Source organism: Onychomys torridus, chromosome 1 (assembly GCF_903995425.1).
Source record: "Onychomys torridus chromosome 1, mOncTor1.1, whole genome shotgun sequence".
NCBI lineage: Eukaryota > Metazoa > Chordata > Mammalia > Rodentia > Cricetidae > Onychomys > Onychomys torridus.
The window spans coordinates 72,215,691-72,287,779 of NC_050443.1; the positions used below are offsets into that span (position 1 = coordinate 72,215,691).

At 41.1% G+C, this 72,089-nt stretch overlaps 1 protein-coding gene across 1 annotated transcript; it reads left to right on the plus strand.

Moving 5' to 3' along the window:
• The first annotated feature begins 4,475 nt into the window (after positions 1–4,475).
• On the plus strand, positions 4,476–33,643 carry LOC118588087 (lysosomal Pro-X carboxypeptidase-like). Its single transcript, XM_036194412.1, has 8 exons — positions 4,476–4,610; positions 8,319–8,420; positions 10,698–10,879; positions 11,697–11,854; positions 13,051–13,220; positions 23,543–23,707; positions 25,557–25,744; positions 32,650–33,643. Exons 2-8 carry the CDS (start codon positions 8,325–8,327, stop codon positions 32,864–32,866), a joined length of 1,176 nt encoding a protein of 391 aa, XP_036050305.1. The 5' UTR covers positions 4,476–4,610; positions 8,319–8,324; the 3' UTR covers positions 32,867–33,643.
• The last annotated feature ends 38,446 nt before the right edge of the window (positions 33,644–72,089 follow it).

Sequence of the window (72,089 nt, forward strand, 5' to 3'; positions counted from 1 at the left end):
CTATCTTGGCTGCCCCCAAATTGTCAACCAACTGTGCTTAATAGATTTGGTATTATTTCTGGATGTGTGCTTTATTCTCGAGCAGTTAAAAATGCAGACATATCTTTGCCATGGTAGATTTTATTTAGAGGATGACCTCGTTCCCTCTTGCCCTCCCTGCTCTCAGATCCTTGCCACATCTCCACACAGTGAAGCTGGCAGCATCTTCTGAATTTTTCTTTTTTACTGTATATTAGAAAGAACTGCTGTGTGTGACCTGAAATGTGCTTCCTCTTCCAGGTCATGCCTGTGAGGCTTTCACGGCATATAACCTACTTTTGTTATGTCCCTAAGGCAAGTTGTAGAAAAGATTCGAAGTTCCATCTCTGTTGACCCTGGCCAAGGCTTCTGGGCCCTTTGAGCTCAGCTTGCTTAGAGCAGTGCTGGTCAGATTGCTTCTGTGGTCCTTTCATGCTGTGATTTCTCAAGTCCCCACTGTAGGCCCTGGAAAGTGACATGTGGCTCTCAGTCTGGACAGCAGAGGGCGTACTGTTCTTTCTCTCTCTCTCTCTCTCTCTCTCTCTCTCTCTCTCTCTCTCTGACTACTTGTAGCTGCAGTTGATGTTCCTGATGATGGGAAGGAGCCAGGAGGATGCTAGGAATTCAAAGGACATTTCATACCCTGTCTCCAGCTCTCCAATACCCAGGTGCTTTAGAAAGTAGGAACTTTTGATATCATAAGAATAAGTCCCATAATTCTCTGAAGAGCTTCATGCTGTCTTGAGTACTGGCTCCTAGAGTTGGTGCGCCACAGGATGGAGAGAGGGCACATTTACTAGGCACTTGTATAATAGGAACTTGGTACTTTCAGTGCACTTCCTCTGCCCTCCAGCCATTCTTTGAATGATGTACTGTCATCCTAATAGTATATAGGGCTTAGGGGTTAAGTGACATGCCTGGCTCTCTGAGACTTCTGTAGGCTTCTGAAAAATCGTTTTAAAATATTTTATTTAAATAATTTTTTTCATTTATTTTACATACCGACTGAAGTCCCCTACTCCTTTTCCTTCCAGTCCAGATCCCCCACCTTCTGCTTCCCAATCCCCACTCCCTTCCACTCTTCTGCCAGTCTCCATTCAGAAAGGGGCTGGCCTCCCATGGGCTTGAACAAACCATGGCACATCAAGTTGAGGTAGGACTGAACTCCCCTTGTGTCAAGGCTGGGCAAGGTAATCCAGCATGGGGAACAGGTTCCCAAAAGCCATCTAAGTGCCAGGGACAGGTCCTGATCTTACTGCTGGGAGCCTTACAAAGAGACCAGACTACACAACTGTCACACACATGCAGAGATTGGTCACATGGAAGCCTAACTGTAGGTCCAGAGTCCATGAGCTCCCGTGAACTCAGGTCAGCTGTCTCTGTGGGTTTCCCCTTTATGACCTCCTCTGGCTCATATAATCCCTCCTCCTGTCCTTTAACAAGACTCCTAGAGCTCAACCCAGTGCTTCTCAAAGATCATTTTGCCATAGTGATTTTTCACTTCTCCCACTGTCTTTCAGACCTAGCCATCTTAAGAGATATTCCACCTACCCTTTAAAAACAGCTCACAAAAGAATCCCATTTTAATACCCAGTTAAAAGGCTTCATTCTTGAAAGAATGGATGAGTATATGCCATGAGAGAGCCAGCAGAGCCTTAAGCTCATGTCTGTTAATTCCCCCAACTTGCTTGCCTTCTACCAAGACATATTCCTTCCTCTTTCCACCCAAAGTCTCAACAGTTGAAGCTGATGGTGAAGAGCTGGAGTGCCTGGAGTGCCCAAGTGAGGCCTAAGAGGGGAATTAGGCTGTCTTTGTTCCCTAACTTCCTGAGGCCTTTGAGATTCTAGATGGGAGATTTTTCTCTGGCAAGAACTTTCCTCACTTTTTTTTTTCATAGCATATAATCACCCATGCTTCCAAATTTGAAGTCTTTAGACTGGGACTCTTTCGAGCTGTTTTTAAAAGGTAGGCAGAATAGCTCATAGGATGGCTAAGTCTCAAAGTCAGTGGGAGACTCCGGTGAAAAACCCCTATGGCAAATTGATCTTTAAGAATCTTATAGAGGTCTCAGAGAGTCCTGAGTTTCCTTTCTTTACCCCTGACACAGCCTGTCTATGCACCCTTGTTGAAATAGATTGTAGTTGTGGGTGAACCTCAAACGGCACAGTTGCTTTGCTTCTAGGAGCTGTTTGGATGGTAACTCCAATCCTTTAACACTAGACACTCATTTTAGCCCAAGATGCTCATGTCTGAGATCAAGTTCAAGAGAAGCAATAGCACATCCAACTCTCATGCCAGTGTTGATGCTAACTCAGTGGCTTTTAAAACTTAACTGCACCAGAATCACCTGAAGAGCACGGATTACTGGGCTATGTCCCCAGAATTTCAGATTCAGGAGGTCTGGAATTCAGCTGGAGGCAAAACTCGTCTCTCAGGTTGCTAGGTGGTGCAGATGGTGCTTGCTGGGCCCTCAAAAGGAGAAGCCCTGCACTGAGTGGGAGCAGGTGGAGTCACTTGCATGTCCTCTCTGGTTCTCTTGCTCTCTTTTATTTCTTTATTTAATGTTTTATTTTGTTATATTTGTTTAAAAACTTTAACTTAAAGGGGAAAAAGACAGCTCAGCACTTGGCCTAGACAGTTCAGCACATCCTTGTTGAATGCGTGGTTGAGTAAACTGACATATGCAATGGACAGTGCGTCTATACAGGCATGGATGTCATTATTATATGCTCATCTCTGTAAACTTAGTCTTCTGAGAGGTGGGTAGTCATTTTCAGATCGCATAGAGATTGTTTAGAAATCATGAAGTATGCAGTTGGATGAGAACTAGAGATGCTAACGTTTTGTGTACATGTGTGCTTTGTAAGATCCCCACCTTCAGACGACCAACTGCCTCTTCAGCACGCATTCAACTCTTGCTACTCTTAGTACTTCCTGGAGCCTGGCATTAGAGCTAAAGTCCGGATTCAGTAAATAAATGTAAAATTTGACAATGTATCATGGGTGATGTGTACTTTATATCGCACACACAAGAAGTCACATGTCCCTTGCCTGCTCTGCCATTTGTGATTTCAATATTGACCATTAGATAAAGATGATAATGGCCCAATGTTTTTTTTTTTTTTTTTTTTTGTAAAGTTACTTTCTTCTTTGTAACAAAATAGTGATGTCTGTGATGTCATTGTGACACCATATAAAAGTTAATTTTTCTGCTATATTTTTAAATGTTCTCAAGGCCAATTAATAGCTCTTGCTCTAATCAGTAACACTGCAGAACAATGATTTTTCCAACTTAATAATTTTGCACCAGCAAATTTTGCACTAGCTGATACTCGGTTACACAGTTTTTCTTTATCAGCAGGACTGGTTGGTATTCTTTAATACTAGTCTCGATTCTTTACTGTTAATTCCCAACTTTAAAGCAAGGGATTGATTTTATAGGCATTTTAAGCAGGCACTCTTTAAAAATGTTCTTATACTTCAATGGATTTTCATGAATTCAATATTTAAATCAACTCCATTTTATATTTCCTTTATGTTCTATTTGTTTCATGTGCATTGTATTAAAATGTTAGCCAGTGATAGTTTCTTGTAATTTACTTCTATATCTATTTATGTAACTTTACCAATTTTTGAGTGGGATTTCCTTTTTTGACAGCAAGATTTGTCGGCTTGTATTGTAATTTTCTCACCCCAAATGTCAACTGTTCACTTCACTAACAAGCTCTTGTTTCTTTTATTGAATCTTCTTTTGAGGGGGATAGTATTAGGCATGAAAATCCTGCCACTTGGAATGTCTATTGGGGGGGACAGTGGCAATGCTTACAGACCCTTTCTTTTTCTTTTTTCTTTTCTTTCTTTCTTTTTTTTTTTTTTTTTTTTTTTGGTTTTTCGAGGCAGGGTTTCTCTGGGTAGCTTTGCCCCTTTCCTGGAACTCACTCGGTAGCCCAGCCCAGGCTGGCTCGAACTCACAGAGATCCGCCTGCCTCTGCCTCCTGAGTGCTGGGATTAAAGGCGTGCGCCACCACCGCCTGGCCAGGTTACAGACCCTTTCAATGGCTTACTAGTTCTTGATTTTGATACTGAAAATTTAGGTAATGAATATTCAGATAGTATGGGCTTTCTTTACTTTGAAAAAGAATGGAATTTATTCAAAACTGCTAAGAGAATAGATTCTAAGTGCTCTCACCAAAAAAAAAAAAAAAAAAAAAAAAAAGTAGTAAGTATGTAATTAGATCAATTTGCTATTCCACAATGTATGTACATTTTAAAAGATGTTGTACACTATGTAAGTGTAAAAATAGTTACCATAATAGTTACTACTGATAAACCAAGTGAAGTTTAAAGTTTCATTTGGTTATTTTATGATCCAGGTTGATTTTAGTCAATTTTTATGCTAATCTAATTACTTTCTTTGAGATATGTCTTGTCTGTCTTGTTTTTAATGTAGATTGATCATTTTGGATTTTATAATACAAAAACTTTTAAGCAGCGGTACCTAATATCTGATAAATACTGGAAGACATATGATGGTGTAATACTTTTCTACACTGGCAATGAAGGGGATATTACCTGGTTTTCAAATCATACGGTATGTGGTATGTGCACTTTTGTGAGGGTCACTTAAACAATTTGCCTTATACTATGATGAGCTGGAGAATGTTTTCTGAGATCAATCTTGAAACTTCTTTTTCCCTTTGTGGCATTGAGAATTGAACCCAGGGCCTTGCACATGCAGAGGAAATGTCCAACTGCTGACCTGTATCCCAAGGCCTCTTTCATTTTTAATTTTGAGGCATGGTCTGACTAAGCCACCCAGGCTGGCTTTGAACTCACTATAATCCATCCAGGCACTACATCAATTTGCAATCCTCTTACCTTAGTCTCACAAGTAGCTGGGATTACAGGCCTGTACTACCAGGTCCTGGTTATTATTATTGTTCTTAATTATAAAGCTATTAAAAAGAAAGAAAAACTCACTAATAATTCAAAAAATAACAAATTTATGCAAATAAACAAGTCTACAAAGAATAAATATAGATATTCAAGAGGACTCCATGTTTGGCTTAGTGGAATTGTAAGTGAAAAGAACAAAATTCTATTTTTAGAAAACTGAATTTTAATTAAAAAAAACTCAATTTAGTGTATATAGAGGCTTTTGAATTTCTTTCTTTTTTTGGTGCAGAGATTTAAGACAGGTCTCTCTGCACAGTCCTGGCTGTTCTGGAACTCATTATTTAGACCAGGCTGGTCTAGAACTCATAGAGATCCGCCTGTCTCTGTCTCCTGAGTGCTGGGATTAAAGGTGTGCACCACCATGCCCAGCATAAATTGTGTGTTTTGATTATGGCCTCCACTAGATAAGTATAAGGGCTGGACTTTTCACACACTTATTTGGCATTGTGCATTTGGAGTTTAGTATTATATTAAGCATGTAGTAGGTGCCCAATATATATTTGTTATAAATGAACAAAACAAAAGCAAAAGTGTAAGCAAATGTAAGAAGATGCAAGTTTCACCACCATGTAGGGAGGGCAGAGGTGAAGCTGGTGGTGTATTTTAGTTGATCTTCCTGTTCGTTCACTTTTTTTATACTCATAAGTATTAACATAGTAGGACCATTAACTTGCTTCCATGCCTGTGTTTCTGGTTACCTTTCATTATACTTAAATCCATTAATAAAACTTAAATTAGAGCAAATGAAAAGATGATATCTTCTTTCTTGGCATATCAGGAACCTGTGAGTAGAAAATGTCAAATTTCTATCAAAAATACAGGCTCAATTGTGGTAAAGTAGAAAATATCATATTATCCAGAATGGAAGTATCTGCCATGGTGCCTGGTATTCAGGAACCTGCAGAAAATGCTTGCTCCGTGAGCTCAATTGAAATAAAGATGTGAATTCACTCATAGTTCCTCATTTGTGATTTGTTAACCCTCTCTTACAAGTGTTAAGAGTCTAAATATGTAGAAAGTAGAAGAAAGGTGATCCAGGACCTGAGTCAGTGACAGCTGGAATCAAGTCTCATTGCCCCTCAGATTCCCGCTGTTACTCTGTGAGAAACCAGGACTGCCTCATCTCTTCTCTCTTCTTTAGATGTGATTTCCCTTTTGTGCCAGAGCCACAGGGCAACTTCTCCTGCTCTTTAATCTAAGCAGAGAGCTGGTCCTGCCTCCAGCAGACCCCACTGCTGTACAGGCTCCGCAGTGGGAGTTAAGGCTTGCAGAGCAAACTCTGTCATTAGAAGGGCAGGAATGAAAAGACACTCAGTGTAGGAGCAGTTCCAGAGAGTTGACCAGAAAGAGATCCCAGAAGGGCAGATTCTCACTCTCCCTAGTCCTAGACAGCTTCCTTTGCAAACTAAAATATCACCTCTGCGGGCAGATTTCCTGAGAGATTGTATAGTAGTGAAGATGTTAGCCAGATGCAGAGGTTTCAGTTCTTATTTTGTTACTTGGTTGTTTAAATTTGGATAAGCTTTTCACTCTACAGTTCAGTCTTCCCATCTGTTAAATTGGTATATTAAGAATATCTATTTCCTAGTGTTGTTATGAAAATTAAATAAAATTAAGGAACTTGTAGAAATATAGTGTTATGTCATGAGATATTTGTACACTGTGTGAAGATATATTGCTGTGATTGGTTTAATAAAGAGCTGAATGATCAATAGCTATGCACGAGGTATAGGAGGGACTTCCGGGCAGAGAGAGGAAGTAAGAGGAGATATTGAGATGCAGAGGAAATGCCAACAGACATGGAGGGAGTCAGACATATAGAATGAAAGAAAGGAAAAAGCCACATGGTAAAACACAGGTTAATAAAAGCAGGTTAATTTAAGTTATAAGAGCTAGTGGGAAAAGCCTAAGCTAAGGCTGACATTTCATAATGAGTAAGACATCTCTGTGTCTGTTTGAGGCTGGTAGCAGAAAAGAAAGTCCATCTACAGTGTTAATACATGTTAACACATTACTTAGTCCTCTTTTGAAAAGTAAAAATGCCCTTTAAATGGATGCAAGCAAATAATCGCTAATTGTATCATGCATCTGTTCGGTTAAGCTGCTTCCTGTCAAAACCTGAGGTCAGCTCCACAGAGGTCTGCTTCTACTCTTAAGACACTCATAGTCTGGTGCTGTAAGACATACATGTGAGTTCCTGTTGCAGCAGGTAGAAGAGTTCTTTGCAGTACTCCAGTGTTGAGCGGAGATGGACAGCTCTGCTGGGCTGGGGATGCAGAGGAGGATGTGCTGAGCTGGATGTGGCTGGACCTGGGATATGTGGCTGGAATGAGCAGCTCTGTGAAAGAGAAGTGGGGTCTTGAAAACCCCAGATATCAGGCTGACATGTCCATTATCCCCACAGGTAGCTCTTTTAATTCCTTAGAGATTGCTCTAAACAACCAAAGCCATTTTGAGGTTCCTATGCCTTGTTAGGGAATAGTAACATGTTAAACACCAACAGCATTAATTAGGAATGCCATGGCTTTAATCCATGATAACCATCTAATCAACTTTTGCTGTCTTTTTGGGATGCTTTCTTAGGAAGGATTCAGAGGGCACCATCCAGTCAAAGAGAAAGAGGCAGATGATTAGTGAGAAGCCATCAGTGTGGGGGGAGTAAGGGAGTCTAGTGGGCCTTGGTGACTGCCCTGCATTACAGCCTGTATTCAGTCTTGGCTCTGCCACCTGTGTGAACACTGAGTCTTGGGTCTCAGTGTCCTTGTCTGTAAAACCACAGTGCCTGATTCTTGTTTATTGTGCTAATTAGGTGAATTATTACATGTAGTGAGTGGTTATAACAGTATCTGACACGTTGTAAGCAGGAATTAATAACTGCTATATATATATAAGTTTAAAATCCTGAGGGAGTTTGGTGTGAGTATCAGAAGAGGAGGTCACATTTGTTGTCATTGGACAATGAAAGCCTAGTCTTTGCTCTTTGTTTGAGATAGGCTCATCATCGTGAGCTCAGGCTAATTTGGAAGTTACTATGTTGTACAGGTTGGTTTGTGCTAGGGGCTGGGAGCTCCTCTGTCTCTCTCTACTCCTGGTGCTACCGCACTTGGCCATGGAACCCATTTTCATTGGTTTCACTCTAAGATAGTGTGGTGTGATGTTCAAAAGTGCAACAAGGATCACATATCTGTGCAACACACACAAATTGCACCATTTTTCCCCCCAGAGAACTCTTTCTGGTGTGGTTTAATATCTATTTTATATTAGATACAAAATGTCTGCAAAAGTTCAATGTGATATATTTTTACACCCTAATTTTACTCCTGGATTTGTGAACTCTTTCCAGGGGTTCATGTGGGATGTGGCCGAGAAGCTGAAAGCTTTGTTGGTGTTTGCTGAACATCGATACTATGGGGAGTCCCTTCCCTTTGGTGATGATTCATTCAAGGTAAGTACACATTTTTTTTTTTTTAAAGGTTGTCCTTTTAGGGGCTGAATAGGACAGGGTCTCATGTATCTAAGTGTGTCCTACCTTCACCTTCAAGTGCTAAGACTGCAGGTATGCAGTGGACAGCATGTCTGGTTTTATGTGGTTCTGGGCTTGAACCTAGGGCTTCATACTTGACAGGCAGCCATCTTCCAACACAACTGCATCCCAACCACTGTTCATGTTTTTCATTTTCTTCTTTCTCCTCCTCTTTACGGTTTTTGAGACATAATGGCATTAGATAGCTCATGTTAGCCTTGAACTCATGATTCTTCTTTGTCAGCTTGCCAAATACCGGGACTACAGGTATGTGAACTGTCACCAGTCCCAGAAGGTTATTTTGCTCACCTGGAGAGTAATTGTGGATGGGAAAGAATTCTGGTTTCTGGCAGATCTTCTTTTCCTTCCATGTCCAAGAGCAGCTAGTTATGGCAGAAGCCAGGCAGGAGCAGTAGCAAGTGGAAACTCCACCGTGACAGTCCCTGGCCAGCTGTGGGTTTTGGGACCCTAAGCCCCATGGGTTACAGTCCCCCTGCAGATCTTGGGTACTGGGACCCTTGGCTCTTGGCAGCAGTTAATATAACAGCTCTTATCCTAGGGTTTAAGACCTTGGCCTGGGAGACTTGACAGTTGTCTGGAATGCTTCTGGTGACCCAGACCTTCTCCCGACTTTTATCAAGCAACCTTTTATTAGATCTCCACTCTCTGACATAATTAGTTCTGCTTTTCTGCTTGCACTGGCCACTCTTGGGACTCCACTCACAAGGAGTTCATCAGAGGAGCGATAAACTGGTGTGAATGCCTGGTGAGAGGCTTCTGTTCCTTTCTCTCCTCCTACATTGCCCAAAGTGCCTGCTTGAGTTTGTGGCATAGCCGCTAACTTCTCTCAACACTGCAGCCATTTCTGAGGACCTGACCTGGGTAGTCATGGAGCATCACGTTTTCCACATTTTTGTTGACTAGAACCCAGTCAGTAGGTCTAGTGCAAGCATAAAAAGGGGAAATTGGGTTGCATCTTTGAAAGGAAGGAGTGTGAAAAATTTACAGATGTATTTTCAAAATACCCATTAGCCTTCCAAGTTCAGTATTATTTCATGTTGGAGAGGGAAATGGACCCACACAGAGAGCAGAACCATCGTGGAGTTTGCTGAGTGGGTTTCCTTTTTTTTTTTTTTTTGGTGACAAATGTCTTGCATGGGCTTTTCTCCTCATGCATTGTTTTCCTTCTAGTTTTTACAGCTGTCTGAGTGGTGAAGAGAAACAGGCTCTGTCCTGTAGAACTGATGAACACCAGGCATGAAGGAGAGTTATATTTTCAGTGTCAGACACTTGGCAGCAATTTAAAAAAGTGTCTCATACACAGTGAAAGTTCTTCCACAACCTTATTTTTTACTTCAGAAACAAAGTTATCCTTCAAACCTCATAAGATCATTGACATCCACCCACAAAACAAGACCTGTGCTTCAGGCTGCTGGCTTGGGAAGGCTACCTGCAGGAATGCCCTGGGTGCCCATGTTCTCCCTCCAGGCCAATGTTGTATATTCCAGGGGACTTCAAGCATATGATGGCAGGACCACTGCCATGTAAGCAAGTAGGCCAAGAGCTATGACTTAACAATTCCCATTGGTGCTCATGAGAAATTTCTGCATATCTCACTCAGCCATAGGCTGGTTGCTTTTGTAAATGTACCTCAATTGTTTTATGTTTGTGAGAAAGAAAATGAAGGAGCCTTACAAATGTAAAATAAAAATTATAAACCACATCGAATAGTTGTTTAAAGTTTTTGACAAAATCAGCACTGTGGCAGCAGATTTTGTGCGGTAAAAATCCTCAATTAAACAAGTCAAGTTATATCTGCTGCTGGAAAGTAGTGTTTGGAGATGTGCTTAGTCTTGCTTTATGTATTGCATTTTTCAGTAAACTTACACACACACACACACACACACACACACACACACAGAGAGAGAGAGAGAGAGAGAGAGAGAGAGAGAGAGAGGAGAGAGAGAGAGGGAGAGAGATTCCACTTAATGCAAAATGTATTATGTTCTACAAACTTCACTTTTTGTGAGTTGTTGAAACCACAACACCCTGTGATTTGACTGGGTGTTTTGACTCAACATTTTAGAAATTCTAGTTGGAGAAAAGTTTACACGACTCAAGTTCTGTTCTGGACATAAGCTGTGTCTGAGCTGTGACTGGCTCCACATTTACATCTGTGTTCTTCCTCCCAACCCTCAGGATTCCAAGCACTTGAATTTTCTGACATCAGAACAAGCTCTGGCTGATTTTGCAGAGTTAATTAGACACTTGAAAAGAACTGTCCCCGGAGCCGATGGTCAACCTGTCATTGCCATTGGGGGCTCCTATGGCGGTGTGCTTGCAGCCTGGTTCAGGATGAAATATCCTCATTTAGTAGTGGGGTAAGTACATTTGGGTTGGACTTGAGCACTTTTTTTTTTTTTTCTTCTCCAAGATAGTATTTCTCTGTGTAACAGCCCTGGCTGTCCTGGAACTCAGTTTGTAGACCAGGTTGGCCTCAAACTCACAGATATCCACCTGCTTCTGCCTTCTGAGTGCTGAGATTAAAGGCATGCACCACCATGCCTGCCTCCACAGCACTTCTTATGATCAAGACAAACTTAGAGATTCATTCTGGGTCAAGCATGTTCCATGCTGTTGTACAGATGTTTCTGGATCCCATCTCATAAACAGCTGTGTTATTTTTCTAATCATCTTGTTAAGGCTCAGTTTCTATTTTATTTTCTAAAATTATTTTTTAATTATGAATAATATATAAAATAATTATAAAACTATTTTTGTTTAAATGCAGTTTTTTATTAGTTTGTTATTGAATCTTCTACACAATGTGTTTTCATCATTGTCACCCTTCTCTCCCAACCCCTTCCTGGCTCATCCCTTCTTCCCTGTCTTACAAAACTTGTGGTCTCCTCTTCTTCCTCCTCTTCCTCCCCCCTCCTCCTCTACACCCATCAAGTCCCACTTGAGCTACCCACATACTTTTGGATACGTGGCCTTCTCCTGGAGGGTGGCTGAGCTACCATTGGCCATACTTTTAAAGATAACTGACTCTCCCTGCCCTAGCAACCGTCCATTGCCGGTTAGAGACGGGCTCACCTGCCGCCTCCTCGCTCCGTGCTAGGATGTTGTCTGGCTTGAGCGGTTGTTTAGCTGAGTCACATTTTCTTCTTTCCTCCCGTCATTTCTCTGATTGTTCAGAGCTCTTGCAGCTTCTGCCCCTATCTGGCAGTTTGAAGACTTGACGCCCTGTGGTGTGTTTATGAAGATCGTAACTGAAGATTTTAAGAAAGGTGGTGTGAAATGTTCGGAGAGCATCCTCAGGTCTTGGGGTGCCATTAACCGACTCTCCAATACAGGTAAGCTTTACCTAAATGAATGGACTTACATTGTGTGTGTGTGTGTGTGTGTGTGTGTGTGTGTGTGTGTGTGTGTGTGTTTTAAATTGAACTTCACTTGTTCAACACTTCCACTTAATTAAAAAAATATATTTTATGTATACGGGTTTTCTGCCTGCATGTATACCTATGTACAATGTGTGTGCCTGATGTCCACCAAGGTCAGTAGATGCCGTCTGATCCCCTGGTACTAGAGTTACAAATTGTTGTGACCCACCTTGTGAGTGCTGGGAATTGAACCTTGGTCCTCTGGAAAAGCATCCAGTGCTGAGCCATTTTTTCCCCAACTCCCGAACCCACTTTTTAAAATGCACACATTTTATTAAAGCACATTATAAATCTTAAAAATAAGAGAAATCAAAATTCATGGACTGATGAATTGCTTGATGTAATTATCATCTAGATCAATAGAGAACATTATCAGGCTCTCAGAAATCCGATGGCATTCTTAGTCACATCAGCACACTTGCATATCCACCAGTATCCTAATGACATCATCTTAGGTTGATTTTACTTGTTCTTGAATTTTTCACTAATTGGAATTGTACAATGTATACATGTAGGGGTTTTCGGCCTGGTATCTTTTGTTCAGTGCTCTATGTTAGCTGTACCCATTCATTTTATGTGGTTGCTTATTCATCCACAATGTTCTGTAGTATTCTTATTTATTTTAAATAAAAATATTAAATATTTTTAATCAAAATGAGAAGTAATAAAGAATATTAATTTTGGTAAACCCCATGATGAAGTTTAATTGATCTGTCATGGAGGTATCAGATTGTGTTAAAGCATTCTGCTAAGTGGTGCAAAAATTCTTGGTGAAATGGCATAGACAATTGTATTTTCTGTGATGCAAAGTGAAGAACAAGGCATCTGTAAAGACTTACATTGACTAGCGCTTTTCAGCTTTTAGCAATGTCACTCTGTCTCCAGGCAGTGGTCTACCATGACTCCCCAGAGCCCTTTACCTAATGTCACTCTGTCTCCAGGCAGTGGTCTACCATGGCTCCCCAGAGCCCTTTACCTAATGTCACTCTGTCTCCAGGCAGTGGTCTACCATGACTCCCCAGAGCCCTTTACCTAATGTCACTCTGTCTCCAGGCAGTGGTCTACCATGGCTCCCCAGAGCCCTTTACCTAATGTCACTCTGTCTCCAGGCAGTGGTCTACCATGGCTTACCAGAGCCTTTCACCTGTGCAACCCTCTAAACTCTGAGGACATCCAACGCCTGAAAGACTGGCTCTCTGAGACCTGGGTGAACCTGGCCATGGTGAACTACCCGTACCCGGCCAACTTTTTAAAGCCTTTGCCTTCTTGGCCTGTCAAGGTAACAGGACAATACCCTGTCCTCATTTATAAATTACTTTGTGGCTTTCATCAGAAGAAAAAATACTGATTATCCAGGGGCTCCGTGGAGCTAGCAATTTGGGGCTGGAATCCTGATTTCAGCCATTTTCTGATTTTGTTACCCTGGGCATTTTAGATAACCTTTCTTAGTCTTAGCTTCCTTTTCTGAGAATTTGAGATAAAAACGCATCAGTATTATGTAAGACCAGTGTTTGGTGTTAATGGAATAATTACCAAATCCCAGGCTGTACTTGTATATGTAGCTTATCCAATTTTATGATCTATGTACTATGTCTGAATGTGTGCAACACGTGGTGGAAACTTGAAAAATGACCACTTTATTGAAGTGCTAAGATTATTCAGTGAGCTGCTAAAAATTCTAAATGCTACACACCATGAAGAGTAATCACTATTCTGAACAGCAGAATGGGAAGGGTACCTTCTAAGTGTCAATGGGAGGACACGGCCTTAGGCTGCTGCTAACCCACCAGCATCCTGGACAAAGGTCCTCTTCCCCCTTGAGTTAGTTGCCCTGTCTTTGCTTGTCTGCCTCAGGAAATAAAAAGATATCAATGGTTGCAAATGCTTATGGTAAGATCCAAATAATATGGACCTGAGAACTGTGAAGACATTGATTTATAAGTTCTACAAGTGCATGGACACTGTTTTAGTTAGGGCTTTTATTGCTGTGAAGAGACACCATGACCACAGCAATGCTTATAAAGGAAATTGGGATGGCTTGTTCACAGTTCAGAGGTTTAGTCCATTATTATGTTGGGACATGGTGGCATGCAGGCAGACAGGGTGCTAGAAAAGGAGCTGAGAGTTCTACAACTTTTATTTTTTTTCACAATTTTTTTTTTAAATTTTTTGGAGCTGAGGACCGAACCCAGGGCCTTGTGCTTGCTAGGCAAGTGCTCTACCCCTGAGCTAAATCCCCAACCCCCTACATCTTGATTTGAAGGCAACAGGAAGAGAACTGAGACACTAAGCATGGCTTGAGCATATATGAGACCTCAAAGCCTGCCTTCACAGTGGCACACTTCCTCCAAGGCCACACTTCCTCCAACAAAGTCATACCTCCTAATAGTACCACTCCCTATGAACTTATGGGGGGCAATTACATTCAAACTACCATAAATAATTTATATAAAATTAAGTTCTTCTTATATTTTAAAGATTCATTTATTGTACATGTTCTTTAAGTAATACCTTGTTAAGAACCAAGAGTTTTAAAAAGCAAAAGATGGTCATGTTTTGAGGATACTTTTTTCATTTTTCTTTATTAAGAAATTTTCTACTCATTCCACATACTATCCACAGATGCCCCCATCTCCCTCTTCCCACTGCCAGCCCTCTCTCCTAAGCCACCCTAAATCCCCACATCTCCCAAATCGAGGTCTCCCATAGGGAGCCAGCAGAGCCCAGCACACTGAGCCCAGGCAGGTCCAAGCCCCTTCCCACTGCACCAAGGCTGTGCAAGGTCACACCATAGGCACCGGATTTCAGAAGCCTGCCCATAGACCAGGGACAGATCCCGATCCCCCTGCCTGGGTGACCCCCAAACAGTTCGAGCCAAACAACCATCTTCCATATCCAGAGGGCCTAGTCCAGTCCCCTGGGCTTCCACTAGTGTGGCCGGTCATTTGAGGATACTTTTGACTCTAGGCTAGAATGGGTGCTGGAAATGAAAATTAATTAGTTATATGAGAGCCAAGTTTCAAAAGTTCTTCAACTGTCCCACTGAAATACTAAAACTATACCTTGATTAAAAATTTGCAATTAAGATAAAATAATTTCAATTGTTCTCAGAGTTATTTCTCTTTATGTATAAAGTAAAATCTTATACATAACAGGAAATTAACATGCATTGAATTAAGCTGGGTGTTGATAACACAAAGTTATTATTATTATTTTGAGACAAATTGTTATTATTTTGAGGCAAAGCTCACTTTGTAGCTTAGGGTGGTCTAGAACTGTTTTTGTAACATAGTCTGGCCTAAACTCATGACCTCCTGCCTCAATTTCTAAGTGCTGGGATTACAGGCATGCACCCCTACACCTAAGCACAAAGTTATTGAAAAGAGCTGACATTTTATAAGAGAGACATCTTTTATTTAAACCTGGATTTAAATATCAAGCTTACCTCTTTGTATTCTATTGGTATACAATGTAAAAACTACACATATATCATCACTCCCACTTGAAGAACAAATGAATTTTTAGATACTATTCTAAACAAAGATTGGCAGGCTTTATCTACAAAGAACTCTGTTGGGCCTTATGGTTTTCTGTCAGCCATGGGCAATCCGTAAATGAGTAAGAAAGGCCAATAATGCTTTGTTTATAAACGCAGGTAGCTGGCTGCATTTGTCCTATAGGTTAGTTTGCTGACTCATAATCTAGAAAGAACCATAGGGATATAGCTTTTTAGTGTTCATTTTAAAGCTTATATTATTTTGCAAAATAACTTTTTTTAACCCACAGTCGTTTTTTTAACCCAAGATCAATTCTTGACATCTTCTTTAATAATTTCTTGCCAAAATTATTCTATTTTTCTCTATTTTTGATTTTATTAAGATCATTTTGTGAGAGGGTTTTGGAGAATAGGACCCAGGGCTTTATACAGGCTATGCAAGCGTGCTACCACTGAACGACATTTCTAGCCTGAGATTGAGAAATTCTTGATTGCTTAGAATACACTTACAATTTTGTTGTTTTTTTCTGGACCCCTCCCCCCCCAATAAAATGAAAAGAACCCTCCCCCCAAACCCCACCCACTCGTCTCACAGTGGGTTCGAGAACCTCCCATTGCCGGCTTCCCCTTCCCTCCCCAGTCAGCCGCCCATTTAATTTCCGCAGATTCGTTTCCACTGCGCCTCGCCCCTAAACTGAGCTTCAGATTGCTTTCTGTTCTCTGCTCATTCTGCCTCTCCTTTCTTGACCCCCTCAACCCTCTAATCCCTGCAACACTGCCCAGCTGGGGACTGCTCTTTCACTTGGCCGGTTCCATTTAGCCAGAACTCCGCCTCTTTCTGATGCACTTCCTCCTCTTTTAAAGGGGTGACAAACAGCAGACCTGTTCTGAGTAGCCGGTAACTCAGGCTTAGCCGAGCGAGATACTGGTTGGGTTGTGAAAGAAAGCAGGCTATTTCCAATTCTGCCTGTACCATGTGCATCTCTGGAGTGTCCCTGGGCAGTGACTAAATGCCGTTTTCCACGTCAATTCAGCTATCACTCTCTCTAATTTGTCTCTGCACATTGTCCCTGTTTGCTTTTGTTTACTGGTAACAGAAGCTGCCACAGTCATGCAGAAATAATCATGGACTTGGCCGGCAGAACACAGGGAGGAAGAGAAAAAGGAAATAGAAAACCCTCTGTCATTTGACGGTTCAAGCCACATTAAAAACCACTAGGCCTCTTCTTAGCGTTAGAAGTACTTTGAAGAAGGCTGAAGTCCCTTAAATTTTGTAGTCTTTCTTTTAGCTGCTAGGCAATCAAACATGTTAGCATTTTTAGCCTCGCCTTCTGAGCATGCGGCGGATCCACACAGTGAAACAGTAAGACATAAAAGGGAAAATCTCTTCCGTTTGTCTTGGTGTTTGATAATGTATGCACCCTCTCTGGGTGGCTTAAGCGGTTTAGATGCATTCTATGAAAAGAGAGCTTTTACTGACAAAACTAATGTGATTATCTGAGGCCGTGTGAGGGGGGTGTTGAAGCCTCAGAGAAAGAAAATCTGGTCTAAAAGCTGAATGTATCGGTTTAATCCTTCTTCTAATGGAGGGACTATACTCTGCAGAGAAGATTGATCTTTTTTTTTTTTTTTTTTTTACCCAGCTTCTTCCTTTTTAAGAATTGTATCTTAGCCACCCCCCACCCCCACCTATCCCCCTTTCTTTTACTCTAATGCCTAGCCTCCTAGGTATGGCACCTAAGACTTTTAAGCAAACCATTATCCTCACTTTCTCAACCATGTGTTGGCAAGAAGGGCAGACCACACTGGAGCGCAGATCTGATCAGTGTAACGTTGCATGGATGTTCTGCTCTCTCCATTTCTTTTATTCCCGCAGCAAACTCTAGCTTTACAGCCCAGGCTAGCCTGGGACTTGTGATCCTCTGATGCCAGCCTCCCTAGTGCCAAGGCCGTATGCCACCGCACCTGGCTTCCGCACTATTTCTGTATATTTAAAAACTAGAATTATTAAAATGGACTTCCAATGTTCTTAAGAAATTCTTTCTTAGATTTACTTTTTATGTGTGTGATTGTTTTGTCTGAATGTGTGTCTGTGCACCGTGTGCATACCTGATACCCATGGAGTTCAGAAGAGAGCATCAGATCTTCAAGAACTGGAGTTATAGACAGTTGTGAACTACCACGTGGTGCTGGGAACCAAACCCAGGTCCTCTGCAAGAGCAACATGTGCTCTTAACTGCTGAGCCACCTTTCCAGTCTCCCAATTTTTAAAAAAAAGTATTTATTGAGTGTTCACTTTTATGAGGAAACAGAAAGTAAATTAAGTCTATTTGGTTCGAGTGGCTGGCACTGAGTCTCCTGTTAATCTACCATTTTAGTTTCTTTTAAACTATTGCAAATGTATTTAAATTTATACTGCAACAAAATGACTCTAAGTTTTTATAAAAGCCAAATAAACCAGGAACATATAAAGACAACCAAACAATAAAAGGAATGGGTTTATGAAAATAAATATGAATGCTGGGTCTTGGGACACAGGCTTGTAATCCTAGCTACTTGGGAGGCTGAAGCCAGAAGATTGCAAGTTTGAAGTCAGTATGAGTAACTTGGTGAACTATATTCTCTCTCTGTCTGTCTTTCTGTCTGTCTTTCATGGACATACAAATACACACACATATACATTCAAACCCAGACATATACACACTCTTTCTCACACACATAGGCACCACAGAGACAGACAGACCCACAGGCACACACACACACCAAACCAAACTAACAACACACAAAATGAGTAGCGTGATGCAGGGAATACTTGTATGCTAAGACTTCACGAAGAAGTGTCTGTTGTGATGTCACAGGCTTCCTTCCTGCTGTCTAATGAAATCACAGCCCCCCAGTAAACAACTAATAATGAAAGCGCTTGCCCTAATCAGGTGGCTAATATTTGCAAATTATTAGGGTTAAGTGGAAGTATGGAGGTTGTGCCAAAGTTGCTGATGTGTGACTCATAAATGTGACAGTTTCCTATGGTTCACCTTTAACTCAATATTTATATGCTTATGCACACTGCACAGCTGATTAAAAAGTGTGTGGCTATCTCCTTTGAATCACCGTACCCCTGAGTAGCCATGAATTAGTGTAGAGGGTGTCTCTTATTACAGGAGTGCTTTTTGAAGCTTTGGTATTCTAAATAGTATACAAGGAGACTATAGGTTTGCACTTCGTTTATATAAAGGCAGCTTGTCAGGATCTAGTCAAGGCCTTACAAGGTTTGTCTCCTTTGAACCAATAATTCCTTTAAGAAGTTATCCTGAAGTCATTAAGGGTAAAGATTGAGCCATAGAGATATGCAGGTTTGTTTGTAATAATAAAAGGTCACAATGTGCTGGGTGGTGGTGGTGCACACCTTTTTAAACCCCAGCACTCAGGAGGCAGAGGCAGATGGATCTCTGTGAGTTCAAGGCTAGCCTGGTCTACATAGATAGTTCCAGGACAGCCAAGACTGTTACACAGAGAAACCCTGGCTTGAAAAACAAAACAAAACAAAACAAAAAAGGCACAATGTTTCAAATAAGCCACCTCGAGGCTTTATCGGTTCCTCAGCTCCCCAGCCCCACTACTCCTCTATGAATTGTTTTACATTGGTGAGTGTCCTTCTGAAGGGTTGGTCAGAACTGGACCCTGTCCTCCCAGGAGGTTCTGCCCTCAGAAGGGCAGTGGGCCCAGGATTTCCCCCTAATCAGGTCGTGGAATTTCCATCAGCAGAGGCCATGTCTCTGCCTATGATGTTGTGGAGCTGCAGAAACCCAAGTATTGTTATCTGGTGCCAGCCTCCAGCCACGCTTGTGTCTTTTAGGAGACAATAACCACTCTTTGCAGAGATGCTATTCATGGGGACTCCTTTTCTTTCCTCAACAGAGGCCCAGTGTTCCTGCTCTAAGGGAGGGGGGGTGTCTAATGCCAGCATGTGAGTCATCCCCACTTTCTACTGTGCCTTCCAAGAGTTTTAGGTATTTGTACATCAGCTCCTCTTTTCTCTTGCCTCGTTTGCATCATCCACTGGCCTCATCCAGCTCACTGCTTGAACAGAGTGTTTTCCTCTGAATCTACTCTGTAATTCCAGGCTGGCCCTGGAAAGAACTGAGTCTGCCCAGGGCGCCAGATTCAGAAAGGAGTGGGGCTCTGCATTTGGTGATGGATAGAGTCCAGTACATTCCGTGATTGATTCGTGGCTTCCGTACCGTTTTGTACATTTCTAACTGCTGTAGGTCTTCAGACTGCTTTCTGAGAAAAGTCAGGTTTGTAAACGTTAGGTAACTGTTGGTTTACCATGAATAATTAAAGAAGTTTTGGAATAATAAATCACTGTTTTGACTTTTTGCTGCAACTGGCATTCCCTATGGCTTTAGGTGCAACAAGGTTGTACTTCCAGTTTGGCTCAGCTCTGTTTCCTGATGTACATCTTGAATATGGGCACGGTGGATCCTTATGACCTCACAGTTACCTTTTCCTTTAAAAATTTACATCTATGTATGTATGTATGTATGTATGTATGTGCATGTGCATGTGTATGTGTGTGTGGTGTGTCTGTGGATTTAAGTGCTATGTAATGCATCTGGAAGTCAGCTCGTGGGAGTTGGTTCTCTCCTTCTACCATGTGGGCCCTTCAGATTAAACTGAGGTTTTATAGTAAGTAGCTTTACCTACTAATCTACCATACTTGACCTCATAGTTTTTTGGGTTCAGGTGTAGCTCTGGCTTTGCTGGAACTCACTCTGTAGACCAGGCTGGTCTCAACCTCACAGAGATCCATCTGACTCTGCCTCCAGCTCTGTTATACCAAGCTCTCATAGTTAGTTTTTTAAAGGTATATTTAGTTATTTGGTTATTGTATTTGTGATTTTTCTCATATTCAGAATTTCTAAAACTTGTTCTTAGCATCTATGCACATGCCCTCTTCTTTTTGGAAAGCCTTTTTTTTGTTTTTTTGGTTTTTTTTCTAATTGAATATGTTAAAAGCTGAGAAATCTCACGGTCAAGAAAGCTATTCACTCACTGAGGAGATGCCTCAGTGGGTAAAGCATTTGCTTGTTCAAGCTTAAGGACTGCTGCTCAGATCCCTAGAATCCAAACAAAAAGCTGGGTGGATGCCATGGCCTGCAAGTCATCCCAGTACTCAGAGCAGGAGACAAGGAACTTCTGGAGCAGGCTGATTACCTAGACTGGCCAAAATTGTGCTGTCTGGGTTCAACCGTGAAACTCTGCCTTAAAAATTAGATGAAGAGGGACTTAGGAAGATGCTTGATGTCAACTCAACTTTCAGCCTCCACATGTACCTATATATATGCATGCATATGCATACACCCACATAGATGTGTGCCTCACACATGTGAATACACACACACACACACACACACACACACACACACACACACCATTAGAGAAGGGAGAGCTCTTCATATTTGCTAATATAAGAACACGAAGTACTAGTTAATAGTCCATAGAAAAATTGTTATGAATGGGTTGAGGCAATGGCTTGTTTGGCAAAGTGAATTGTTTTATAAGCATGAAGACCTGAGTTTGATCCCTGGAAACCATGTAAAAATGCTGGGTATGGTGGCTTGTCTTTGTGTTTATAATCCCAGTGCTGGGGAAGCAGAAGCAGGAGATCCCTGGGATAGTTTAGCCTAACTGATGAGCTCCAGACCAATAGGACTCTGTCTCCAAGAAAGTGAACAGTGTTTTTGAGTGTGAAACTTGAGGTGGACCTTTGGTCTCCACACTGGTACACACAAGCATGTGCTTGCACACACACACACACACACACACATACGAGGAGGGACGGAGGGAGGAAGAGGGAGGGAGGGAGAGGGGGGGGAAAGAGAGAGAGAGAGAGAGAGAGAGAGAGAGAGAGAGAGAGAGAGAGAATGAACCAAGGAGAGGCATAAAAGTTTCCCTACAATTTATTTTTTCTCTGTTTTCAAATTTCCCCTTTTCAGAAAGGCCATGTTGGAGTCTAGTCCTAGGCAGCATGGGATGGGGACTGGACACTTCCTTCCTCATTACCTTGTCCTACTTCATAGGGTATGTCTCTAGTCCAGGCTTCATCCTCCATCCAGGATCACTCTTTGAGGCAGAACAGGGCTTCTTCCTTCCCGCCTCCTTCTCCGAACTAATCTCTTCTTTTGGTAGATTTGCCTATTTTATATATTTTTTCCATATGAAATGGGAAGTGAACAGTTCACTGCAGTCACAGTAAAATGGTGACAGGGTACAATTTGGAGTAGTGGCTTTGTCATTGAAACTGTTTCTATTTTCATGAGGAAGCACTTTCCTATGAGTATAGTGCAGTGGATAGCATGTCTATTTCAGAGACAGAGAGATGTAGGAATAAATTTCAGCTTTACCTTTTGCTAGCTGGTGAACTGGAATAAAGTGATTTGACCTTATGAACAGTTTATTCTAAGCAAAGTAGTGAATAATAATCTACCTGGTAGGGTAGGTAATTTTGAAAATGAGATGATGTGTTAGTTGTAAATTGAAGGCTTAATAATCAGTAGATGTTGTTATGATTCAGCTATGATTCCATTGCTTGTGAATTTCCCCTAACATTTTATTATAAAATATTTAAATATACAGAAAGGTTAAAAAACATTGGATTGTGAACACTCATAAACATGAACATGCTAGGGAAGTACTCTACCAATGAGCTACATCTCTAACCCTTACCTCCTAATTTTATAAATAATTTTTAAGTATTTAGTTTAACATATAGAGCAACAGACTTCATTATGACATTTTCATGCATGCTTAATTTTGGCTGATTTCTCTTCCTCCTGCCCTCCATCTCTCTGTCTTCCACCCTTGCTCCTATCCACCTGCCTCCAGTGTTCCCCTTTCCAGTTTTATATTGTGATTCTTCTTTTTTGAGGGGAATAAAGATCTACATACAGCAGAATCCACAACTTTATGTGTAGTATTTGTTATGTAAGTCAGTCTGCTATGAAGATATGAGATATATTTCTGGGCCTTAGAAAGTTTCCCATTTATTCTCTGGGCTGTCCTCATTTTGACTCCTAACACAGAGTACTGCCGGAGATCTTCAGAGCTGGAATTAGACACTTGTTATAGGCGGGCTACAGGAGCATTTGTAAGCTGGGTGGTTGCATGATATGCCTCTGATCATACCACAGATGTTGGAATTAGGAACATTTTTTTTTTCACAAGAAAGCTTGCAATTTTTTCATAAAAATGTAGCCCCTCCATGAAAGTGCAAAGGAGGCTGATGGGAGCGTACAGACCAAAGAGAGAACAAGAGGGTGGCAGAGCGGCGTGGGGGGAGACAATCTTTGTTTGAAATGCCAAAATGAAACCCAATTCTTTGGATGCTAATTTAGAAACAAAACAAAAGAGAGCTTCATTCAACCAATAGTTACCTGAGAACTTGCTCAGCACTGTGGGGGACATTGTAGAATCAAATGAGTACCATCAGCATTATAAGGGTTGTGATAAAAATAGAACCCAAGTAGAGCAGAGCACCAAGAAGGGGGAGCAGTTTGGCTTTTCCAGACCTGGAAACACAGATAAGGGCAATCTCAGGGAGGGGAATATTCAAACTGGGTATTGTAAAGGATGAGTTGGCCAGCATTCATAGAGTTAAAGAGGGAGGAAAGAGATTTGGGGGTGAGTAGGGGAGGAAAAGAGTATGGTGGGGATGGTTTCCCTGAACTGGAGCAATGGCTGTATAGATTAAGCTGGAGTGGGAAGTAGATAGGGCTTTGCATAACATGTGAATGCCTACATTATTTCTGCAGTGCAGGGAAAATTATACTCAAGAGACAGAAACACTTAAGCAATGCAGTTAGATGTGTTCTTGGTCTGGCAGTCACTATGGAGCCTAGGCTGGCTTCATTCTTGCCATACCCCTGTCTCAGCCTCCAGTGTACTGGTATTATATTACAGGCATATGTAACCATGCCTAGCTGCATTAGATGTTTAAGAGAGCTTTTTGATCAAATTATAATTGTATTTCTTCTTTGTGTTATTATACTTTAATTTTATATTCATATCTGACTCTTCCTCTGTTTATCTCTCCAAAATGACAGGAAGTGTGCCAGTATCTGACAAATCCCTATATGTCGGATTCCCTGCTGGTGCAGAACATTTACCAAGCTCTGAATGTATATTATAATTACTCAGGCCAGACTAGATGCAATAATATTTCGGAAACAACAATTGGCAATTTGGGATCCCGGGTTTGGGGCTATCAGGTAAGCATGCATGGCTCCTGAGGCAGTCTTTCTTTTTGTTGATATAGGTGTGCTATATAATAGTGACCAGACAAAAGTTGATCACCTAACCTACATTCAAGCCTAGATGCTGTAGCATTACACTGTAAGACTACCAATAAGTTCATTTGTTCATTCACTCACTCACCAATCACACTGAGTGCTTACCATTGATCAGGCTCTCTTCAGCTTCCAAGATAACTACATACATAACATGATCTCACCATCAAATGGTAAGAAAGATAGATGTCCTGACACTGAAATAGATCATGGCAATTCCTGGAAAGGAGGCATCGTTGTTTAGTCTATGGCTCAGGCTTATTATTAACTAGCTCTTCCATCTTAAACTAACCCACTTCTATTAATCTATGTATCGCCACATATCTTGTGGCTTTACCTGTGTTCTTGCATCTTGCTCCCCTAGCAGCTCTTAGTGTCTCTCTGACTCTGCCTTTCTTCTTCCTGTCTCTTTGTTAGGATTTCCTGCCTGGCTCTAACCTGTCTTGCTATAGGCCAGAGCAGCTTCTTTGTAACCAATGTGTAGCGACACATATTCACAGCATACAGAAAGCCATCCCACAGTAAATAACGGTGATGGTGATGATGACACTTTCTTCCTAAGGTTGTCTTTAGGGTTAAATATGGCCATAGATGTGAAAGAATGGCCATTGAAAAGAAAGGAATACAGATTCTTCTGTGACCTTTCAGCCATGTCTTTCTTTCTTTCTTTTTTTAAAAGTTTTATTCTCCTCTCATACTTTACATCTGGACCAGTTTCCCCTCACTTTATTCATCCTAGTCCCTTCCCCCACTTCTCCTCTCCCTAGAATCAACTTCTCCATTTCCCTTCAAAACAACACCAACAAAAAGAGCAGGCCTCCCAGAGATATCCCTAAACATGGCCTAACAAGGTACAGTAAGACTGGGCACAAGCTCTCATATCATGGCTGGACCTGGCAATCCAGTAGGAGGCAAATGTAACTGGAGTTTCCCTGTGTCCACCTGGTTCTTGCAGCTGCTCAGACCCAAGTAAACATACAGAGACTTAAATTACTTATAAACTGTGTGGCCATGGCAGGCTTCTTGCTATCTAGTTTTTATATCTTAAATTAACCCATTTCTATAAATCTATATCTTGCCACATGGCTTGTGGCTTACTGGTATCCTTACCTCTTGCTTCTTAAGGTGACAGTGGCTGGTAGTGTCTCCTGACTCAGCCTTCTACTTCCCAGAATTCTCCTCTCTGCTTATTCCACCTATAAAATACTTCCTGCCTGGCTACTGGCCAATCAGTATTTTATTTATCAATCAATCAGAGCAACACATTCACAGCATATGGAAAGACATCCCCAGCAGGAAAAGGGTTCCAAGCACAGGCAGTAGAGACAACACCTACTCCCATTGTTGAGAGTCCCACAGGACCATCATGCTCCACAACCATAAGATATATGCAGAGGATCCAGCTCCAACCCATACAGAATCTATCTCTTCAGTTTCTGTGAGCCTCTATGAGTCCTTACGCCCCCTGGCTATATGGGCTATGTTCTTGTGGTGTCCTCAATCCCTCTGGTCCTTACAACCCTTCCTCCCCCTCTTCTGCAGGGTTCCCCTGGCTCTGCCCAGTGTTTGCCAGCCATGTCTTTCTATGGAGAAATAAAAGTGTTGTGTGGCAGGGATGTAAAGGGGGTGGGGTGAGGGGCTGAAGCTTGATGACAAGTTTAGACACTAGCTTTGCTACTTACTGATGCTGCTGCTACTTATTTTGCTACTCAGCAGCTGAATGATCTTGAAAAATTCATCTCTTCATTTTCCTTTCCTGGTTTGCTTTTAGACCTGCACAGAAATAATCCTGCCTTTTTGCACGAATGGTGTTGATGACATGTTTGAACCCCGTTCATGGGATTTAGACAAGTATTCTGATGATTGTTATAAACAGTGGGGTGTGAGGCCACGGCCCTCCTGGGTCACTACCGTATATGGAGGCAAAGACATCCGTTCACATTCAAACATCATTTTCAGGTGAGTTCTGTTGGTCCCAAGAGGAACTTTGGTTGTTGGGGACCCTTGCAGAATGGCTGAGAGAATAGAATTAGGAAAGTGTGGGGTAATAAAACAATATAGAATACAACAGTGACTCCATTAGGCTTCTATTAAAATCTCTCCATCATGAAACAAAACATTATCTTTTGTTCTCAGGTTGTGTTGTTATTGTTAGTAATTATAACATTAATATTCAATATTGGTTCAACCAACACTTTTGAAGTGCCCACTCTATTTCCTTCCAAGTGCTGTAAGACATGAGGCACTTTAAACAAATCACCCAGAATCCTCACAGCTACTTTGAGAAGTCGTTGTGACAGCTGTCCTTTTAGTCAGGAAGATAATAAGAATCACTACCAACCAGGTAGATGTAAAGGGAGATTTCTTCCTTGGCCTGGATGCCTACACACCCACTTGTTCTTCTTTGTCAGTGCTTTCAAGATGTGACACAGTTGACACTGATTCACACCAGAATGAACTGAGTTGTCTCCAAGCTTACCTGACTGTGATGTCACATGTTTCATGTCTGGCTAGGCTGTCTGTTTTTCAGCCAGCAGCTGGCCTGTTAAAATGTTCACCAAGGGCTGGGGACATAATTCACTAGTAAAAGTACTTGTATATTATGCAAGAGGCCATGTTTCATCGCTAGCACATAGAGTAGTAGTTGGGTGAATCTGTGGATGCCAACACATACATCTTCACTAGAGCTGTGGTTAAATTTGCAAACATCTTTCTTTTTACACTTTCTCTTAAATAAATCAGATTGGATCCTCTGTACACACTCAGTAGTTTCTGACAAAGAGAAGTGTAGGCGAATTTCTAAATGGTCTTATTAAATAAAAAAACATAGAGCCAGAAATTTGGGTTAAGGCCTGAAAGAAAGACCAGAGGAATAGGGCAAACCACGAGCTAACCTCAGCTCACCAACTCCGCAGCTTCCAAAAAAGAGCAACTTCTTGCCTACTCAGGCTTATACGCCTTGCTGTTCTGCCATCTGATTTGCTCTCTGTGCAGCTACATCACTTCCTCTTCCTGGCCATCTCTGTTACTTCCTGTCTGTACAGGCCTCCAGAACTCTATGGTTGGTACTAGGATTAAAGGTGTATCACCACACTTGCCTCTGTTCCCTAGTGTGGCCTTGAACTCACACAGATCCAGATGGATTCAGACAGAGAAGTGCTAAAGGTTGCTGCCAGCCTTGATTAATATATGCCTCTGACTATCAGACTCACGCTATTTTTCTAACCCAACAGATACCTGTTTCCAAATAAAAGCCAAGACATTGACAGAAAACAGACAGCTTCTTTGGTTTAATTTCTTTAAATTATTCCTTAGTCTCAGTTGGACTCTTCATAACTACATTATTTGGTTCAGCAATGTAGAGTGGTGATTGGATAGATGAATCCACTTACATTCTGCCAGATTTAGAGCATTTGAAATTAAGGAGATTGGAAAGACTGTGGACACTGAGAAAGGCATCTGTACAAGCCTGGCTTTGTCATTAGTTCTGCTGTTAGAGAAAAATCCAAGACTTGGCAATTTATAAACAGCATAAGCTTATTTCTCATGACTGTGTCAGCCAGGAAATCTGAAATGAAGGTTCTGACAAGTTCTGTGTCTAGTGAGGGCATGGTGTCTGTCTCCAAGATGGCACCTTGAAGCCTGTAGTCTTGTACGGCAAAAGGTAGAAGAGTGGCAAGGGACCTAATGGGTTTTTCTAGCTTTGTTTGTTTACTTGAGACAGCATTTCACTCTGTATCCCCGGCTGTCCTGGAACTCGAAATGTAGACCAGGCTGGCCTCTGCCTCCCAAGTGCTTGGGCTAAAGGAGTGTGTCATCATGTCTGGTTTGTTTCAGTCTTTTGAGGATAATCCCCATATAAGTCAATCACCTCCCCAAAGGACCTGTCCCTTATCACGAATCTTAGAGCTTGTCTCCACAAGTTAAGTTCTGACACATGAATGATGAGCACAGTGTCTCTAGGCTCATCTCTGTTCCAGCAGAGGAGGAAGTACTTTATCAGTTCGTTGTTTACCTCTTGGAGATTATCTTCAGGGACTGTCCCTATGGTTCTTCTAACATCCAGGACTTTAAGGTTGTAAGATAAAGACCTTATAAGAAATAAAGCTGAAGATCAAGTTTAATTAAGTGTAATCTTTATCCTTTGTTTGGATGTTTAATATATGAGTTTTGGTCAAATACAGTCTCTTTTCTTATTGGATTCAACCACCTCAAATAATTATTTTAGTAATCTGTTTGCCTGTTTGTAGTATCCACATCGTCATGAACTTCGTCTTCATTTTCACTAGAAGTGGGGACAGAGTTTGTGAGAGACATTTCCGGATGAGAGCAGAAGTCAGTGGATCATAGTAGCTCAGTGTAAGGAAGGACTTTCTAAGAGAGCTGAACAGATGCAAATGGAGCTTGTCTCAAGTGAGATGACTCGTGGTGTCTGGTGCTCAGTTTGCCGTGTGAAAAAGAAGACAGGCAGTGACACCTCACAGAGTTGCTGTCATGCTTAAATGAGTTAGCCCAAGCTAGACCTGGTGGCCTTTTGTCCCTACTACTCAGGGGGCTTAGGCAGCAGGTTTGCCTACTTACCAAAACCAGAGAAATGTTAACCCAGCAGAATACTATGCACTCAGACTCAAACCTGGAAAATCCATGTACGTAGAAAGTGAAATGAAGTCTGTTCCCCCCGCCCCCCCACCGAACTTCGTATCTGTATGTTGTTCCTATCCAGCCCAGAACATAGACATGTACAGACACACACACACACACACACACACAGAGAAGCACCCAGACATGGACACACAGAAACACAGACACACACACAGACATACAGACACACACACACACACACACACACACACACACACACACACACACACACACACAGAGAAGCACCCAGACATGGACACACAGAAACACAGACACACACACAGACATACAGACACAGACAAACACACACACACACACATAAGTAAGGTGGCTGCTTTGGCGGGAAGGTTCAATATGAAATTGTTGGATTGGGGATTTTCCAGCTAAGATTTGTAATTCTAGAATCAGGTTCAGCTTGGGTGTCTTTTTGTTCTTTCTATAATTAAATACATGGCTTTGGGCAAATTGCTAATTTATGAAATTGAGAAATACTAATGATTATCTAACCCAGTTATTTAAAGAAGAAATAGATTGTTGTGGAAGTAAGTGCAAGGAGGACAGAGGTTTTGTCTGTATGGCCTGCTGAGCCTGTTGTGTCCTGAGCACCAGACACACACAGGGATTCAGTAAGCATTTGGTGAGCAGCTGAGGCCTTGACAAACAGTAGCTGGTACAGTCCCACTTCGGCAGCTCTTTTCAGTGCATGGCGGTTTTCTTGGGAGGATTTGTATTTTCTAAAACACATAGATTATTTCTCCAAAGATGATTCTCAGTTACTTAAGTATAAATTCAGAAGGGACCCATGCAGAACTGCTTAGCTAACATCATTTCCCAGGCACATTAACTATAGCCAGTGATTAAGTGAGGCTGCTTGTTGGGGATTTTACCCAGGTATCTAGAGTCCCCCAGGAAAACAGGATATAGATTTAGATTTCCCATGAGTGGTGTAGCTTTCATATGTCTGAACTGAGAAATTCAAGTCCATGTGCAGGCCAGGTCTCTCAGCAACTCCAAACACTGTTGCTAAGCCTCCAGGTGCTTCAGATGACCTTTAAATCAGATGCAGTTTGCTCCTCACGTGGCTGCAGAGACTTCTTGTCTTGCAAATACTGGAGTATTTCCTGTCTGGGTTGAGCCTGTCAAACTGGAGCAAAGATGAAGACTTGTTCTCTCAAGAGAAGCCAACCTTTATTTTGAATAAAACCAGTAAAGCGTGTTTTTGGTATAACTTTTTCTCCCCCAAGAATGATATTAGTAAGTTATAATTAAGCTTTTTTTTTTTTTTTTTTTTAAAGAAAAGTATATGATGGAAAAGGGAATTTAAAGTTGTATTTCAAACATGTTTACATTCAACATGCCTCAATGTTTATTTTCCAATTCAATTTGGGCAGTGCCTTTATCTATAAAAGACTGATGGACTTAGTATTCTGACTAACTTTTTATGAGAAACACCTTTGAATCCATTTTCATGATTTGCTTCCCTCCTGGAGGTATTATTACTTCCTGTGCTTACAGTATGGGATAATAATCACAAGAACTGGACAGTTGTGTGATATGTTATAGTTTTGTCTTATTTCCACATGCATTATTCAAATTTGACTCCATAACATCTGAGTGAGAGAGACTTTTGAAAACATTTCTTTTCTGTAGTATGCATAGGAATTGAGGCTCCCAGAAGTTAAGTAGCTTAGTAAAGATTTGAAACATAATTTTGATGTTCTTCCTGCTTCTGCACACAGCTGAAAGCTCAGGTGTGTGTTTGCTTCAGTCATTTATGTGGTCTCTGCTCTTCTATGTCAGAAAGTACTGAAGAGGTTATGTGTTCATGAACCAGCAAATATTTACTCACAGATCTCCATTGGGGACATCCAGTATGAAGCACAGATAATCTGATACATAATTTCCTTAAGTGTTTGTTTGGCTCCTATTGTGAACCACACCTGGTTCTAGAAACCAGGGATAGAGCAATAGAAGAACCCCAATTCCTTAGCCTGGTGGAGTGCTGGTTTGACAGGTGATAAAACAAGGTGGTTTCAGCAAATATGCTAAAAGGAAAGAAAGGTAAGCCAGGAAGGGGGTTACTGATGCAGATAGAGGTGGAGAATTGGGTCTTGTCAGTAGTTCGTAGTAGACTTGGATTGTGGTGTGGGAGTCATGTGAGAAGGAGTCAGATTTTGGATATATTTTAAGATATAGCTGACAGGTCTGGTGACAGATTGGGTGTCACACAAAGACTAGAGGATGACAGCAAACCCTTGACCTGAGCAACTACAAAAGTTGCTATTAATGGGGACCGAGAAGATGAAGGAGGGGCTGGTGAGGAGTTGACTCACTTTGGACCTGGTATACTTGAGATGTGTAAGTAGATGTCCATGCCACATAAGTAGCTGAATTTTGATGATACAGTACAGACCATTGAATTGCCTCTGTCAGGTGGTACATATGCTCGCAGTGTCTTGGCAGTGGAAAATCAGTGATAATCTAGTATTTTAATGGACCATTGCAAAAGATAGGTGTTTAATATTTTCAGGAGGCAGGTAAGTACTCTTCCTTGTTTGTGATGGTTACTTGAGCACTTCAGCCACACCTCATGTATCTTCTACTTTGGGCTGAATCAGCAGCTGAGATAAGGAAAGGCCTGAACTTTGCCTTTTATTTTCCTAGTAAAAATAAATACATTCTCTTGGCTATTATTATTTTATGAATCCCAGCATAGCTCCTGTGATGGGATATATAAACTGCTAAGTTGACACAAATCTACTCTCCTAAGAAGAGGGAACCTCAGCGGAAGAATTGCTTTGATCAGATTGGCCTGTAGGTATATGTGAGCTGCACATTACTGATTGCTAATTTTTTAAAGATTTATTTATTTATTATGTACACATAAGAGGGCACCAGATCTCATTACAGATGGTTCTGAGCCACCATGTGGGTGTTGGGAATTGAACTCAGGACCTCTGGAAGAGCAGTCAGTGCTCTTATCCTCTGAGCCATCTCTCCAGCCCCCTGATTGCTAATTTATATGGGAGGGCTAAGCACAATTTGAAGACGTTACAACCAAATTGGATACTATAGTAAAAGCATTTATGTGGTAGCATATTTAATGACAACACTTCAGAACCATTTTCTGATGGTGAGTTTATTAACATACAAAGCACTAAAATGGAGAGCATCATGCAAGTCTTTGTTAAGATGCTGAATTTCCTGAGAGCCAAAGGATCAATTGCCTGCTGCAGGAATTCCTTAAAAGTGTTAATGCTAACTATAGTGACATCATTTACTTTTCAGAAGCAAGATAGCTAAGTCATGAGCAAATACTGAGTAGATTTCATAACTGTTTGTACCAGGACTTGATGATGGTAACTGGCTTATAGATTTAAAATTTTTAAACAGATTTAACCACTCATTCAAATGAGTTAAACATACATCTTCAAGGTAAAAACTAACTTACCAATCAATACAGTTTCCAAATCATAACAGTGTTCTGATGGAAACTGAAATTATAGCAAGCTCAAATTGAAAGCAAGCACTTCTATGCATTTCAGTAGTCTGGCAAGACAATCCCATAAACTGCAAAAAGGATATAGCCTTGTGTGTCACTTTGACACAAAAATTTGAAAGCAGATTTCAAGCTTTCAGGAAAAATATTTGGCATACTTATGACACAGTACTCAGTCCACACAGACATGTTTCCTGCCAACTTTCAGACAGTTTGTGGACTGTAGGCTGACACTCAACTTAAAGAAAAATAAGACCACATGTGTTTAGGAGACTTTAAGGGTCCTGTCATCTGTTCCTCACAATCATGCCTTATGCCTATTACTGCTTTTTGTTGTTGTTAGCACTTAATGTTTTAAGCAATTGTTTACAAGAATGAAGCACTACTGAAAACTAAAACCAAAACATCCAATGAGTACCATGAGTACTTCCATCGAACCTGCTATTAACACATTATTCCTTAAAAAAAAAAAGCATCTAAAATCCCACTAGCCTCATGTTGCCATCTCCTCTTTTGCATTTATAACAAATAAATGTGTTTTGTTGAAATAATATGAAGCATCAAGCACCAAGAAACTCCTTAATGTGACCAAGTAGATCCTCAGACCAAACCTCCCAACTTGTTCATATTTTCAGGCTTATGCACAAAGAATGTTCTTGATACTGTATTTGAATGCAGTCATAAAGAACTGACAACTTGAATTTTCTTGTTTCCCTCACTTCAGCAATGGTGACTTGGACCCATGGTCAGGAGGTGGAGTTACTGAAGATCTCTCCGATACCCTGGTGGCAGTCAACATCCCAGATGGGGCCCACCATTTAGACCTGCGACCCAGCACGGAGACAGACCCACCATCCTTGCAGTTAGCCCGCTCTGTGGAACTCAGACACATGAAGCAATGGGTCTCAGATTTCTACGGCAATTACAGAAAGCAGCCCTGAGCAACTTTTCAAAATCACTTTTATTTTCCTCTTTTATGTTCGCTCCACCCACATAACCCATTCACTTTTATTTTTTATATGTAATTACTTTCTCTCATTTGTCATTGTATTTGTTGGGCCAAGGTCGAGACAGAAGAGCGTGACAGGGGTGGGCGCAGCCATCCCACCCAGGTGACTGCTCCGTCCTCACTGCCTTTGTGCCATCTCCAGGAAGAATGCCATCATGGCAGCTCTGTTGCCCTCGGAACTGGCGTGGTTCCTGACTGCCTTTCACCGGAGGGAAAACCACTTTTCTCCCAAGCGGGGATGTCTCCTCGGTTTTGAGATTGAAGTCTCTCTGGCCCATTGTAAGCCCCCCTTCCTGCCACAAAAGGACAAGCAGAAGCTGGATTAAAAACGCTGCAGCTGTGGCTGGGAGGCTGGGTGATGCCAGTCCAGGAAACGGCCGCTTCCTGTGAGCTCCATGACTGCCTCTGAACTGTGCTGCAATAAAGAACAAGGCAGACCTACCTGTGTGTTGCTCCCATCTCGTCCAGCTGTTGGGAAGGCAGTGTGCCTGGGCTGGCTGCTTTCGGGAAGTCCTTTCTTTTTCTCTTTCCCGCTGGCAGCCTTCCTTAGTTCTGGGATATTTGCCACCATGCTGTGGCCAGGAGAAATCTGGCCTTCTCCTGCTCCGTTTCTCTTTGTTTCTAAGGTCAGTTTTGTGGTGATTTAGTTAAATTATGCCAACTTAGGAAAATCGCTCTGTTTGGTCTTTTACTTGAAATTCGAACAGGCTCTACATCGTGTTCACTGATGATACTTAAGTAAAAAGACTTTTAAATTTGCTGAGTAAGCTATTCAAAGATCAGAATGTAGTTTTTTTTTTTTTTTTTTTTAATATTTTATCTTCTGATAGTTGTTACTGATACAAGCAGCAGGTGCGTGGGGACTTTCCTGTATGGCTTCCAGGAGACAAGCAGAGTAATTCATGCAGGCAGCGTATTTGACATTAATAAATGACGAACCCTTCCCATTTCCAAGGGGTGGAACTTTCAAGCAGTTCTCACACTGAGACTTTTCTTCCAAAGGGTTTTTTGAGAATAGGAAATACAGTTGAATCCACGCATTTCAGGGACAGAGAGACTAACAGTGTCCTCTGTGCTGAATGAGCTCTTCTTCCCAGCTTCTTTTTGTTTTCTCATTAATTTTTTTTTTTTTTTTTTAACCTGTGTTTGGGAACATCTAAGGCTTTACTTGAGATTGATCATTTCAAGAACCAAGTTTTGATCAGGAGACTGAGCTGTTTCCCTATTTTCCTGGCATACCCCCAAATCTTGGTTTTGCTTTGGAAGCTTTCGGTTTTCATTCCCATGAGCGGTCCTTGCATTTCATTCCATCGAAGCAATTTGGTTAGCACTTTGTTTTGGCATCAGAGAACAGTCTATCTGGTAGCTGTCAAAGTCAAGACAACACGAGTTTTTATTCTTTGTCCACTGAGAAGGTGTATGTCTCAGGCTTGGGACTTTAATCCCAGGCATTCTTATTTTAGGATTTTAGCCCATTCTCAATGTATTTTTACTTATTTAGCATCCATACAGTGCTTTGAGATTTCATTTAACGTTGATTATTCAGAGGCATTATATCTTTCTGAAGAAACAAAATTTAAAAAGAAAGATTTCTTTTTCTTGGCCACCATGATTTATACTTCGTATAAAGTTAACCTAAGTATACTGTACTAAGTTTTTATTTAAGTTGAAAATGAATGAGAACATCAAATCTTATTCAAAGTGGCCAGGCAGACACACTCAATCCCAGCATTCAAGAGACAGAGACAGGAGGATGCTTACAAGTTTAAGTGAAGCCTTGCCTACAGACTCCCTTTCAGGCCAGCCAAAACCAAAGTTAACTCAAAAAATCAACCAACCAACCACAAAGCAAAACAACCCCCAAACAAATAAAAACTAAATCCAAAACTCAAAACTTAATTTTTGGAATGCTTAATATGTTTCTTTTTCTTTATTATTTATCTTTTTAATTATTTTTTAGTTTTTCTTTAATCTTTCTATTTTTGAAAAACTTTTAAAGCATATTTTAATCATAGGTTATACTGGGTTATGACATTGTGACACTTCCCCCAGGGCCCCTCCCTTGTCTTCTTCCTCCCATTCCCGATGATCCTCTCCCTTCTACTCTCTTTTTTTTTTTTTTTAGAATTGTGATCCAATGTGTTTCACTAGGGTTGCTTACAGGAGCATAAGTGAATAAGTAAGAGGATTTAAAATTTTTTTTTTTAATTTCTTTTTAACAAAAGCACAGACAACTTACCACCGGCTACATCACAGAAGAAATCCCAGCTACCATTAATTGTCAACGGATCTTCTAGGAGGGCTGAGGCCTTATGAACCTCTTCCCTCTCCATGATGGGCCCAATCTTGTGCATGACTGGTTCAGGTAATCACAACTACTAAAGGTTCAAGAGTGTAGCTGTCATGTCATGCCTGGAACGCAGCATTGCACATCACTCTGCTCCTTCTGGCCCTTACATTCTTTACCCTGTCCTTCACTGATGTCCCATGGCCTTACAGGGGTGATATAGCTGTCCCATTTGGGGCTGACCTTTCAAGAGCTGCTTATGCTCAGCGTTTAGATCAGTTATGAGCCTCTGCAACAACTGCAGAAAGAAACTTCTCCTACCCAAGCTCTCAATACCACTAATTCATAGGCATCAATAGAAACATCTAGAAGGCAATTGTATGGGCACACAATGTCAATTTAGCAAAACAACAGTAGAGGCTTTCCCACTAGGGCCAATGTTCTCCCCAGCCAGGGGCCTTTTACCAAGTTTATAGTACCAGTTGTAAATTCACTGCTATGGAGCAGGCCTCCATTTCAATCAGAAAATGGCTGGTTACTCTCCAAGTAGTCATACCACTATTACACTAGTGGGCATCACCTGGCAGCTTACTGGTACTCACAGTGGTTGTACCTGTAGCTCTGGGTGCTTGGATGGTTGGTGCAGGATGCTAGCTTGAAACTATGGGTTCAGGAACAGCCTGGCAATATACTGGGAATCTTGTAAGAAAAAGGGGAAAGCTTGTTTAAAGTGGCCTGCCATTAGATCTCCTCTGAATTCATCAGACCAAAAAGAGAGTCACAGAATACAAGTTTTTTTTTTTTTTTTCTACTTTTGTTAACCTAGAGGCAATGGGTGCACTAAAGAAATTTAGGTGCTGAAAAGAAAGCCCAGCAATTAAAGGTACTTGATGTTTTTTCAGACCAGGATTCCTTCCATCAGTTGTATCAGGCAGCTTACAACTGCCTATAACTTCAGCTTCAGGGGATCAAATGCCCTCATCTGGCCTCCACAGGAATCTGTGTGCACACTCGAGCATTCACACACATACACACCCTTCACCAAGAAATTTAGAAAACTTTAGCATTCTGTAGAGTTGGGGAGTCTCCAAAGCAGCCAGTTTCCAGACCAACATGCTAGAGGATGAACATACCTCAGGAATCCAGCCCCTACCCATCAACCCCATTGGAAGGGGCTTATCTACAGCCTCATAACTTATTCTTTGTTACAACTTGGAGTTGACTCCAAATTTATTATGTTTCATCTTACTAGTGTAGCTAAGTCTTTGGACTTAAGAACCAAAGTCTCTGTTAAGGCACTGTCTGAAACAAAGGGGAATTTATTGCATAAACCAAAGCAAAATCTCTTCCAGGGCTGTGGTCACTAGGTATCATGATGGAATAGATCAGAGGCCTGCCAAGTCTGTAAGTCAAGATGGCTCATTCCACGTCTCTGGCTTCCAACCAAAACAACCAGGTGCCACCTGGAGGGGCCAGCTTAGGTCCTGAAATGTTTATAGTTTTATCATAAGACTGAATTTTTGAATAAGTTTATTTAAGTGCCAATGCTGAGCCCCATCTCAGAGCTAGCAGATCATTCTGGGGGGAAATCTCAGGAAATTAACTATCTAGCTGGTTTGTCAAGTGATTTGGGGAACATCATGCTTTGACAAACGCTATTGAAAAGCATCCTGGATTCTAGTCTCTTCAGACAGGGCATGCCCTTTCTGTTCATCTCCACTTGTTTCCATATCTGGCCTGTCTGAGGGTGGGAGCCCTGCTTCAGGCTGCAAGTCCTGCAATGGTCCTTGTGTCAGCCAGCTTCCTCTTTCTGCTCAGAGTTGAGCAGGATGACTTCTCAGAGTTGAGTCTCCAGTGCCCCACAAGTTCTCATATATCAGGCAGCTAGGGAAAGGCAGGATCTTGAAAACATGGTTGTAGATCTTAGGGTGAAGGAGAAACAGGTTAGGCAACTCAATCTTATGATGTCTGTGCAGAAGACAGATGTCTGACAAAATGCCAGCATCATGTATAGTAGAAAGATCCATAGATCAGCAAATCTTAATTAAAATTTAAATAGTTATTTGTCATCTGCAAATACACATTGTGATTGGACAAAATGATGGCCCCAAATAGTTTCCTTCTCTGTCATTTCCCTCCCCACCTCATGCTAGGGCTTCAGTCTAGAGTGTGCTTGGTGCTAGAAGGTGCTCTACCACAGAGCTTCTTCAACTTTTGCAACTCTTATCTAACGGAACACCTACTAGACATAAAACATTGTTCTAGAGCTTAGAAAATTAGGGTGACAAAGAAAACACAATATCTGTTCTAATTTTATGTTCCAGTGGGATAAAGACAAAATTGGTAAGCATTGCAATGTATTGGTATATTTATAAGTGCTGCAGAGTACTGGCTGTTTGTTCAGGATATTTAGCTAGGAATCTGAATGTACAAGAGGATAAAAATGCCTTTCTGAGATGTAGTATTTTAGCTGTCATCTTGATGAAGAATGGGAGCCATCCCCAGAAAGTGGGTGGAGAGAATGGCTTGTGTCAAAGCTCTGAGCATAGCATATTGAATGAGGTGCAAGACATCTGCTACAATGGTACTGTGGACAACCATGAAGAACATGACCTAAATCAAGATAGAGATGTGAGCCTGGCCTGGGGAGTACTCACACAAACAGATCCTGACAAAGACATAAAAGATGAGAAACTGCAAAGGAGCCTTCACATGGGAAGGACAGGAATTGATTTTCATTGGAAAAATATCACTCTAGCTATAGAGTATGAATTGTACGGGGCAAAGCAATGGCCTAGACCATTATTGCAGTTGTTCATGGAAGGTAGCTTGAATATTGACAAATAGATTAGATATGGATGACTTGAGAGATGTTTAATAAGGAAAGTTACTGGATGTGATGGGTTAATAGTTGTGATGTTGTTAGAACTATCTAGAGTTGTCTCTGGGAAGATGGGCCTCTGGCCATGCCTTTGGGGTATTAGCTGATTATATTAGTGTGGGGGCTATTCCCTTAATAGGAAATCCTGGAAAGGAGAAATCGAGTGAAGCACTACCATGTGTGCATTCTTCCAGATGACCCCAGTTCATTTCCCAGCACCCACATGTCAGCTCACAACTGTCTGTGACTCCAGTTCTAGGGAATCTGGCACCCTCACACATGTAGGCAAAACACCAATGAGCACACAATTTTTAAAAAATATTAAAAGAAAGAAAAAAAACCTTTGCATGTTAATCTAGATTTAGTTAATTTAGATACAGTAGGCATTTGTTCTTATTTTTCTAGCAGTTGACACGTGAGGTCAACTTCCTATGGGGTGAGGCTTTTGTCACCTTCACTCATTCATGAACCACCTTCTCATCAATCCCACATTTACTCTTTCCTGCTCCTGTTAGTTCCCCACTGTGATGAACTAGAAACTGAACTGTGAACCTGAACAAACCCTTTATCTCATAAGTTGCTTTTTCTCAGAGTACTTTTTATCACAGCAACTTAGAAGAAGCTAAGACCATGGGGTTTAGTAAGTTCTATATGAAATATGAGTTGGGTATGTATCAAGGATGATGATGTCTCCTTTGCACACTTGAATAGGTGGCTCTGTACCCTTGGGAGGAAGCATGAGATGCAGACTGGGTTGGACAGGGTGATCATGAGTTCAGTATTGTCAGGTTGAGTTTTATGCAGTACTGAGATAAACAAGTGGAGCCAGCTCTCAAGACTATAGATCAGAACTCAGCCAGGGCTGAAGAACCATGGTAAGTCAGCCAAGCATGGGCTCAAGGAACTAGTGTTTGAGGAACATACTTAAGAGCTGGCACTATATCATCCTTTCTATGAAGGAAGAACATTTTTCAAGCCAAATATTCCTTTGGATCCAACCCTTCACTTGAGATCTAGTGTAACTTTTGTCGAAGTTGGGATCTGCTTCTCAGAATTCAGTACCCATTGCTGCTGCTAATTTTCATCTCATGAGGAATACCCTGTACTTTAGCCATACCAAACTTTTCATCCTTCTCAAACACTACTGCTCTTCTACTTAAAATTTCTTTCCCAACATTATCCTTCAGCATTCCCCACCCCCAGAAATTTGTGTGCTTCTTTAAAAGCACACATAGTTGGAAGTCATTCTCAACTTTCCTAAGGAAAGTCAATTCTTATGACTAATAGAACCAGCTTCATAATTGGTGTGTCAGCAAGATGCAGGATCTATCATTGTGGGAACTGTCTGTCTTCATCTCCAGCACCTTCAATAGAACAGTATAACTTCTAACTTAGTATACACACCATACATTGTCATATTTTTCTAAGTGTTATCAGTTGCTTTTGGGGAAATTCCAATTCTCTGAGGGCAGGGATCATGTCTTATAATGTCCTAGTCACCAACATTTATCACAGGCTTTGCAGACAGGTCTCCATAGGGCTGCCAAAAACTTGAAGTAATCTATTTCAGAGTGAGAGAAGCAAAAATCTTATAGCTGAACATATTTCACAGCTCTGTGATCTTTTGCATTTGCCCACCACGGATGTACAAAGGGAATTACATTTTCAGGACCCTGGAACTTGGACTTTCAGGTATATCCTCCATGTGCCCTGGCCCTTCCTTTCCCATTCTAGCAGCCTGGTATTCTTTGTCAGGGGATGGTAATTTTATCTTTTTGAGATAATATTTCATTATGTAACTTGGGTTGGCTTCATACTCAAGATCCTTTTGCTTCAGCATTACAGGCATGTACCACTATGGCTACCTAAGAAAACTTGACTCAGAATATGACCAGAGGTCAAGGGGGTTGGTTCCTATATATTTTACTAACTTTTAATATTGGTCAAGAGAAACTAACCAAAAGCAAGCTTGGGATAGGTGTGTGTGTGTGTGTGTGTGTGTGTGTGTGTGTGTGTGTGTGTGTGTTCTACATTACTAACATCCTCAAGTAAGTATATATTGCTATTCTTTTCCAGATTGGTTCATAAGATCTTCAGGTGAATCATTAAATTATTTATTTAAAATTTTCTTTTGACTTCATATTTATTTTTCTTTTGAGTGGGCTTTGCTACTTCAAGTATCTAAGTATCTTCTGTAAACCTTTCTTGGTTTCATGAATACCTTTAATTTGTGTTTATCATGGAAAATTTTTCTTTCTCCATCAATTATTAAGAATAACTATTCTAAATTGTTGTCCTATAGCTAAAGGTAATCCATAGGCTAGATCTCAGAGAATAATATTGTGGTACTAGCTCTGGATTCAGAGACTGAGTGGTACAGGGAAGAGTCTTTGCCTCAAGGGGCATCTGGTCCTTGTCTCTTTAACTGATACCATAAAACTCTAATCTGTAAGAGTCTGCTCTTTTAAAAAAAGGATTTTAGGTCAGGCGGTCGTGGCGCATGCCTGTAATCCCAGCACTCAGGAGGCAGAGGCAGGTGGATCTCTGTGAGTTCGAGGCCAGCCTGGTCTACAGAGCTAGTCCAGGACAGGCTCCAAAGCTACAGAGAAACCCTGTCTTGAAAAACAAACAAACAAACAAACAAACAAACAAACAAAAGGATTTTATTAATTTTTAATCTGAGGTGCATGCTATTTATCTGAGGTGCATTTTATCTGAGTGTTTTGCCTACGTGTATATAAATGCATCACATGCGTACAGAACCTTAGGAGGCTGGAAGAGAGCATCAGAATCTCTGGAACTGGAGTTACAGACATCGTAAGCTACCATGTGGGTGCTGGGAACTGAACCCAGGTCTTTGGGCTCTTCATCTCCAGTCTGGGAATCTGCTCTTTAGATCTGAATCAGTGGTCCCCCTTGGTGGCAGTCCCTCCCTGCCAGCTTCGAGCATTCTTTTGGCAACTAGAGTCACTTTTTGGTTGTCACAATTGACATAATGAAGAGTCATCTGGTCAGGATGACAAGTGTTGATGTGAAGGACTCTAACCTAAATTGTCTCCATCATAATTTAAGGATCCTCTTTGTTTTGCTTTGTTAAGGAGATGAGAATCTGACACCCAATTCAAATCATTCAACAGCCCTACACTGTTCTCTGAACAGCACATCAGCATCTTAGTGTAGTGTGATACCTACTCTAAAGTTCAATGTCATTTGCATGGAAGCTCAAGTAACTCCTTCCCTGGAACAACTAACCCCAAGTTTCTGGGGTGTTGGTTCCCTTATGATTAGTCAATACAAACACATATCTAACAGCAAACCTGTGCTGAGCAATAAGAAGATGAAGAAATAAGGATAAACCCCAGTGTTCTCAGAGGCCTCAAAGGTAATGGGAAGAGATCATTGGAATGTCTAGTAATTAAAAACATTGGGGTCAGAATTTTTACTGCATTAGGAAGAAGGAAAGCAAGAACATGGCAGTGATAAATTTATCCTGAGGATCTGAGAATAACATTTAAACTTGGACTTGAGGGACGGGAGTTTGCAGGAAGGTTGATGATTGGGGGCAAGGGGAAGACAGTAAGAGCACATGTGTTGAGACAAATGATTAAACATACATTCTGAACCTGGAGTTAGGCACCAATCACATTGTTATAAAAAACAAAACCAGATATAACCCCCACTATTGCTACCATAGGGCTGATCAAAAGAGAACCCCAGAAAGTATCCCCTTGACCACGTGGATCATACATGACAATCCCAGAACTCTTCTTCCTTTCTTTTCTATCAATTTTGTCCACAGAGGTCCTCAGCAACCCTGGCAGGAGGAAAGAGAGGTGCTGAGACCAGCAGGAGTGAAGAGACCCCTTCTGGCCTAAAGCGTGGTCACAGATGCAGTAAGTGGCCAGTCTCAGTCAGACTTTGCTTCCTTATTTCCAAAAGGAGTTTCTTGCGGCAGAGAAGCAAACAAACCGATTTCTACCCACTCCCTACCCTGCCGTCTTAGTGTTCTGATTTTGTTGCCGGCCTCTACCCGGAAGACATTTTGGCCTTCCCTATTTTCCTTGCAGGAGGACTGTCAGGGTGAGGAGGTGAGACTCGCTTTCAACCACTGGCCATTTACAAAAATAATTCCTACCTTGCTGTCCTCCTAATTTTGAAAAATAAGGAAAACAGTTGTGGGACCAAAAATCCCTTTTGTTTGTCTTGGTGCTTGATAATATATGCACCCTCTCTGGGTGGTTTAAGCGGTTTAGGTACTTTCTATAAAAGGAATCTCTTAATGACAAAACTAATGTGATTATCTGAGTGAGTGTGAGAGGCGTATTCAAGGCTTAAAGAAAACCTGTTAGAATAGCTGAATGTATCTGCTTAATCCCCTCTCTCCTGTGGCTGAACAATGCTCTGGGAAGCTATTGGTTCTTCTTTCTCCTAGTAAATGCCTGTCTCCAGAGGAAGGGGCTGTTTGCAGCTTTTGATAGCCTTATGTTTCACCTCCTCAGCTGCACAAAAACACGGGGGAAGCCTGGAGATGCCCAAAGCATCATCAGAAATGCATGCTCCTTCTGCAGAGCATTTGGAGCACATGTGTGCTTTCTCCTTGGCATCTTTACAAGCATGTACGGTAGACCCTGCGGGAAATGGCTTCTTGAGGAAGATCACAGTTCCCCATATTGAGTGAAACAAGTTCTAAAACAGGCTTAACTACTTCCTGTTTAGGTGGTTCAGTAGGTAAGTGAAGCATGAAGGAGGGAGGAAAGAGACAGGAAGTTGAACTGGACAAACTGCTCTGTGAGTTAGTGTTGAAGTTAATATTCTCTCATGTTTGAACTAGAGACAGTAACACCTGCTACATGAATTAATTTCAAGTATCAAAAGTCAAACTGGAAACACAGACATGAAAGTGTCTGCACAGATCTGTGGCTTTCACGTGTAAAATGATGAACACTTGCCTTGCCATTTTGTCTTTAAAATGTCAAATTCTTGTTCTTTGAAAAATATGCTTCTTTCCTAGATGCGTGATTTAACTCGCCAAAGAAAGCATTTGTTCACTATTCAGGATCTGGGCATAGTTTGGGGGTACAGAATAAACCTCTAACTTTAAGAGGGTCACAGTCTTGTAGGGAGGTGGAACTATAAAATACAGCTTGAAAAGTGAATATTATGAGTGACTAATTACAATTCGAGTTACTAATAAGATCAAAGCCTTACAATAATGCCTATTATTTCAATAATAAACTCCCCTATTTCAAGCTCTACAGTGATGGCGGGGAGCAACTCTTATCATTCCATTTCACAGACGATGAGGCTGAGGCCCAGTTAGATACGTAAATAACTTTCCCATAGTGTCATAGACGGTAAATGGTAGACCAAGGGGGCTATTTGATACTGTAGTCTGAACTCTTCCTCATGGTGTCTTCTAAGTTAATAAAGACTCCTTAGAGACTGTGACTAAAGATGGGTGCCAAAACCTATGGAGGTGTGTATCATGTTCTCACAGAAGAAAGGACAGTCCAAGCTGAGGGAACAGCACAGGTGAAGTCATCTCTCCAACAGCATCTGTGTAGGGAGGAACTCAGAGCAGATGGCAAACATCAGTGAAATGGGACAGCTGGAGAGTTATCAGGGGTCAGAGGATGACCTCCTTTACTACAGTGTCACACTTTGTCAGAAAAAGCAGGAAAATCATCCTCACCAGCTATCTTCTTGATAGCCCACTTGTCAAAGAGATGTTAGCAGCAACGTGGTCACTGTTGCCACCTTTATGGTGCAGAACCCCAGAGTATGCTCCAGGTTGCAGAATCTGAAACCTTTGATGGACTCCTTTCATGAGGATGAACGATAGAGTTGATGTGAACAATAAATGAGAACTACAGAATCATCTTGAGATGCATTTCTAGAAATTGGTGAGCTGAAAAGGGGGAGAAATGTAATTAGTAATTCCAGGAAATGGGAATAGAGTAATTTGCTCAGGCTCCAGGGACTGTCAGACATGGTAGGTTTCTTCAGTGGTGTTGGGTATTGTGTGTTTCAGTTGAGGCCAAACCAGAAATCAGGCTTGCCTAGGAGGTAGAACTTGGAGATGTCTTTCCTTGTCTATTCCTTAGTTTCCATTGGCTACATAAGGAAGGCCCAGAAGGCTGTGGCTGGTTCTTGTTTTCATCAGGCTAACAATGTGAAGGGCAGGGCAGGCAAGAGGAGAGGCAACTGGAACAGAGTGGGATTAGCCAGGTAATGTGGGATGGATTCTGTGGTCTACCAGGAGGGGTGAGAACCTGATTGTTCTCTGTGCAGGCTGGTAGAACTCTCCTGGGGAGTGTGCTATCCAAGGGAAGGTCTGAAGTGTGAAAAGGAGTGTGGGAAAGGGGAGGGCAAAAAAATGAGTTAGAGAAAGGACATAGTTTGTGCAGTTGCCTCAGAGAGACCACACAGCACTCGAGACAACTTATTTGCATGTCCTCTCATTTTGGAACAGCTGGAGTGGAGTGGGTGAGTTGGGAGTGAACTGAGAACTTTTTCTGCCTTTCCCTTCCAAACTATTCCAAGTTACATGAACAGACATGTCAGTAGACAGTCACAGTTGTGAAAAAAAAAAAAGAGATTAAAATGTGGTTATAAGTGCAAGAGAAAACAAGTGATAGCATGCCTGGGGTCACTGAATCATTTCATAAGATAAACATTACTCTTCCCTATTTTCCTACAGCCACCTCCTTGGCTTGACTGGCAAACTCCCCCAAAGAGGCTAATGCCCACCTCTTAGACATTAAAAAAAAGTCACAAGAGTCATGACCTGAATAGAAACCAGACAAATGAATATCAGTGCAGCAGGAGGGGCGAGCAATAAAGTGAGCAGTCCTGAGGGAAGCTGGTGACCTGCTGAATTCCCTAGTCACAGAATAATTTACTGGCTGATCCTAGACTGCTGGATAATTATCCAGGCAGCCCCCATTCTGATGTAAAGCCTCCTGTGGCTCATGTTATTACTACTGGTAGCAAGCAGCATGTGTTGGTGGGAGCAGACCTGGTCTCCAGGCTGATGAGACAATGTAAAGGCCCCTGCCTAGGCCCTCTGGGCAAGGCCTCACTAAGAAAACAGAGCAGCCTCACTTTTCAGCTCTCGGTCCAGCCCTTGCATGATCTGCAGGGAGAGTCTCTCAAGGATAGCCAATAGATTGGGCAAATGAAATAGACATACAAGCCCTGAAGTTTCACCAGATTGTGTCAAAAACATTGCTCTGTTCTCACTTGGAGCTAACAGGAAAGGTATTTTGAGGTCTCTTTGGAATAAGTCAAATTAATATCCATGGAACAATGTCAAAAACACTTACCTTTGACAGGGCTTGGGAACCAGACTTCACTGCCCACAACTGGGGTCAGGGATAGTAGGAGTATCTCCTTTAGAGCTTAAATTATTTAAGAGCATGACCTTGGGAAATTTGAGAGTATTTCAACAGGTCATTGCTATGAGAATGGAGATTATTATTTCATATTCCTTTTCTTCACTTGTGTCTCTATCTTTTTAAAAAATTAATTTTAATGTATTTGATCATACCCACCATCACTTCCCCCTCCTTTAAAACAATTTTTATTCTTTGACAATTTCATACATGTATATAATGAAATTTTGTTATTTTCACTCCCCATTACCCTCTCTCCCCTGTTGAAATCCTTTACAATGAACATTCTTCCTTAAATCGAGTAACACACTGAATTTGTTTGTAGAAGCGTGGGTGGGAGGTCATTTATTGGGGCATGGGCATCTTACCAGAGGGCACAGGATGGCAGTACGTGACAGTCCTTTCCTAGCTGCCAATATTCATTACCAGTAGTTCCTTAGGGAGGGTGAGTGTATAAACCCTCTCCACTCCATGATGAAATGATGATGGGCCCAGACTTGTGTAGATACTGTGCCAGTATCCACAGGCACAGTGAGTTCTGGGGCCATGGCCATGTCATGTCCAGAATATGAGATTTTGTAAAAATGTCTACCTATCTTCTTGCTCTTCCATTCGTCCCATTCACCCTGGGAGTGGTGATAGAGACGACCTGTTTAGAGTTGAGCACACCACTGCCCATTATTCTCATCACTTTGCCCAGTGATGAGTCTCTTAAAGTGAAAGTGAGGTGTGGAAAGCAGAGTGGAAAGAGTTGGAATATAAGTAGTTTGGCCAGAAAAGGAATGCTTTAAGGTTGTTGATAGAGCATATCTACATACATATGTATATAGATATATACATGTATATATCTTTAACTTATTTTATGTGTGTGCATATGTGCCTGAGTGTATGTACATGCAGGAACCTGCAGATTTCAGAAGAGGGCTTTGACTCCCCTGGCACTGGAGTCAAAGATAATTGTGAGATACAATGTGGTACTAGGATTGAACCCAGCTCCTCCGGAAAAGCATCCAGTGTTTCCAGCCCCACAGGCAACTTTTTTTGTCCTCATTTATTTTCTTAAACAAGATCTCTTTATGTAGCCCTGACTGTCCTAGAACTCATTATGTAGAGCAGACTGGCCTCAGACTCACAGAGATCCTTCTGCTTCTGCCTCCTTAGTGCTAGGATTAAGTGCCATTTTAAGGGCATAATTGTTAAAGAGGTTAGTACCATTAAAAACAAAGCAACTATTTTCCATGGACTAATAGAAAATTATAAAGTAGAAAATCCAGGGCATCTATAGAATTGGTCAGACTCTACCCATTGTATGTTCAAGTATGTAAAAGAGTAAACATGTTTGAAAATGAGAAACATGAGAAAAAGGACCTGAAAAGTGTTTCCCAGGATTATTTTAACCTTGTTCAGATCTCCAAGCCCTTACAGACTACACAAACATGTTACAAGTTGGTTCTGTTTTTTTCTTAAGATTGTGGGAGACCTTGACTTATGTGTGTGATGCTGATACCAAGGGCATGCAGAATGCAAGATGCTGGTACTAAGGGCATGCAGAATGCAAGAGTTATGAGATCTGTCAGCCTTCCTCCCAAATTTCAAATGACTGTTATGGAGGCTAGGCAATGCATAGCAGGTTAAGCATCCCTTGCAGGTTGTCCTTGAGAAGGCAATGTAGAAACTGTCATGGTGAAGGCAGAGATGTAGTGGAAGTTCCAGGATGCCCAAGATGCTAGGAACATGTAATGTCTGCCCAAGAAAGCTACAAGTAATGAGTGGAGTCAGCCCAAGACCATAGTCGCAGGATTGTCTAAGTCTATTGGTGCTCACATCTTGCTATCACATGCCTTAGATGTCAGGTTTGTTATTGTCCTTGCTGGGCTCTTGCTTTTATTAGATTTTATGAGAATCCTTCCTGCTCTTTTCCCATTCCACTATTTGGTAATGGGGATACTAAATTTATGCCATTTTATCAATATAACTTTGCTTTTTACGTTATGGAGACTCACAGCTAAGAGATGACTTTGCATCTCAATAGACCTTGAACTTAGATTTGAACAATGTTAGAACAGTTAGGGGTTGGGGAGCTTTGGGAGATGTATTTAATGTGTTTTGTATTATGAGATGGTCATGAGCCCTTGGGGATCAGGAGCAGAAGGTTATGCTTTGAATAGGAAGTGCCCCTATAGGCTCATGAGCTTAAAACTTGGCTCCTAGTTGATGATACCATTTTGGGAGATACCAACAACTTCAGGAGATGGAGTCTATCTTGTGGAAATAGGTTACTATGAGCATATACATGGGTTCTGTGTCTTGTTCCAGATCCCTCTCTGTTCTCTTGGCTTCCTGTTCACCATGCAGTGAATAGTCTACTCTGCCATAGATCACTGCTGCCATATGTTCTACCTCACCACTGACTCAGATGCAATGGAGCTGAGGTCTATGGACTTAAGTTCTTGAAACTACAAGCTAAGATGAGTACTTCCTCCTTTAAATTGTTCTTATCTGGTATTTTGTCAGAGTAAGAAAAATAATAAAAGCATCTTTCTCAATTTTTAGTAGCCACATTATATATTTATTGGTCTTTCCACTGCATTAAATATTAATTTATACTTTCCTTCCTCTAGTGCCTCAAAATACATGGGAAGAAGTGCAACAATGGAGAGAGAACACAGTTCTAAAAAGTCACGTTGCATAATGGCTAGATAACCTTTGGTTTTTAAAGCCACATTGTGTTCAAAATATTATAGGAACAAAAATAATTTATGTAACATACTTGCTACATGACTTGGAACATAAACACACTTTCAAAAGTCTACATTTCAGGATCACAAAACGGTTCAGTGGGTAAAGGCACTTATTACAAAGCATGTTGATCTGACTTTGATAATCCACGTGGTGGAAGTAGAGAACTGATTCTGGCAAGTTGTCCTCTGACCTCCATATACAAGCCATGATCAAAACACAGACACATACACAGACACATGCACACATACACATGCACATCCACACACACAATAAATGAACACAAAAATCCAAAACATGCATGCTTCTATCACTCACATAAAATGATAAGTCTCATTTGTAACACAAAATCATTTTTACTTACCAGAGAGAAGAAGGAAGTACTTTGCTGAGAGCAAAGGAAGTTAGATATTAGGTTGTTGGCATTGTTAACCAGAGAGCAACTTGGCAACAGCTGTAAAGGAAAGTGCATATATCCTTTTCCTTTGCAATTATGCTTCCTGAGCTTTATCCCAGAAGCTATAAACTATACCAGAATGTCCATCAAAGTATGTTGTTTTCTGATGACAAAATACTGAAAAAGAAAGTGATCAAAATTAAATAGCTCGATCTAAACTGCTATAATTTTGTAAGTATAATATATATTCTCCTTAAAAATACTCAAGAAGGGGACCAGTGAGATATCTCATTGGATAAAACAACTTTTTTCCATGCAAGCCTGATGACCTGAGTTTGATCCCTGGAACCCATGTAAGACAGTGGAGTGTGGAGGTGTTTATCTGTAATCCCAGCACTTGTACTGAGAAATGGAAGGTAGAGACAGGAGGGTCAGCTAGAAGCTTCCAGACCAGATAACTGGAATACCAGAGCAGAAATCGTAAGAGTGACTGTCTCAACAAAGCAGAAGGAAAACACTGACTCCCGAGAGTTGACTTCTGATTTCACACGTGAGTGTGTGTGTGTGTGTGTGTGTGTGTGTGTGTGTGTGTGACAAACACCTTAATAATAAAAGTTTTAAAAATTAAAAAGAAGCATTCAAGAAACTGGAGTGACCTTTCGATAAGACAAAGAGAGAACAGAGAGACAGGTTTCCTTGCCATTCTAATCTTCCCCGTCTCTAAAATGGTTTACTATGTGTATGTATTCTCCAGTGAAAAAAAGAAACACACCTGATGAAAACTACCCGTGCAATTTAACTTGGGGAACTGGAAAAATGGCTCAGCAGTTAAGAGAACTTGCTGTTCTTCTAGAGGACCAGAGTTGGATTCTTACAACAAGCAGCTCACAACTGTTTCTAACTCCAGCTTTTCTGGCCTCTGTGGGTGCCTACACACACCTGATACATACACACATACACACACACACACACACACACACACACACACACACACTCATAAAAATGTAATAAATCTTTAAAGAAATGTAGTTTAACTTTATTTAAACTTGATTTGTAGTGAAAAGATAATTTGGCTTATTGGTTCCAGGCACTTTTGTGAAATTCAGCAAACAGTCTCTAGATTTTCAGTTGAATATAGTCAGTTAAGTCAGTGAATGGATCTGTATTGATTGACTTAGGTTCCTCAGTCATCAAGATTTCCCACCTTTGAATTAAAAGAGAATGTTCTCACCTGCTTTATTAGCCTGTGGGGCATATCTGGTGAGGGAGTCAACATCAATTCATAAAGACCATAGAATTACAGAATTGGCATCTTTTCCATCTTGAGGCCACTAGACCAAAGGCAGCCAAAGGTTTTCCCTCTAGTTCTTTACTTGTTTCTGGGCCTCTGAATTACCCAACTGATATTTACTTATAGATCCAGTCCACCTGATGTTTTACTTTGTCCTGAGTGGAGAATGCTTTTATTTTCTGTGAGATTAACTTGGGATATCACCTGCCAGCTTCCTACCACCAAGCTCATCCTGGGCTCTCTTCTTCTTTTTCTCCTCCTTCTTCCTCCCTCTTCTTCCTCTTCCTCCTTCCTCCTCCTTCCTCCTTTTCTTCTTTCCTCCTCCTTCCTCTTTCTCCTCATCCTGCTTCTCCTCCTTCTCTTTCCTCCCTTCTTTCCTCCTCCTTCTTCCTTTTCTTCCTTCCTCCTCCTTCTCTTCTTCCCTTTGCTTCTGTTTCTCCCCATATCCAACTCATTGACAAGTTCGTTTTCTTTTGTTATCTTTATGTATCTCTCGTCTGTCACTGACTCTCTTTACTCTTTCTGTGCTCACACTGTGGCCACTTGATGTACCTTCCTGGGATCTCCTCAGACTGTCTTCACATCTTGCTTTATCTGCTTATCTGACTTTTAGTATTCTGATTACTTTTTCTTCTCTGTGACATTTGCATTAAAGTTTTCTCTTGAGGGTTACAGGTTGATTATTCCTTATCTGAAGCACTTGGGGGTAGTTCTTTGTTTTTCACTCTTTTGGCTCTTTTACTCTTTGGGGTGTCTGCCACCCAGCTCCCATATAAATCACATGGAGGCTTATTATTACTTATACATGCCTGGCCTTAGCTTGGCTTGTTTCTTGTCAGCTTTTCTTAACTTTAACCCATCTGCCTTTTGCCTCTGGGCTTTTTTCCTTTTCTTACTTCTGTGTATCTTACTTTCACTCTTACTCTGTGGCTGACTGTGTTGCTGGGTGGCTGGTCCCTTCTTTTCTTGCTCCTTCTTCTTTTCCTCCCAGATTTCTCCTTCTAGCTATACTCTCTGCCTTCTAGCTCCACCTATCCTGTTTCCTGCCTCACTATTGGCCATTCAGCTCTTTATTGGACTATCAAGTGGTTTAGACAGGCAAAGCAACACAGCTTCACAGAGTTAAACAAATGCAACATAAAAGAATGCAACACATCTTTGCGTCATTAAACAAATGTTCCACAGCATAAACAAATGTAACACATCTTAAAATAGTATTCTATAACACTTGGGACCAGAAGCATTTTGGATTTTATAAGTTTGAGATTTGGGGAAATTTGCATATATATAATGAAGTATCTTGGGGATGGAATTAAAATACAAACATAAAGCATATACATGTATATATTTTAAATAGTTTTAGGCATTAAATGGTGAGTTACAATGTGAAAATTTACACTTGGGGCATCATGTTCAAATTGGATTTGAGCATCAAAATGGTGATGCTCAGTATGTGTTATATTTTGTATACCAGTCTTTACACATATATTTTGTTCCCTGTACTTTCCTCAGACTTCTTATAGACTTTGTGGCATTATAATGGAATTATGTCTTTATATCTATTTTTCCTTACTAGGCATAGAGGACCTCCAGGGCAAGGATGGCTCATTATTCTCTTTCTAAAGTATTATTTGCTGATTCCCTTTTATGTGCTAGATACTGCATAAGAAAGTTTCTATATTAACTCATTTAACCAATGCCTCGGCAAGTCCTAGAAGCAGAGAGAATCTTCAATGAAGATTCAAATGGCAGAGATAGAGGGCTGGAGAGATGGTTCAGCAGTTAAGGGTACTTATTCTTCTAGAGGACCCGTGATCAGTTCCCAGCACCCAATCCAAGTCAGGTGGCTCATAACCACAAGTAACTCCAGTTCCAGGTGTTCCAACTTCCTCCTAGGACCTCCTTGAACACATGTGTATGTCACACACACACACACACACACACACACACACACACACATACACACACACAATCTTTTTTTAAAAGCACAAAAGAGCATAGTCTAAGTGGCTTGTTAAATGGAAATTTGGGTCTTTTCTCTTTATTTTTTGTTGGATCACCCAGTACCAGTCAGGTGGCAGACATCATCATTCAATGATGAGCTATCAGTTTAAATTGCTGAATGTGAACCTCTAATGTTAGATATCACCCATTCCATCACCTCCACTATGTTGTCCATCTTCACATTGGTTTGCTCAGGCCAGTCTGTGTCAGTCTATGGAGCAGACTGAATTCTTCTGCATGCTTTTCAGAAGGAATGCGTAGAGAGGGATGAGAAGCAGGGCTGTAAGAAATGCCCCCAGAGCACCCAGGGCCTCGGCAGTTAATATGCCCCAGGACTGAGGAGGAAACTTCTTGTAAAAGCTAGCTCCCCTCAGAACAATGTGGCCCTTTATTTTTTAACTTTGGAATGGAGCCTAGCTGTCCATGGAAACAAAGAGAGGAGAGAGTCACTGAACAGTCTCACACATAAAAAAACCCAACCAGAATGTCTGTCTTTGAAGTCTCCTTTCCGTCATTTAGAAAACTTTGGATTATAGGAGTGTTTTTTTCCTACTTTCCCCCCTCAGTTCCTAACCCACCCCAACTTTTTTCTTTTTCTCTTTTTTCCCCCCAGAGAACAGAGGACTGGGTGTAGGGAACCTTCCTTTGAAACAGGGCAGAAGTCATTAATTAAGACTCCCATTCACTCCTTCTGACACTTGCTCATCAATCAGATTTCCCCTTAGCATTCTGATGACCCCACTGACCTGGGTCTTCCATACTGTCTGCCAGACAGAACTGAGACAGAGACCACACACCAGAAGAGAGAGAGAGAGAGAGAGAGAGAGAGAGAGAGAGAGAGAGAGAGAGAGAGAGAGGAGCGAACACACTCTGGCTCCTGATCCATGAGACTGAGGAGAAAGGGTCTGGGCACAAAGCCAGCTGGTCTGGAAATCTTGTTTGAGGTGAAGGCGAATAAAGAAGACATTTCTTTGCGGAAGAAAGTGTTGCTTACTCCACACAAGCAGTGATCTATAGCTGCCCTTCTCTTTCTCAGCCCAGGGCCAGCCATGAGGCTAGGAGTCTAGCCAACGGAGCCCAGGAAATAGGCAAGCAATTCCTCTCTGCCAGTTCCATCCTGATGAAAGGAGCCAGCTTTTATCCTTACTCAATAAAGTACAGAACACTGATCTGGGAGGAAATCATTCAGTCTTGGGTGTGGGGCTTTTAGTTCTCTTGTTTTCTTATTCATTCATGCAAAACATTTATCTGTAGTCACATCTATATGATTAAAATTAAGTATCAGGAAGGTTATTGAGTTGTAACTAAAAGTCAGTGAAAGTAACATAAATCCTCAGTACAGTTGACAAAGCAAGAATTATGTTACCCATACGTTGCCACAGTTTTAAAATTAGGATTAAAAAAGTGTATACATATATATTTCATATATATGAAACAGAAAACAAACACATAGTTTACTGTGTTATTGGGGTGCTAAGTTTGTGGGTAACTCTCATATATATGTAATATACATATATATATATATATATATGTAATATATATACATATATTTATTTGCTATAAGGCGTTTGTAAGGGTGAAAACTAAAAAGAAAAAAATTAGGGGAAGGATTTGGATATATTTGTCCACAATAGGAGATATAAAACAATAGCTAATAAGCATGTAAGATGTTCAAATTCTTTGACCACCAGGAAAACACAAGTTATTACTTTACAGATACCAAGACCATTATAATTACAAACAAGTCAGGCAAGTTCTTGGTCATCCAAGCAGTGTTGGGCTAGTGAAAAGGAGCCAAAGGATGTTGTAGCATGACTAGTGGGTTGGAGTATGGGACATGATCACTGGAGGAGAAGAGGTTAAGGGACATAGAAGGCAGGATATAGAGCAACATCTACCAACCACTGAAATATCTCAATAAAGCTATTATAACAGAACAAAGGAAAGGTGGGGTACAATACAAGGAGAAACGAAGGAGTCTGTGAGAGGTCAGCAGATGACAGCAACTAAGTTTGACATGATTAAAGTCTGAGAGTTTGTACTGAAGAAGGGTGAGAACAGAAAGGAAGTCCGCAATGGCCAGAAAAGCCTTTCCTTTACCTGGGCTCTGTGATATAAGCAGGTTGCAGATACAGCAGCAACCACTTGAGAGAGCTGCAGCAGTGTGGTGTCCTCTAGGGAAAGCGAGATTCCTCTTAGAGCACAGAGACCCAGGGACAGTACAAGTCTGGCTGTACGCTGGCTTTGTTGAAGACTGGATCTATCCAGTATTATATCCAGGAAGAGGGGTGCTTGGGGAAGTTTTTCAGACACCTGTTGAGATAGAGGGCATTACAAAGTAGATGTAGAGGGCATGGGATGAGGACTCAGAACGAGGATGCCACAGACACCTGTTTCTGTCTGACTTCAGTAGGAATACAAGGCATGTCAGACTAACCCTGACAGCCTCAAGGCAGATAGTGGTATGCGCCTGTGGATGCAGGGAAGCTGAGGAGGGCAAGTGAACTCTTGAAGCTCTGGATGAGGACAAAGGATCTGGACCAGTGCAAACATAGCACATACAGAATTCTTCTTCCACTAACTCTGTGTTTTGCAATGGCATGCAGTGACAGCTTGCAGTTCACAGGAAGCAGAAGAGAAAGCAGTAGGTAGAGTTAACCAAGAAGTGAGGTGGCCTTCCTGTAGTTGATAGGACTCAGGAAGTAATCTCTCAGGCAGCACAGGGTACACAGTGGCGTTCTCTATCCCACTTATTTTTTTCTGTTCAAAATGGGCTGTTGCCATATTTTTAAAGCCATCCACATTGACACCATGTGGTCTAGATTTGCTTTGGTTTCTTTTAAAATCAGAGTCTTGGGAAGTGACCTGTCATTACATTTATTTCCAAGTTTATCAAATAACTCAATTTGGTTAAAAATAATTATTGGTTTATGAATAGATCATAGGAGATAAATCAGTTGAGGAATCTTTTCCTTTCCTTTTTTTTGTTTTTGTTTTTTAAACTAAAAAAATTTACATATTCATGGCAAGAAGATGCAACAATATGTAAATCAAAAGTTTATCTGACATGTAATTAACTTCTCTCTCCACTTGTGGACAAAAGCTATGTTTTGTTTGTACATTTTAAGAGCCTTTACCTGCTCATAAATCTTCCTTCACCAAAAGGGAAGCCCTGGTGACCCTTCGGGAGATTCTTGTTCAAATGGGAGTAATTGCTTGATTCTGTCTGCTTCTCTTTCTTCTATTTCCTGTGTACTACTAAGATGTCTTTGCAGGAATGGTAAAGCCCAAAATCAGAAGAAACAAGTCCTGGAAGCCCACCCCACATGTTGGTGCTTGTTCATGTCCTTCATTACTTAATCCACAGTCAGAGGGTCTCCTGAGTTTGCTGAGTGATTCATAAACATGACACATACTAGTGAGTGTTCTCAGGCTCTCTGCTGTCACTTGGTGGCTGGGGTGCTATTACTCTACCAAGATAGGAATTGTGGGTAGATGAGAAGAAGCTCCTCAAGGGCTTGTCTTTGGCAGTTCCTGTAGCCTTCAGTGTTCAAGGGAGGCAAGTGGTAGTGGCCGGCAGGAGGGAGCAGCAGCAGGCAGAGTCCCCTGCTTCCAGCTCTCATGCAGACATCGAGCAGCAGACTCTCTGCTCTTGTGTGTTGTTATTCTAGTGTAGGTTCAGGAAGTTGAAATTCTTCAGTCTATGGAAGCATCGTAGATCCCAGGCACATGTAGGTAGTGGATTCTCTAGGCCTTAAGAGTCAAGACATCGTTATAACTGGCAAATGCTAGGGTCTAACAATTCATTGAGTCTTGGAGTGTTGTTTGCAGTAAGCATGCTAGTTGTATGTGTGTTTTTCTGCAAGGAATGCTGAGGAACACACTCTTTGGACTATGCAGACGAAAATTATTTCTTTATTTTTTATTAAGTGTATGGGTGTTTTGCCTGCATCTCTGTCTGTATATCACATGCATGCAGTGCCCTCAGAGACGTCCAAAGAGACTTTCAGACTCTCTGTAACTGTAGTTACAAATGGTATAATTCCTGGGTCCTCTGGAAGAGCAGCCAGGGCTCTTAACTGCTGAACCATCTCTCCAGCCCCAGACAAATTTTAACATATTATTCACCTTATTGCTTTGAGCATTCCACTTTTCTCTTATTCTTTCTGGCCTCGGTAACCACTAAGCTACTTGTTCAAAAAATATTCTATGTGTGAGTGGGATTATGAAATAGTTCTCTTTCTATGCCAGTGTTATCTCATCTAGCTTACTGATCTCCAGTTACATGTTTCAGAAAATGATGGGATCTCATTTTTTTTTTTGTTCATCATTTGTTGAATAATTCCAACATCCACAATCTTTGAACAAAAGTTTTCCATGAACCTAGAGCTTTCTTACCATCCATTTTGGACCCTTATCCTCTTTGCTTGTTTGGGGATAAGGGAAAGTGCCTATCTGTCAACTTAGAGCCCCGAGTAAACCAGATTAATAAACAACCTCGAGGCCATAAGTACTTCTTCATCAACCCAAATGCCTTTCCTGGCTGGACCAGAAAAATAACATGAAAGTAAAAAGGCTGAACCCTTGCCCTAAAGATATCACAATGAAGAAAGTAGACAATTCAGAATAGAGATATTATTATTTGAAAATATTAAGTCCTCACCCTCCTCAACTTTTGAGGAGGACTGGAAAAATTAGATGCAACATGGAATGTTGATTTTTTAAATCTGTATCCTCCATCCACAGCAGTACTAGTTGTTAGATGCCATGTCTTAGTGTCTAGACAAGCACACTGATGTTAATTTGTACTTATGAACTGTATACTCTAGTACCTTACATATTACTATCAAGAAATTGGGGGGAGTGCATGTATTATGACCCCACATGTAAATAAAGATGCATGTTAGTTGCTCAGTTGTCTAGAGGCAGTATTTGAACCCCACCTTATCTGCTTCATGCTTTCAAAGGCCCATGCTTTCCCTGCATTCCTCCCTCTACTGTAATGGTCAGATTGCTGTCTGAGACAGCATGGCCATTCCCAAGTTTCAGTTTCACTGGACAAACATGTTACAAAGGATGGAATGGATACAGAAGATGGTAAGATGATAAGCACACCAGGATTTGATTCTAAAAGACTATAGGTTAATTAATGGTTGTGTATTCAGGGCCTTACAGTTGGAAAGCTTGTTACATTTCTTAGCTCATCTTCACAGAAGCCCTGAAACAGGTATATTATGATGATGATGATGATGATGATGATGATGATGATGATGATGTAGGTAACCAATGCTAATGTGGTCTGCTAGGTTTCCAGAAAACAGGCCAGTGTGGAATGGAAAGCCTCAGCCAAACCCTCCTATTTTCTGTAGAGATCTATGACCATAGATTCTACCTTTGTATTTAGGTAAAAAACAGAGGGGTATTGATAAACTCCACATTCCCATTTTTTCCCTTGTAACTGAGCAGGCCCCTCAGTTTTGTTCAAGTCCCTCTGAGCCAAGGACTGGCATTTGTCTTTGTGTGTCTGGCCATGATGTTCAGGACAAGTGGAGTCTGGACTTTTGACAGGTGATAAATGGCAGTGGTTTCATTTCCTTGCTTCCAGTCAGAGAGTTGGCAATCAGTGCATCTGGGAGTCCAGGGCTGGGACATGATGAAGAGGGGCCTTCCAGAAGGTGGTTTGGTGCAGGCTGATGCAAAAGCAGGTCCCTGCTTCCATGGTCATTGAAGAGACATTCCACATGAACTCAGAGCTTTCTTACCATCTGGTTAGCCACCTTTTCCTCCCTGGTTTTGAAGAATCAAGAGGGATAGGAGGGATAAGAAACAGTGCCCACCTCCCAGTTTGGAACCTCAAATGAATTGGACTCTATATAAATGGGAAAAAAGGCTCCAAATAAACTATAAAGAGAACTGATGTGTCTCTTATCAGTCAGCTGCCTGTTGAATCTGCCTGGGTGATAATCACCATGGTTACCAAGGAGCTTGGCAGACAGTCATTATTCATCCCTGTCCATTCTTTCACACCATTGTTTTCTCATATAAAAAATCCTGAAAGAATATCAAACTACCAGCTCCCCAGTGTTGTGCCTTCTGTTTATGAACCACAGCCTCCTCCTCCTCCTCTCCCTTCTGTTTCCATGCCTTCCCACCTGCCTCCACCCCTACCCACTGTCAGGAGGGAGTTCTGCTTCCCACCTGCTGTGTCTGATGTCATCTGCTGAGTACCATTCACTCTGAGGGACCCCTGTATGAGAGCCTGGAAAGTGCCCTGTCAGATGTCTACACCTCCAGCTATGAGAGATGAGTTGATTCACAGTTCCTGTTCTCTAGTCATTACCTAAGTATGCTTAAATGATTGTTGGTGCTTGTGGTCTGACTTTATGCTGATGCCAGAGACAGATGAAGCAGCCTTGAACTTCTTGTTTGTACAGGTGTTTGACACCTGCTAAGTTGCATACTCTTTATCAACCCCAAATCCCCAGAAGTTCCCTTGTCTTCTTGTTGAATAAGAAGAGATGGTCCCTCATCAGGACCAATGCACTTTTTTTTTTTGTCTCTGGGAAATTTTGGCATGTCACCAAATAACTGTCATCATGAATCTGTGTTCTTTTAACTAATTGAGCCTCCTCACTGATATCCATGCCAGTACACAGAAGCAGCAGCAGGACTGACCTCTTTTCTCAAGAATGAATCAACTCATTAAAACTTTCCACAGTTTTCATAACATATTGCATATCAAAATCCATAAGAAGAGGAGTAATTAGCGTGACCATTAGGATGTTTGGCCATCTGATCACCAGACTAGGTCAAATCAGGCTTTCTCTCGACCATTGCCAGTAGTCTACAGTGGATGTATCATTGTGGATTTCTGGGGACCTCTCTAGCACTTTGCTTCTTCCTGTTGTCATGTGTTCTTCATTTATCATGGTCTGTTATTCCTTGTTCTCCCTTTCTGTTCTTGATCCAGCTGGGATCTCCTGCTCCCCTAAGATCTCTTTCCCTCCAACCATGCCCTTCATTACTCCCACTGTCATCCAGGTTGTTCATGTAGATATCATCCATTTCTCTGTCATTGGGTAATCCCTGTGTCTTTCCTAGGGTCCCATTTTCTAAGTAGCCTCCCTGGAGTTGGGTAGCAGTCTAGTCATCTTTGTTTTACATCTAGTATCCTCCTATGAGTGAGTACATACCATATTTGTCCTTCTGTGTCTGGGTTACCTCACTCAGGATGATTTTTTCTAGATCCATCCATTTGCCTGCAAACCTCATGATGCCATTGATTTTCTCTGCTGAGTAGTGCTCCATTTTATATATGTACCATATTTTCTTTATCCATTCTTCAGTTGAAGGACATCTAGGTTGTTTCCAGGTTCTGGATATTACAAACAATGCTGATACTAACATAGCTGACCAAATGCCCTTGTGGTTTGTTTGAACATTCCTTGGGTATATGCCCAAGAGTGCTACAGCTGGTTCTTGGGGGAGATGGATTCCCAATTTTCTAAGGAAGCGCCATATTGATTTCCAAAGTGGCTGTACAAGCTTGTATTTCCACCAGCAGTGGAGGAGAGTTCCCCTTGCTCCACATCCTCTCCAGCATAAGCTGTTTTCTGTTTTTGATCTTAGCCATTCTGACAGGTGTAAGGTAGTATCTCAGAGTCATTTTGATTTGCATTTCCCTGATAATTAGGGATGTTGAGCAATTCCTGAAATGTCTTTCAGCCATTTGAGCTTCCTCTGTTGAGAATTCTGTTTAGTTCTGTAGCCCATTTCTTAATTGGACTGTTGGGATGGAAGTGGAAGCAGAGATCCTTGGCCAGGCCCCAGGTGGAGCTCGAGGAGTCCAATTGTCAAGAAAGAGGAGGGACTGTAAGAGTGAGAATTGTTGAGACCAAGATTGGAAAAGCACAGGGACAAATAACCATACTAATGGAAACACATGAATAATGAACCAAAAGCTGTGGAGCTCCCAACTGGATCAGGCCCTCTGGATAGGTGAGACAATTGAATAGCTTGATCTGCTTGGGAGGCACCCAGTCTGTGGGACCAGGATCTGTCCTTAGTGCATGAACTGGCTGTTTGAAACCTTGGGCTTACACAGGGACACTTTGCTCAGTCTGGAAGGAGGTGACAGGACCTGCCTGTACTGAATCCACCAGGCTTAAATGAATCCCCAGGGGTATCTTGATCCTGGAGGACATGGGAATGGAGGGGAGGGGCTGGGGGAGGGTGGGACTGGGGGCGGGATGGAGGAGGACAGGGGAACCCATGGCTGATGTATAAAATTTAAAACACATAATAATAAAGAAAAATAAATAAAAAATAAGAAGAAACCCCTGAAAAAAATTTTATTCATTGACAGTTTTGTATAACATTATTTCATATTCATATTTTGATAACATTCACCTCCATTACACTCTCTTGTCTCCCACTCCCTCTGAACCCCTGGATGTTGCATTTAACAATATTTCTAATTTCATCAATTAGTTGATATGCTTTTAGTTTGTGAGACCAGGTTTCATGTTGTCTAGCTTGGCCTTGAACTCACTTATATAACTGAGATGGCTTAGCTCCTGAGCCTACCTCCAGTTTGCTGGAATTACAGGTGTGCTACCATGCCCCTGGCTTCCTGTTGGTGATTTCTTATCACAGCTAAAGGTGGTACAGCATAGAGAATTTTAAACTTGGAAATCTAAGGGATCTTAAACTCCCTTTCCCCTCTTCTAAACAGTACAGTTGCCTCACCTCCCTAAGTTTCACTTCCCATATCATTAAAAAGTTACTTATATTTTAATATTGTAAGTGATGCTTGCTTCATCTTAAACACTGAGATGCTAACATCTGCCTCACTTGGTGGTCATAAGCATTGCAGGAGAGATTGTAAAGTGCTGCCCCAGATGCTGAGGGTACAGCTATTGATGTCTTGCTCTTGCACTCTGTCATCCATATGACTAGGGTTCAAACTATGTCCATGAATGATAGGCTGGGAAGCCATGGCTCAAACTAAGGACTGTAGGGCAGTGGGTCCTCTAGTAAAAATGGGCTGACACTTTCTTTAGAGGAGTCCGATTGAAACAACAAGGAATGCTTATAAAGCAGCTATTATACAGGGAAGGAACAGGGTTTTGTCTTGTTGCTAAGGTCCTGATTGTTTCCTGACTGCGTCTGTGTGTCTGAGTCTCTGTTGGGCCATTCTATAGGCTCCTTTCAGGCCCTTGGTGATCTTGGCCTGCAGATAATTAGATCAGTGTCATCACTTTCACTGTTTCCCCTTCTTTCATTCTGCTGGGACAATTTGCATGAAAATGGAAGTGGATAATATTCCTTTCCCATTAATAAGGTTCAAGTTCTTCCTGGGTTATAGTGTGGTGAGCCATCCACACAAAGTCCCAAGTCAACTTGTGAGTGAGCTGTCTTTAAGGAGCTTATGAATGTTTAGCCAAGCCACCTGCTTGCCACACAGGCTTTTCAAACACATCTCATGGTATAAAGGAACTTTAACGGTATTCAGTAGCAAAATTTATCCTGATGTTAAACATGTACAACTAGCCACTCATATTACAAGTTGTGACTCTGTAGATTTGCATAAGTATGAATAAAAAATGTTTAGAAAAAGCTGGGTGTTGGCCACACCTTTAATTTCAGCAATCTGGTTGCAGACAGAGGTAAGCAGTTCAAGACCAGCCTGGTCTACATAAACAGTTCTAGGCCAGCCAGGTTACATACTAAAAATCTGTCTCAAAACTTTTTTTTTCTCTCAGGAAAAAATCAACAGCCCTCTGTAGCTCTACTGAACATACTTAGACTTTTTTCCTGTATTTTATCTAAAACTATGTCATTTTTATCTGAAAGGTATGTCCATGGGTTTTTAATATAAGGTGGGAGATTCTAGAACCGTGCCTCCATGAGTACCAAGAGACCAGTGTATTTCCAATTCAATGGAAAAAAAAGGATTTTTATTTTCAATAAATGGTCTTAGAATAGCTGATCTTGATATACAAAAATTTATCTGTTTATAGACCTTTACAAGATTTAACTCAAGTTGAATCATAGACATAAATATGACATGCATAACTATGCAATTTCTAAAAAATAGCAAGAGAGAAAACTAGGTGATTTTTGGTTTGACAATGAGTTTTTTCTTTTTTTTAATTATGTGTATGGGCATATTGCCTGCATGTGTGTCTGCACACCACTTACATGCTTGGTTCCCTCCAAGGTTAGAAAAGGGCATCAGATTTCTTGTAAGTAGAATTACAGACCATTGTGAGTCACCAGGTGGGTACTGGGGACCAAACCAAGGATCTGTGAAAGAATGGCCAGTGCTCTTAATTGTGAAGCCATCTCCCTATAGATCCTGATAGTTAGTGACTAAAGTGCTGGGTGGTGGTGGCACATGCCTTTAATTCCAGCATTTGGGGGTAGGGGAAGAGGCAGATGGATCTCAGTGAGTTCCAGACCAGCCTGGTCTACAGAGCGAGTTCCAGGACAGCCAGAGCTACACAGAGAAATTATGTCTCAAAAACAAAAATGTAACCAAAACCAAAAAACATATACACAATTTAGACTGCATTAAATATTTAGCACTTCTTTTCTTAAAAAGACTGTGAAGAGAACTGATAGAGGGCTGAGGAAACACCTCAGTTGATAAAGTACTTGCCGTGTGAACATGAGGATCTGAGTTTTGTGCTAGACCCATATAAAAATGCTGGGTAGTGGTGGACTATGTAATCCCACTGCTTACAAGGCAGGTATATCCTTGGGGATTGCTGACCCAATAATCGAGCCTAATTGTTAAGTTATAGGCCAAGCGAGACTATCTCATAGAACAAGGGGGATGGTTCCTCAGATATAACAATTGAGGATGACCTTTGGTCTCCTCATGCACATGCATGCATACACATGTACTCACCCATATACACATATGCACACAAACATGTACACACACCAGAAAAAAAATTAACAGAGAAGTCACATCCTGAGAAAACACCTGAAAGCCACATATCTGATGAAGAAGTTATATCTAAAATGTATCACAAAACTTCTTAATTCTCATCAATCAGAAAATAGACAAAATGAGCAAAAGATTTGAACATATATCACCAAAGACACACAAAGTGCAAATAAGCATATAGAAACTTCAACATCTGGGCACTGAAATTGGCTCAAATAGAATCATCTCCTTCATAGCAGGGTGACCTGAGTTCAATCCCCAGACCACGTTAGAGGTGGAAAGGAAGAACCAAGTCCACGAAGTTGTCCACTGGACTCCACAGGCATGTCACAGCTTGCATGCACTCTCTTCTCCATATCACTCAGGCACAAAACAAACTATAAATCAATTTTTAAAAAGAAAAAATATTCAACATAACCTAGTAAGTAATTGCCAGTTAAAGCAACTATGAAAATGGCTGAAATTGGAAACACAGATAATACCAAATGCAGGAAAAGGGGATACAGAGGCAGGTGGATCTCTGTGAGTTCAAGGCCAGCCTTCTCTACAGATTGAGTTCCAGGACAGCCAGGGCTACAGAAGGAAACCTTGTCTCAACAAACAAACAAACAAACAAACAAACAAACAAACATCAAAACCAAATGCAGGAAAAGAAGTGAAACAACTCTCATTTGCCATTTGGGGAGTCTGTCAGATTTTTTTTTAATTAAATTTTTTTTTCTTTTCACAAAGTTAAACAGAGATTTACAAACTTACCATATTGCTCAGCAATTTAGCTCCCAGATATTGACTCAATGACAATTTCTGCCTTCAAACCCTGCACATGAATTTTATAGCTGTTTTATTCATAATTGTAAACCACTGTAAGATTAGAGATTTCCTTCAGTAGGTGAATGGATAAACACACTGGGGTATATGCATAAAATGGGATATTTTCTAATGATAAAGGAAATTAACTGTACAAAGACACGAGGACACTGAATGACTTGCTGAATGAAGACCGTGATGAAAATTTATACATTGTGTGATTTCAACTGTGTGACTGCCACACACATCATATAGGAAAAGTGTCTTGGGCTGTTTAAACTTTTTTGAATGTGGACTGATGAGTGCAGAGGGCTCTCTTGTCCCAGACACCAGTGTGTTTTCCAAGTATCCTCCATAACTGCCTGCACTGGGGAAGATGATCCTGTTCTCTCTGTCAGGGAGAAAGGAGAACAGCAAAACAGCCTGAGAGTGGAAAGTGCATCATCCAGAACAGTTAGAAGACAAGTTATTTTAAATAGAGTTTACCGTTGTTCAATACATAATATTAGCAATAACAAAATACCTTCATTGGGAATGGGAGGTGGCAGCTCATTCATGGAGAGGGTCTGCCCAGGAATCTCTGTATCGGCGACTCCAGCAAGACAGTTACAGCAGGACATCCCATAGTCATTGCTGTTAGATGTTGTGACTGATTTGATGTTTTGTTATTTATCTGCTGCTTCTGTGTCTCTACTGTCTACTAACTGTTCTGCCTTTTACATGCTATTTGCTTTAGTAGGAACTCACTCATTGGAAACGAAAGGCACAGCTATCAAAGAGCATTCTCCATTTTGAAGTTAATTGACATACCTGGCAGGGGCTTTGAGATGCCACTTCTGTTTGGGAGGTGTGACTGTTACAGACAGGAAAGGAGTAAATGTGGGATTGATGAGAAGGTGGTTCATGAATGAGTGATGGTGACAAAAGCCTCACCCCATAGGAAGTCGACATCACGTGTCAACTGCTAGAAAAACAAGAACAAATGCCTACTGTATCTAAATTAACTAAATCTAGATTAACATGCAAAGGTTTTTTTCTTTCTTTTAATACTTTTTAAAAATTGTGTGTTCATTGGTGTTTTGCCTACATGTATGTCTGTGTGAGGGTGCCAGATTCCCTAGAACTGGAGTTACAAACAGTTGTGAGCTGACATGTGGATGTTGGGAATTGAACTGGGGTCATCTGGAAGAATAGCCAGGGGGTCTTGACCTTTCAGCCATCTCTCCTGCCCCCCACACATAAAGATTTTTGGCTCTCTCTATATTCTTTTTCTCTTTTTGATTTTGCATTCACCTATTTAAAACCAAAAAGTATAACTGGATATGGTATGCACACCTTTATTCTAAACACTTGGGAGTTAGAGGCAAGTCTGTGAGCTTTGATCCTCAGCATCCCATAAAACTGAGCATCATAGTACAGGCCTATAGTTCCAGCACCCAGGAGGTAGAGGTTGGAGGATCAGAAGTTCAGTGTCATCCTTAGCTGTGTAGTGAGTGGGAAGCCAGCCTCAGCTACTCAAGATCTTGTCTCCAGATAAAATTCACCGTCCTTTCCTATTAAAATTTCTTAGATTTAGCAGTAAAAGAATACAATTAGAATATCAGTTAATGACAAGTTCTCTTACTTCTATCGACTACAAAATTTCATGTAGCAGAATTGTTAGAAGTTCTTATTAATAAAATAAACTTGAAGCCAAGTATTGGGATGAATGCTGGAAGATCAGAGACACAGAACAAGCCACAGCTTCCTCACCTCACCAGTTCTTCAGGTGGTCTTGTTTCCTCAGACTGCAAATCCTGATCCAAATGAATCTCAGCTGAACTGTGCTGCTCAAAAGCCCAAAAGCTTAAACAGCCAAATGCTGCTAGTTTCTGGTCTTCACGCCTTATATATCTTTCTCTTTCTGCCGTCACTCCCTGGGATAAAAGGCGTGAGTCTCGGTGTTGGCTGTATCCTTGAACACACAGAGGTCAGCCTGGCTCTGCCTCCCAAGTGCTGGGATTAAAGGCATGCACCACCACCGCCCAGCTTCTGCTATGGCTTGCTCTGACCTATTTTCTAGCCACCATTTTTGGCTCTGTATCTAGTGGCTGTCTGTTCTCTGACCCCAGATAAATTTATTAGGGTGCACAGTATTTTGGGGAACACAATACCACCACAATTTCATGTTTGCAGCTACTTTCCCCACTTCATCATTAGTGCTATCCCAATTCTGCACGTTTGAAAGGAAAATGCTCTTGTTTACCACGTAACAATTGTTCACATATCAGAGCCCAACTAAACATTTCCTTTCACAAATTTCCTTAATCATGGTGTTTAATCAGAGTAATAGGAGAGCAACTAACACAGCACTCTATGTCAGGCAGAAGGCTGGGCCCTTACCTGCCTCTCAGCTCAAGCAGTGTATCAGTATACAAGAGCCGTGTTAGAATCTAAAGCAATACAGGCCATTATCGGAGGGTGGCTGGACACTGAGCATCTTGAGAAGCACAGTCCCTTCCTAGACAACATCTTTCCCAAGTTTTACCCTTCCTGAATATTCCTGCACGACTTCTTCGGGTTGGTCCTCCCCATCTTTGTGCAGGTGTACCACCTGGGAGGAGAGGGAGTGGGGCCTGTTTCTCCCCACGTGCTTAGACTCTGACTGGGCAGAGGAAGCAGAATAGCTCTGATTCATCACCCACCAGAGCCACCACAGGTTCGTGTGGCCCTGTGATTTGAAACACTCCTGGAAAGAGATGACAGATAGGAAGTCAGGAAGGACTGAGGGCAGGGTGTGTGTAGACAAAAGGCTAGCTTTTTTTTCAGCCTTAAAAAGTTTAGGGGACAATGTCTGAAAATGACTAAATGATTGATCCTTATTTTCTGACTTTCACATACACATACAACAAAAAAGTTTAGAGATATTGGAAATAGGGAAGGGGTAGTCCTGAATTAGGAGCAAACAGGGTCTTTTGGGAGCAAGGCTTAAGGAGGCATTCAATCCTAGGACTGAAACTAAAGGAGTGAAGAGAGGGGTGGGGAGAACGAGGTGTTCTCCAATGTGTGCCTTTGACACATGACTGCAGTAGCTAACTTCTTATTAGGAATAGGAAGTTGGGGAGCACTTGAAAAGTGTAACTGCAGGATTTGGGGAACATATGACAGCCTTTTCAAGCTAAACACCGTCTTTTCTGCCAGGAGAGTGTTCAAATAGGGTCTCAGATGGGTTGAAATTAGAGAGATGGACAGCAGCTCTGCTGAGAAACTGCCAGGCTGATACAGTGGAAAGAAGATGGAGTAGGATTAGGAATATTTTCTTTGTTAAGTGATGTGGAAATAGGGCCACACACATCTACTTTTGCCATTCTTTTTAAATCCTCCTTTTCTTTTTATTAATGATTTAGTAAATATTTTGAATTTTATTAAATGTTTTATACAGCATATTTTGTCTCCTTTGTCTCTTTGCTTTCTGGCCACCATGATGTAAGTATTCTTTTCTGCTATATACCCTTACTATGATGTACTGTATCCTACACAGCATAGTAGTCTACAATGAAAGCAGTAAAATGGTGAGATAAAATAAATATTTCTCCGTATAAGTTGCTTATCTGAAGTATTTTGTCACAACATGGAAAGCTGACAGCTGAGAAGTGGCTTGTTTTTGTGCGTACACCTAAATATGAGACTTAGAGGTCTTTGGAATTGTCTCATAGGAAGAATTTGGAAAGGCTTGAGAAAGCCTAGAATGCTATGATGTAACTTCAGGGTCAACTCTGGTGAGGTCTTAAAATACTAGAATGCTGAGAGAAAGTTGGGGAGTAAAGTATGTACTGATTGATGAGGGTCTAGATGATTGTTAGTGATCACTGGTCTTGAGGGTGCTCCTTTTACACTGTCTAAATAATGAGTCAGCGTTTTGTCTATGTCTGGGGATTTCGTGCGAAGTTGTTGACAGAACTGTATGTGTTGGCAGAAATATATAAATGAGGATGGAGTTTGGGGGATGCTGTTTTCAGCCCCATTAAGGCATCTTATCTGGTTTCCTTGGCTACCTTATCTCCATCTGGTTACAGAGAGGAGGGCCATGGTCTTCTTTAGATGCCTGTACCTTGAACTTTTTCAGGAGCTCTGTGGACTCCTTTCCCATGACAGGCAGAGGAGGCTCACAGAGCAGTTGGCTGATAAAGGTGAAATCTAGAAGGGCAGGTTCTTCCATGGTCAAGCAGAATGTATAGCCATACAGCCAATCAGAGTACTGCATGTTTCTACTTTGGTTTGCTACTCATCTAGTACAGGCATCTAAGCAGCTAATCAGGTGAGAAAACTGAGTTTCTGTTGTGTATCAAAGCCTTAGCTTTAGGAAATTATATGTACATATATATGCATTACCTATACATATATACGTATATTTATCTTATGCACGGACTCTATACATAGAATGTAGCATGTATATTTTTATATTATAGTATAAAACTAACTTTTTGTAAGGTTCTTTTTTTTAATGTCTTATTTTTTTTAATTTTTTAAATTTTATTTTATTTTATTTTATTTTTTTTTTTTGGTTTTTCGAGACAGGGTTTCTCTGTGTAGCTTTGTGCCTTTTTTCTGGAACTCACTTGTAGCCCAGGCTGGCCTCAGAGATCCACCTGGCTCTGCCTCCCTCCCGAGTGCTGGGATTAAAGGCGTGTGCCACCACCACCCAGTGCTTTTAACAAACTTTTAAAATACTTTTCAGATTTCTTTCAAAAAATTTGAGACAATGTGCATCTATCTGGAAGATGTTTATTCAAGGAGAAGCCAGTCAGGCACAAAAAAGTCAAATATTACTTTAACTTTTAGAGGAGGTTTTTTTGTTGTTGTTGTTGTTGTTGTTGTTGTTGTTGTTCACAGTATGACTCAGCAGGAACTGCTTTAAAACCTTAGACCCTCTGCTCAGACACAAGGCTTTCTCAGTATCAGTATCCTCTAATGGAGTGGTGCTGTCTTACAATTGATTAACTTACACTGACATACATTACCATCATCTGACATCTATATTTGGAACTAATGCTACAAACTGCTATTTCACATTATGTAGGCATCATGAAAGGATTAAATCAAGCTAATTAACATCTGCATCACCTCAGAACTCTTACAGGGAGGGCTCTACCCTGTAAGAAAGTTCAAGTACATAATACATCAACTATAGTCACCATGTGCCTGCATAGAATCTTCACCTTCATAGTCTAGTGTCTACAATAGGGAAAGGTTCTCTGATTGCTACCAAAAGAGAAAAGTAAACACAAACCCAACCATACAATCTTTGATCTATCTACAGTCTGTCCTGCCTGCAAAATATGCCAAGGCAATGGTGGTACAGTCCTTGTGGGAATAACCAACCAATGTCTGATTTTACTTAAGGCCCACTCATGAGATGGAACCCATACCTGATACTGTTTGGGTGACCAGGAACCAGTGTCTAGGTAGCCCAGAAACCTAGGGTAAAACCAAAAACTACCACTCGAAAAAAATGTAAAATTACTCCTAATTGTATTTTGCTCTATTCAGCTGTCATCAGAGAGGCTTCCTGCTGCAGCAGATGGGAACAAACACAGAGACCCACATCCAGACATTATGCAGAGAGACCTTGGAGCACACAGCTCTAAATGAGATGTCCCCATCAAATACCTACCCTCGGAGCTCAGGGAACCCTGGGGAGGGGGCAGAAGGAGTTGGGGAGACAAAGGGAACGCAGGGAATCAGGTGAACAAGGCCTTCTGAAGCAACTGACCAAAGCACATACAAATTCACAGAGACTGAAGCAGCATGCATAAGGCCTACAAGGATCTGCATCAGGTCCTCTGCATATATACTATAGCTTTCAGCTTGGTAATTTTGTGGGACTCCTGAATGTTTAAACAAGTGGGTCTTTGATTCTTGTGCCTTCTCTTGGGGTTCTTTTATTTTTCTATTAGCTTGGCTTGTCCAACTTCGATATGATGGTTTTTACTTTATCTTATATTTTATATTGTTATGTTTTGTTGATATCTCTTAGAAGTCTGTCCTTTTCTCATGAGAGACAGAAAGGGAGTGGATCTGAATGGAAGAAGAGGTGGAAAAGAACTGGGGGAGTAGATTATGTTGTATGAGAAAAGAATCTATGGTTAATAAAAGGGGGAAATAACTATAGCCACCATCATGCATAATAAATCTTGAGAACATTTAATCAGGTCTAAATAAAAATTTCTGTCCTTAGATCAACTTCTTCCCACCTCTCCTTACAATATTCACTCACTGTGACAATCACTATTCTATTCTCTGCTTTTAGGAATTTAATGTCGATTTCCTAGAAAGGTGAGATTACAATATTTGACTTTTTTAATGCCTGACTTTCTTCTCCTAGAATAAACATCTTCCAGATAGATTATCATTGTCTCAAATGATGGAACTTTCTTTTTATAAAAATCTGAAAAGTGTTTCACATTTTCTTTATGCATTCTTCCACCAGTGACTCTTTGGGTTGATTCCAGAATAGCATTACAATGCATAGGATTGTGTATCTTTTGGATATCCACCAGGCTGTGAGACTGCAGACATATGCAGTTCTATATTTACTTCCTTGAGAAAACACATTACTATTTGGGCTGTACTAATTTGTACTCCCACCAAACAATACCTAGGAGATTTTCTCCACATCCTGTTTCACTCATTACAAACTTTTTGATAATAGTATGTATGTTAAAGTGGGAGGGAAATAAGGAAAGTGGGGCTTCCTGTACTCTCCACATGAGATGGTCCTCAAGCCACAGAATGAAGCCTCTTCCTGGTGCTTCCCGTCCACATCACTTCTTGCTTCCTGTTTGGAAGTAAAAGTAAAGGGAGCAGAAAGAAAACAAAGAGAGGAAAGGAAGAATATGGGACTCTGAAGTAATAATTTCAACTTGGAAAAATTCAGGAATGGCATGATGTTCCTGGGTCCATGCTGGAGCTGTTAGATGTGAAAGACGTGCAAGTTTACTGCTAACCTGGTAGAAATTCTGATCTTTCTTCTTTAACCCACCTGCTGCTATGTACTCTTTCTCAAATTGATTGTCTCTGCATGATTTTATAGCGTACTCAGTAGGACGGACTTTGTCTACTCCATCTTTCCTGGAGCTGAGACCTCAGAGCGTATTTTGTTTGCAGTTTGGTAGTGTGATATTGAACTTTATCTAGAACTACGTAAGCTGTAGGACGCCTTCCTGTGTATTCTTCCTTTAGCCTTTTAAAATGTCAGGGCATGCGTCACTATGAAGGCCCAATGGAAAGGAATGAGCAGAGAGAACACTATGTACTTGAAAAGTATATCTCACATGTCAGACAACATAGAAACAGAGTCCATTTGTTCTCTGATGCTTATGCCATTTCCACAAAAAAATATCTGGAGTGTGGTCTCTAATGTCAGGTCACCTTCAATTTGAAAAAGTCACTGACTTCAGGATGGCCCATCTCCTTTTTAGATAGCTCTGAGCAATTTCTTCATGATGTTGACGGAAGATTTCTCTCCTTCTAGGATTTTATTCATTGTAGCATGAATCTTAAAGAGTCTTATTAATAAAAGTCAAACTTGAGGCCAGTTATTGGGGTGAATGCTGGAAGATCAGAGAAGCAGGACAAGCCACAGCTACCTCACCTCATCAGTTCCTCAGCTGGTCTTGTTTTCTCAGACTGGAAGCCTCTGAGTCCTCATCCAGATGAATCTCAGCTGCTCAAAAGCCCAAAAACTTAAACAGCCAAATGCTTCTAGTTTCTGGTCTTCACGCCTTATATATCTTTCTCTTTCTGCTGTCCCTGGGATAAAAGGCGTGAGTCTCGGTGTTGGCTGTATCCTTGAACTCACAGAGATCTGCCTGGCTCTGCCTCCTAAGTGCTGGGATTAAAGGCGTGCACCACCACTACCCAGCTTCTGCTATGGCTTGCTCTGACCCATTTTCTAGCCACCATTTTTGGCTCTGTATCTAGTGGCTGTCTGTTCTCTGACCCCAGATAAATTTTATTAGGGTGCACAATATTTTGGAGAACACAATACAACCACAATTCATGGCTCTCAGTTGAAGTATTTGATTTCTAAATGATTAATTCTATCTCTTTCTCTAACCTTTTCTCAAGTGTTTTCATTACTTGATGAAAACTATCATGCCATTCCTGAATTTTCCTGGGTTAAAGTAATTACTTCATAGTCCCACATTCTTCCTTTTCTCTCTTGGTTTCCTTTCTTCTCCCTTCATTTTTATTTCAAATATCTATTAATTGTCTATCATACTTTGTCAGACATGTTCCTCCTCAGTAAAATTGCAAATCGGTAGGAAAAAAGTACCCACCCATTTTAGTGACAGCATCCTCCCTTCTGTGGCTTAATTTATTCAACTTTAAAAATTTTTATTTTTAGTACATTGGT

Coding starts and splice junctions, on each gene's coding strand:
- LOC118588087 (XM_036194412.1), top strand. CDS start 8,325: ATGTGGGATGTGGCCGAGAAGCTGAAAGCTTTGTTGGTGTTTGCTGAA. Junction 11,855..13,050: donor TAACCGACTCTCCAATACAG/GTAAGCTTTACC, acceptor CTCTGTCTCCAG/GCAGTGGTCTACCATGGCTT. Junction 25,745..32,649: donor CATTCAAACATCATTTTCAG/GTGAGTTCTGTT, acceptor CCCTCACTTCAG/CAATGGTGACTTGGACCCAT.